General features: G+C 42.7%; 2 protein-coding genes across 3 annotated transcripts; both read left to right on the top strand.

Annotated features, from left to right (window-relative positions):
* Positions 1-12,166: 12,166 nt before the first annotated feature.
* On the top strand, positions 12,167-27,800 carry septin5b (septin 5b). The gene is made up of 12 exons (XM_030723982.1): positions 12,167-12,285; positions 12,451-12,461; positions 15,629-15,719; positions 17,405-17,491; positions 17,601-17,724; positions 19,602-19,736; positions 19,827-19,944; positions 21,946-22,047; positions 22,339-22,435; positions 22,553-22,688; positions 24,764-24,866; positions 25,048-27,800. The coding sequence occupies exons 1-12, from the start codon at positions 12,243-12,245 to the stop codon at positions 25,108-25,110; spliced, it is 1,110 nt and encodes a 369-aa protein (XP_030579842.1). The 5' UTR covers positions 12,167-12,242; the 3' UTR covers positions 25,111-27,800.
* Positions 27,801-29,722: 1,922 nt separating this feature from the next.
* Positions 29,723-68,902, top strand: mctp1b (multiple C2 domains, transmembrane 1b). Of its 2 annotated transcripts, XM_030724044.1 has the most exons (22): positions 29,723-30,408; positions 48,585-48,699; positions 48,772-48,914; positions 49,013-49,092; positions 51,094-51,217; positions 52,899-52,940; positions 55,462-55,500; positions 56,928-57,092; positions 57,226-57,356; positions 58,810-58,996; positions 59,074-59,167; positions 59,255-59,357; positions 61,484-61,586; positions 63,225-63,326; positions 63,543-63,617; positions 64,196-64,315; positions 64,405-64,515; positions 64,598-64,651; positions 65,460-65,569; positions 65,838-65,947; positions 67,278-67,375; positions 67,816-68,902. In XM_030724044.1, the coding sequence occupies exons 1-22, from the start codon at positions 29,878-29,880 to the stop codon at positions 67,885-67,887; spliced, it is 2,709 nt and encodes a 902-aa protein (XP_030579904.1). In that variant the 5' UTR covers positions 29,723-29,877; the 3' UTR covers positions 67,888-68,902. The 2 variants fall into 2 exon arrangements, with proteins under 2 accessions (XP_030579904.1, XP_030579905.1); XM_030724045.1 differs by lacking the exon at positions 52,899-52,940.
* The last annotated feature ends 2,950 nt before the right edge of the window (positions 68,903-71,852 follow it).

Here is a 71,852-nt window from a genome sequence, read left to right as displayed (position 1 = left end):
ATGCTGCATGGCTGGGGTAGCTGTTAGATTTTTCTTTTTCTCTGAGTTGAACCTAGCAATATAAGTGCGAGACAAACACAGAGGCATGAGCGAAAGCGCAAAATCCAAAAGAAGGCCAGGATTTCCTACCCCACAATCGCAGACACTCTGGCAAAGACTGGGGCATCAGGCAGAGCCTTAAGTACAGCATAGATGGCCACCAAACGAGAAAGAGGTGTGACTGCCCTGACCACCAGTCCCGCCCTCGAGGGGCGGAGGGACTCCATGCTGCTTGCCTCCTGGAGGAAAAGAAAAAGAAAAAGAGCACCACAGCAACAACACCACCACATCCTGACAGAATGAAAAGAAACAGTGCATTATAAGACCCCCCAGCAGCCTAGGCGTATAGCAGCATAACTAAGGGATGGTTCAGGGTCACCTGATCCAGCCCTAACTATAAGCTTGATCAAAAAGGAAAGTTTTAAGTCTAATCTTAAAAATAGAGAGGGTGTCTGTCTCCTGAATCCAAGCTGGGAGCTGGTTCCACAGAAGAGGGGCCTGAAAGCTGAAGGCTCTGCCTCCCATTCTACTCTTAAGTATCTGAGGAACCACAAGTAAGCCAGCAGTCTGAGAGACAAGTGCTCTGTTGGGTGATATGGTACTATGAGGTCTTTGAGATAAGATGGGGCCTGATTATTCAAGACCTTGTTTGTGAGGAGAAGGATTTTAAATTCTGTTCTGGATTTAACAGGGAGCCAATGAAGAGAAGCCAATATGGGAGAAATCTGCTCTCTCTTTCTAGTGCCTGTCAGTAAGTGCCCTTTATCTTTTCCCATCAGGCTTTGAGACTTGAGAAACAACACAGTGAGCTCCAAGGTGAGCAACAACTGTGGCCGTTCGGACACTGACATCAACCAGGCACGCGGCGATGTGGTACGCATGGGCTGTGGCTCTGTGCTGAAGGACATCATCATTGTGTCCAACGTGGAGTTTGTGGAGACGGGGGGTGGAGGGTCACTGGCTGTTGGACAGTTTGTCTCTGCAGAAGGTGAGAAAGACGGGACACTTGCTGCTTGTCAACATTACTTTGTTGTGTTTCTATGAGTCATTTGGTCATAAGGTTGAGGTCGGTGCAGCACGTTTATGCGTTGGCTGAAGTCCTGTTTAAATGATGTGCAGCCTTTGTCTGTTTGGTATACTGGAGGTGTATACTGGAATAGTAATGGTGCAGATCCAGTAAGTCAGACTCATAGAATAATGGACTCACCAACTGGACAGTTTGCATGAGAATCATGACATTAGGTTTTCTTCTTTCTATATAGTGTGTGTGTGTGTGTGTGTGTTTCAAGTTATTTCTGTCAGTCAGGAAGCTCCGTGATGGTGCGCCATTTCCTTGTGCCCATGAATACATTGATTCCTTATCTTTTATCCAGTTGTTATTTGCTAGAAGGCATTCAAAGCTCAAAAACAGTTTGTCCACATTTACTATACACTGGTAGCTCACTGATACTGTCACTACCCAATTTATGAGTGTGCACGCGTTTGCATCATCTGCTTCCAGGTAACAAGGAGATGACGACCTTCAGTGAGCTTCCTGACTGGCAGAGCTAAGCTTACAGTCCAGTTTAACGTGAAAGAAAACTGCAAAAATCAGAAACCACAGAGCTCCTCTGTAAATGATTGAAATCAACTGTCAGCTGAAATGAAGATGATTTCATTTGCTGATCAACAAGTGAATTTTATTGGATCAGTGCTGTTACTGTAATGTTGTGTTTTTATGCATATCCTGGATGTGTGGGGGGTGGGGGGCATTTACACTCACATTCACACCTATGGGCAATTTAGAATCACCAATACCTAAATACTGCTTGAATATATTTATTCTTTTTTCTAATAGGAAAAAGCCCTGGAATTGTCCCTTTCAGTCTTGGTGCTACAAGTTTAATACAATACATGAGTATTTTGTAACAATAGTAACAAAAGCAAAAGAAAACAAAATGTGTTTCTTCATCAATCTGCATGCTGAGAGTTCCATAGAATCATAATGTATCAAAGGAAAGAACATTCTAAAGATCACAGGACTTTTCTCATTATAAAGCGGACACTTCCAAAGCAGAAGTCATTTCACTGTCTTTCTATTGTGAGTGCACAGCAAAAGTCAGAGCTCGAAGTTTGAATTTCAAAACGTCTTTTATTGCCATAAACCTCTGAGAAACATCCCTGAAAAGATCAACAAGATGAGTTTCTCAGAGGAAATGGAGGCCCTGGTGATAAAGCTGCAGGCTTTACATCTCAACGAAGATTCCACCCAGGAGTCGGTCTCCACTAACCAAGAATCAACTCGTCTCCAGAGAAGAAAGGTCCGATTCGGGGTTAGTGTTGAGCATAGTGGCAATAGAAAGGCGATAAAAACGAGTGCCGATGACTCAGCAGGGACACGGAGGCCCCCTAAAGCCGGCTCCTCCGCTGCAACGCGGCTGCAAATTTGGAAAAATGCCAGAAGCTCCAAAAGCAGCCAAAGAAAGAAGCAGAGGAAGCCAAAGCAGGGTGTAGCTATCGTTTGGATCATTGGATCCAGCTACATCAAACGAGGAGAGCGGGCAGCACACCAGCAGTTTGGGCACAATTTTGGACTCGGTGCCAAAGTTAAGTGGTGTGGAAAAGGTGGGATGCACTGGGACGGCGTCCTTCCCCGTTTCTATGCCGAGCTCTCCTCACAGAGGCCCCCTGACGTTTTGGTGATCCATGCTGGAGGCAACGATCTGGGACTCACATCCGCCCAGAAACTTGCATCTGTAATGACGACCCAACTGAGGCAGCTGCATGCAGACTTCCCCGCCATGAAAATTGCCTTTTCCTGCATCAATGAGCGCCAAGCATGGCGTTACGGAAGTCCACGGTGGATCGACAGCAACAGGAAGCTCGTCAATTCAAGTGTGAGAAAGGCTGTCGACTCCTTTGGAGGTGTCGTCATTGAACATCCTCAGCTGAAATATTACGACAACCAGATATTTCAGGGGGATGGAGTCCATTTCACCCAGAGAGGCAATGAACTGTTCCTGAAGAGCATTCACTCTGCCATCAAGAAGCTTCTTCAGGACCCACTGCAGAGAACATAAACCAACAACCCCAACCGGTCACGGCAGATGACCGCCCCTCCCTGAGCCTGGATCTGCCGGAGGTTTCTTCCCGTTTAGAGGAAGTTTTTCCTCCCCGCTGTCGCCACGAGCTTGCTCATAGGGGGTCGTTTTAACTGTTGGGTCTACTGTAGGGGCTTCCCTTACAATATAAAGTGCCTTGAGCAAACTGTTTACTGTTATGTTATGTGTGTTATATAAATCAAATTGAACTGGACTCTAAATAAAAATGTACATATCAAAAACAAAAACAAAGTGTCCAAAGACTTTCCCTTTATTTCCAGATTCTACAGCAGGTTTTAAACTCAGTTTGTTGAGCATGCTTCCTGGAATTGGCCCCAGCTCACAAATACATGTGAAGTGAATGTGAAATAAATGTGAAGTGAATCTAAAGTTCATTTGAAGTAAATAGGAATGTGAGGTACACTGTTAATGAATATCAAGTTAGGGCTGCCTGATTATGGAAAAAATCATAATCGTGATTATTTAACGCGATTACTCATCGACTTTGTAAACAACTGCATTTATTGCACTATATTCAAGATTCAAGATTCAAGATTCAAGAAGTTTATTGTCATGTACACCGCAAAACACTGTGGTTATGCTGAGCAATGAAATTCTTACTTGCGACTGCTTTACAAACAATTGAAATAAGCAACTAAGTTAAAATAAAATTTAAGAACTAGTATATTAGGAAAGTAAAAGTAGAAAATAAAAATAAATAAATAATAAAGCAAGTGCAATATATACAGATATATACAGATGAAAGAAAGGCAGGTAATCACAGTTTGGTAATCAGTCAGTGGTTCAGTAGCCTGATGGCCTGTGGATAGAAACTGTTTTTTAGTCTGGTTGTTCTTGCTTTTACACTCCTGTAACGTCTGCCAGACGGCAGGAGTGTGAACAGTGTGTGCTGTGGGTGGGTACGGTCCTTGATGATGTTGTGTGCCCTCTTTATTACCCGGGTATTATAAGTGTCCTGTAGTGATGGGAAGGCAGCTCCACAGATGAATTGTGCTGTTTTGATGACACGCTGGAGAGCCTTCCTGTCCTGACTGGTGCAGTTTCCATACCACACTGTGATGGAGTTTGTCAGGATGCTCTCCACAGTGCATCTGTAAAAGTTGCTGAGGAGCTTGGGGGATAATCCGAATTTCCTCAGTTTCCTTAAGAAGAAGAGTCTCTGCTGAGCTTTCTTGACAGTCTGTGCTGTGTTGTAGGTCCAGGTGAGGTCTTCACTGATGTGGGTGCCAAGGAATTTGAAGGTCTTCACTCTCTCCACCTGAGTCCCGTTGATGAATAATGGAGCATGCTGGTCTCTTCTCTTACTCGGGTCAATAATCATCTCCTTAGTCTTCTCTGTATTTAAGGAGAGATTATTTTCCTGGCACCAGGACACCAGCTGGGCCACCTCTTCCCTGTAAGCTGCTTCCTCTCCCCCAGTAATCAGCCCAATGACGGTGGTGTCGTCAGCAAACTTGACGATGGAGGTGTTGCTTTGGGAGGGGATGCAGTCGTAGGTGAAGAGGGTGTACAGGAGAGGACTGAGCACACAGCCTTGTGGGGTCCCAGTGCTCACTGTCTTTGTTTCTGATGTCCTGGTACCAACTCTGACTGCCTGAGGTCTGTCTGTAAGGAAGTCCAAGACCCAGCGGCAGAGGGAGGGTGGTATTCCGAGGGTGAACAGCTTTTCAACCAGCCTGCTTGGGATGACGGTGTTGAAAGCTGAACTGTAGTCTATAAACAGCATTCGAACATAAGTGTCCTTATTTTCAAGGTGTGAGAGGGCTGTATGGATGGCTGCATTAACAGCATCATCAGTTGAACGGTTCTGACGGTATGCAAATTGCAGGGGATCTAATGTGTCCGGAATGGATCCTTTAATATGGGACATGACCATCCTCTCAAAGCACTTCATTACAAGTGAAGTGAGTGCAATGGGACGATAGTCATTCAAAGAGGTTGTGTTGGTTTTCTTGGGGAGGGGCACTATAGTGGTGGACTTGAAGCATGTGGGCACAGATGATTGGGAGAGGGACAAATTAAAAATATCTGTAAAAACCTCGGCCAGCTCTGAAGAGCAGACCCTCAGAGCACGGCCAGGGATGTTGTCGGGGCCAGGTGCTTTTCGGGGGTTGGTCCTCCTCAGGGCCTTGCACACCTCAGTCGATGTTACAGTGGGTGAAGAGCTCTGTGTTGCCTCCAGTAGTAGAATCTCTCTACGTTGGATGGAGTTGAGGGTGTCAAAGCGAGCATAGAACTGGTTCAACTCATCTGGTAGGGCGTTGTTGCAGGCTGTGATCCTGCTGTTCCTCTGCTGAAAGTCAGTGATGTGTTGCAAGCCCTGCCACATGCGTCGGGAATCAGAGTGTTTGTAATATCCCTCCAGCTTCAGTCTGTACTGCCTCTTGGCTTCCCTGATGGATCTACGTAGGTCATATCTGGTCTTTCTGTAGCCCTCCGTGTCACCAGAGGCAAATGCAGTTGAGCGTGCATGCAGCATGGAGCGTACCTCACAGTTCATCCATGGTTTCTGGTTGGGATATATCTTGCAGCATTTGGTGGGGACAATATCATCAACGCATGTGCTGATATAACTGGTAACCACTGATGCATATTCCTCTAAATCCACAGAACTGTCCTCTCTCAGAGCAGCATTCTTAAACACATCCCAGTTTGTGGCATTAAAGCAGTTCTGAAGCACCAGATCAGTCTCTTCACTCCAAACTTTAATGCTTTTAATTGCTGGGGGGGCTTGTTTGAGTAGCTGCCTGTACTTTGGATAGAGGAACACAGAAATATGGTCGGACTGTCCAAATGTGGGCGGGGCACAGCCTTGTATGCATCCTTCACATTGCTGTACACGTGATCCAGAATGTTGTTATTCCTTGTGAGAAAGCTCACATGTTGATGGAACTTAGGGAGAACAGTCCTGAGGCTGCAATTGTTAAAATCCCCGGCAACAACAAACACAGCATCTGGGTGGGCGGTCTCATGTTTGCTGATGATGTCGTGCAGTACTCCTAGCGCTGTGGTCCGATCGGCTGGATATAAACAGCCAGCATTAACACAGCACTGAACTCCCTCGGTAAATAAAAGGGTCTGCACTTCACCATCAACACTTCGATGTCAGTACAACAGTGTTTCTCCACCACCTGAACGTCCACACACCATCGCTTGTTGACATAAACACATACACCGCCACCTTTGTTTTTACCCGAGGCAGATGTGCGGTCTCCGCGGTGCACTGAGTGGGTCTGTAGTTGAATGGCCGAGTCCGGCGTAGTTGCAGTGATCCAGGTTTCCATGAAGATCAGAGCACAGCACTCCCTGATCTCCCGCTGAGCTATTGTCCTAGCTCTCAGCTCGTCCATCTTGTTTTCGAGAGAGCGGACATTAGCTACCAAAAGGCTAGGCAATGGTGGTCGTGTGGCTCTAGCCTTTAGTTTAGCATGTAGCCCTCCTCTCTTGCCACGCTTCCGTCTTGGATGCGCTCGTTGTCGGCTGCTCTGCCTGCCTGAGCGTGATCGTGGTGTTACGGCCTGCTGGCTGGAGCTGGCGTGATCCAAACACAGAAGAAGGCTATGGTCCAAAAGGTCTAAGCTAAGCCCATGGGAAACTTTTCCAATGTCCAATAGTGTTTCTCTGCTGTACGTGATCCTTGAGTACAAGCACTGAATATTAGCCACACAAACTAGCACTAGAATAAACAACAAATACAATTGGTGTAGGGAGCGCGTTGCAAACACGTCTGCCACGGAGGGCGCCATGTTGATGAACAGTCAACACATGAAATCTCGTGCACTTCTACAATCTCTTGAATATAAATGCTAAATTGAAAATAAAATACAGAATATATCAATAAAAAAATATATAATTTCATTGCAATCTGAACAAATACATTATAAATTAAATACAAATAATAAATAATTAAATAGAAAGGTAATGCCAGATATCATGACTAATAATACTAGGAAGAAACAGGACCAAGTTATTGAGACCAAATAAATTTGTTCACATTTTAGCAGAGGTGGCAAAAGTACAGACATTCTGTACTTAACTAGAAGTACAAATACTTTAAAAAAAAAAAACACTCTGGTAAAAGTACTGGTTCAACTTCTTTACTTGAGTAAAAGTAAAAAAGTACAGGCTCTGAATTGTACTCACAGTAAGAAAGTAAAAGGAAGTATTTGTACCAGCTTTTTTCTGTGTAAAGCTATCTGAACCTGCTATCTTGATATAATAAGATTAAATAATATTACATGAGAATACAAACATTATTCCATCTGTCAGGTAAACAGGTTTTTTTTGTGAAGGAAGACACCTGAAACACTTTAATTAAAAAAGTAAAACATTTAATATATTAATGAATCAGAAAGAATACACACATGGCCATGTGGGGACTCAGAGTAAGAGTGTGCTCTCTCTCTCTCTGAGCCTCTCTCTCCTGTCTAACCAAACATCTTTATACAGCTCGTTGTTATCTAAGCAGAAACAATCTCTGGGCGCTATGAGTTGACCTCCGTCATTCAGTCTTGTTCTGGCTGGTTTTCCATGACCCAGAGTCCTCTCAGTCATAGGCACATCTTCTTCCTGATGTTCTAATTTAATCAATACAGAGAAATCCTGTCCAGATTAATGACAGAACATGGTGATGTTGGTGATGTTGGTGATGTTCTAACTGTACGTTCGGCGGCCGGACCTCGAGATAAGGTGCACTGAAAGAGAGAAGTTAGTCTTCTACTTTCTGATCTGTTGCTCTCTGTCTAATGTATTATTTAATTGTTTATTATTTGGTTGATCCACTGTTAATTATTTAATTTACTGGAGTTTCCCTTAAACATTTGTCCTTCATTCACTGAGTAAAAAAATAATCCCTAATCCTAATGAATGTACTCAGCTGGTTCTGCTGGAGGTTTCTTCTTGTTAAAATGGAGTTTTTCCTTCCCACTGTCACCAAGTGCTGCTCACAGGGGGTCTTTTTGACTGTTGGGATTTCTCTGTATTATTGTAGGGTCTTTACCTACAATATAACGTGCCTTGAGGTCACTGCTGTGATTTGGTGCTCTAAAATAAAACTGAATTGAAATTGAATTGGGTTCTTAGAGATGCTTAAAGGCTTTTAGAGAACTGACGTCATTTCTGTGTTTTTTTTTTTTGTTTGTTTGTTTACATTTGAGTCATTTTTCATCAATTTTTGACTGTTTGGCATTTCTTTAATGTTTGTACCTCTTTCAGGAATGTCTGCTTGGTGAACACAGTGGCCCCCTGACTCATTTGGGCCTCTTGGGAGTGTGCTTACTTAACCCAGTCACTAATCCATTCAAGGTTGAATGTTTGGTTCTCAGGCGTTTGCTGAAGTGACCGATGATGTCTCACAGCGAGAGGTTCGTTGATGATTGGTTTTGATAAGCTACTGCACAAATGACCCATGGGAGCACAACTTCCCTAATAAATGACATTCAGTACAGTGTAATTGGCTTAGTCACAGATCTAACAAGCTGGTGACTCACTCTGGAGGAAATCCCAACTCTAGAAAGTCAACCTGCCCCGATAAGAGACACGTGTTCTGTACCACCGGATTTATCAAGCCTGCTCATTCTCTGTTTCCACTTGTTCCACTTGTTTTAACAAAAGGTGGATATGACACATTCATTTACCTCAGAGCACACTCATCCTGTATGAACCCAGCTCTTTATGGCTGTATTTCCATAATGAGACTACAATCAGGCTGCAGCTACAGATGGTTTTATTAGTAATTTTCTTCAGCTTTTTGATTCTTTAATGGCAGAAAATGTTTTAAAATCTGCTCATAATTTACAAATCCCAGGTGCTGTCTTTGTTTTATTAGCTCAGCAGTGCAAAGTCCAAAGATTCTCTTTACAATATAATAAAATAGAAAATAATCAGGGAAATTATTATGAATTCTTCCATAATGAAAACAATCATTAGTTGTAATACTTGCTGCTCATCTGTTATTCTAACTTTATTTTAAAAGGTAAATCCAACAGAGATTTTAGATCTCATTGTCGAGGCCTGGCAACAACGTTGGCAACACAACAAAGATCAAACACACAAACAACCACACAAACAATACATCAGTGTGTACTTAAGGATGAAATTTGCCTGAACACTTCTTTACCATTCAATCCAAGGTCAAGCAGCAAAAGCAGCAGTTTTGTTGCTACAAAAAGGGAATTAAGCAGGAATTAGTCTGTCAGGGCCTCCACCCTTCACTGCCACCCAACACACACTGCACCTGACCCCCTGTTAATGGTGGGCCTACAGGAGGACGGGCTCATGTCTCCTCTTCAGGTTGCACCTGGGTTAGGGCACACGGGCTAAGGCCCGGCCACCAGGTGCTGTCCCTCTGCCTCCCCAGGCCTGGCTCCAGGGTGGGGCCTCTGTAACCTTTTCTTGGGCAGGGTAAACTGCACGCTTGGTCTTTTTGTCATAGAGTCTGAATTGTCTGGCCCCTCACCCAGGACCAATTTGCCTTGGGAGACCCTAGTAGGGGGCAAAAGTCCCCAGACAACATGTCCGCTGGGATCACTGGACACACAAACCCCTTCACCACAATAACGTGGTGATTCATGGAGGGGATTATTAACTTTACTGGGAATTAATATTATTTAGTTGTTTGAGATGTGTGCTGTCATGTCTGTGTTGATGCTGCTGTGGCAATGTGATTTCTTGCAAAGAATTAATAAAAGATCTTTCTATCTAAACAGATTGCAGGTTTCAGTTACAGTGTTGGTATGCTTGACAATCCCCGTTTTGCAGCAAAAATAAATAAAAACCGAAGTGAAATAACTTTATTTTATTGGACAGAACAGATGGTGACAAAGTTTAACTTTGAGGAAACAATTTGCAGTTGAAAAAGATGGTAAATCTATGTTGCAGTACTCAGCATGTCATCAAATCTTAAAAATCACAATAATATTGCATTATGAGTGAAGTATTGTGATGATATTGTATTGTGGGGTGTCTGGTGATTCCCACCTCTAGCCTCAACATTGCATTCAGAAACTCGAGAGTTCCTTGTGTTTCTTGTCTCTAAATCCTTCCGACATCAAACGTGTGGGATTTGTCCCTCCTGCTGGCCTGCAGCAGGGAGGAAACAGCATTAAGATCCACAGTAAAAGGAGGTGGGCGTGGATGGATGTGTCGCTCTTTTAACCATGACGACAAAAACAATTTTGAAAATTATGATCGTTATTTGTGGGATGGAACAAGTGCTCCACATTATTCTCATCCCTGCATGGGCGTTTAAATATGTGTAACGCAACAACAAACGCTCTGAGTAAACTTACACAAAATCAACAAAAAATGCGCGTTTGTTGGTCAACATGTGGATGGAGACTTGAATGATACTGTGGGAGTGGTCTGAGATGTTCCTGCAGACTAAGTGCTCCTCTCTGTGTCTGCCTGGATTTGTTTTGATTTCCGGAACCATTTTCCAGACTTATCTCTCCCATCAGGTCATTTCCTATGTGTAACAGCACCATTTCCTGTCTCTGTGGAGCACAATCAGAGATAACAGAAAAACCAAACAGAATCTCCCATCTTCCTCCTCGTTTCTTTTTCTATTCCTGGATTCTGCACGTCTCTTCTCTCCTCCTACTGTCCCTCTCTGCATCCTGCTGTCAGGCTTTCATTCATATATATAATCTTCAAAGATTAAACACTGGTGTGACCAATGAAAAACGAGTCTGTCACTGTTCCTTTAAAATAAGCAGAAAGCAAAACAAAGCTTTGCATGATCCCCAAAATCCCAACTGTAAGAATTTTTCCCTGGTATTCCTGCGTCATTGACAAAGAACAAATAAAACTGTTTTCTTCTCATGGCCATCTTTCCCCTACTCTCCTCTGATTCCATTGTTCACCTGCCAGGGAGAGGGGGAAAACGCTTGTTCAGAACAATAAGCACTTCCTCCTGCAAAGCGGCGTGCTCAGCGGTACCCGAGGAATCAGAAGAAAACATGTGCGATCAGCCATTGTGTGAAGCTGTGCTCCAGCCTTCCTGCATTAGCACTGTTTCCTAGTTAAAGTCACAGTGTGACCTTGGACTGTATGTCTGTGTGTAAGGAGGAAAAGCTTATATACACTCATATTCTCACATGGGCACATCGGTGCAGTACAGTTTTCTACAGCACAGGTAACAGTAACAATGTGACAGCTGCAGTGTACTTTTCTAAGTTAGCTGCTAATATGTTAAACAGCATCCTCATATACATGTCACCGTTCAGTTAGTGTGTGGGTCTGTTATTTTGGGTTTTGTGCGTCCGTCAGCCGCAGAGTTACTTTTAGTTTGCACTGATAACAGTCCTGGGCTGCGAGTGGCTAACTGACTTCAGCCACTCGCTTTACATTAGTTAACAACAGTTTTAGCTGTTTTATTAGAGTCATATAACATAATCATACATGACTACAAGTAAAAAGAATGAAAGTCAGTGCCTGCGTCCTGTCAGCACCCTGCCGCCAACAGGAACTGTTCAGGAATTTCTCAAATATAATGAAAAAGATTTCAAGTCTCCAAACTTATCTGAATGCCAGTGGAGGTCATGGTGAAATGAAGGGGAGCCACACAATGCTGTGACAGACTGGTTTGTGCTCATACCTGACACTTTATCTTAAAGATGTTTGAATCTGTCCTGTAGACCATTTGAGCAGTTCGGTACTTCGCTTTTGGAAATTATCTGATTAATATAATAAAGTTAATATAATAATAAAGGGAAAAAATGGTTTGAGGTCCCACAAAAAGTGGGAAACCCTTAATGCTCCATTGATCTCAATAGAGAGTTGTATTTAACAGCGCATGTTCTTTGCGCAAGAACGGGGCTATGCCGCCACCGCCTGGTGTCTCACATGAACTGCACACAGTTTCTCTACACAGTAAATACGCTCCCAGCCTGCGGGGAAATGTGCGCACATGAGAGCACATAGTGTGTGCAGAGTAACACACGACGACCCTGTTTTTTATTTTTTATTATGATTTCCCATCTCTGCACATCTCAGAGCCCCCGCTGAAGCCCCCCCCCACTGTGCTCATTAAAGGGCCGAGCGGCGGCTCAGACCCGCCCCTCTCATTCAGCTCGGACGCGTCTCCCAGCAGCTGTGTCCAAGATGACGGCCAACAGCAGGTACAGGAGCCGGGCGCCCCGGACAGGTGAGCTACCTCAGAAAGGCGCGTAGCGAGTGGCTGCATAATTACGCGTCTGTGAGCGCGTCTGTGCTGTTTTTAATATGCGTCTGCTCCCGTTTTTCTCCTCCGGCTGCATGTGGCGGTCACCCCCCTGCCTGATGTCTCCTGGAATTTGGCTTCATGTCACAGATGATGGAGAGGTAAGAGACAACGGTGTGTGTGTGTGTGTGTGTGTGTGTGTGTGTGTGTGTGTGTGTGTGTGTGTGTGTGTGTGTGTGTGTGTGTGTGTGTGTGTGTGTGTGCTGCGTAGTGGCGCTTTTCTCCGTGTCTTAATGGTCAGTGATATTTTAATACGCGCACTGATGCTGGATATCACAGCTCGGTTCATCCAATAGGAACAAACCTCTTTTCTGAAGTTAAACAGTTCTCCTCATACTCCAATCATTTTCAACATCTGGACACATCTGGAAGCATGACTGCTGCAGCTGACAAACACGAACTCTTTACTGTTTTCTGATCATGTTTATAATAAAGATTCATCTGATTTCTTTTTTTTTTCAATGATCAGTCAGAAAATGCAGCATATCAGAGCCCAGTCACTCCACATTTCCACACTTCAAACTTAAAGATCTTGTAAAAGAGAAAAAAGCATTTCCTCATATTGAAGAGGCTGGAATTACAGGTCTATCATTTCTGCTTCCACAGCAGCCTCATTAACTATTTCAGCTCTGTAGTTGCAGTGAATTGAAAAGCTCAGGGAAGTTGTTGCAGCTCCTTCCTCTTGAAGCCAACTTTCTTCAGTGTGACTGTCCCTCAACAGCCTATGGGTGCAGCGTCTGTCACACCCAGTGAGTGTGTCTGAGGTTAGAGAGCTGATCTCTGCAGCATCACACGAGGTAGGAAAAGTGTCTGAAACTGAGTGTGTGTAAGCAGTCTGAAGCCCGAACGTCCGGCTCACAGGGATTATTTATGTACATACACTGGCCACCCATCTTTGTAACAGTATATTCATAACAGAAAATACTGTTTAAAGAAATAAAGAGGGATTCTTTGAAACTCTGAGTCATGTAAAGTTTTTCGAGTCCAAGCAAAACCTGAAATGAGCAGAACATGCAGTACGTGTCCGAACTGCTGACTGCTCCTGAATCCACAGTCAGAAGTCAGAAAATGTTTTTTGTGTGACCAGCTGTTGAAAACTGAAAAATATTTAAAACAGGAAAGCAGTGAATCCTCATCCTGGAAGAGATAATATTTAGAAAAATATTGTAAAAACAATGCAGAAAGGGGTCAGCATTGATTTAGCTTTGAATGATTTGAATCCAGCTCTAAAAAAAATTGAACACTTTGTTAGTTTTTCAGCCCTTAAAAAAGATCAGAAATATGTTTCTGTGAAATTTGCTGCTCAAATGCAATTTGGCAAATGAGTGTTAAATTATTACTTGTCACCTGTAGAGATTCAGGGACTGAAGATCAGGAACCTTAGAGGAACGGACTGTTTCCACAGACAGATGTTCTAACAGGTCTCACAAACAGCAGCCCCTCTTCACTCTTTATTTTCAGATATTATATATCCCCAAAATCCCAAGAGTGGTTTATAATTAGACCTTTTTTGTGCCTTCATCCTGCTTCACAGTTTTCTGTTGTGGTGCCATGTTGGACAGCAGCACCGAGGCTGAGTCAGAGCAGCCGACACAGACGCAGCAGTCTGCATCTCTGTGTTTTTCTGATCTGTGTGTGGGTGTGACTTGCAAATGCATCCACAGACAAACTGCCAATATGCAAGCAAAGCAGCACACACACACACACACACACACACACACACACACACACACACACACACACACACACACACACACACACACACTTTTAAGGGTCTTTCTCCTTTTTCCTCATGGTCCAGAGACACAGATATGCCTCTGCGCTCTCCCCGCCCCCTCCTGTTGTGGAAACAGCTGCCTGCTTTACTGTATTATGAATACTTGGAGAACCTCGGGGCACACTCCATCACCGTCTTCAATAAAAGATGAAGGGAATTATGGGAATGTCCTACTAACACAGCTACTGTACCACAAAGGATGGGCATCACGATGTACACTCAGTACACCACCACAAAATATTTAAGGATGTGACTGAGCTGCAGACTTCCAGCTGTAATTCAAGGCCTTTAACTGTTTATAAATTACAGTTAAATGGAAAACCTAACATAACTTTAAATCTCACTATAATAACCGTAGTGTATGTATATACAATATATATGTTTGTACCCTATCTCCTTCTTAACAGGTGGGCCAATCTAAACAAAACTTTGCACATTTGTGTTTGTTTCATGAGTCTATGTTGCTCATATGTAACTCAGCAGTCAATAAAATTTGTAACTGCAGCAAAATTTTGTCAGAGTCACCACCAAATATGTTATGAAGAATCTGAAAAAGTGCCACAAAAGTTTTTGCCAGAATGATAAAACTGAGGTTCGTGTGCTCGGCCCTATAAACCTTAGAAACATGGTGTCTAACCAGATCCTGACTCTGGGAGGCATTACCTTGGTCCCCAGTAACACTGTGAGGAGTCCTGGAGTCATCTTTGAGCAGGATTTGTCCTTCAATGCACAGATTAAACAAATATGCAGGACTGCTTTCTTGCATTTGTGCAATATTATTATTGTAGGGTCTTTACCTTACAATATAAAGTGCCTTGAGGTGACTGTTGTTTTAATTGGTGCTATACAAATAAAACTGAACTGAAATGAGTGATTGCTTTGAGAACTTGATGGAACTCATTCACAGTCAGTAGAAGTCTAGATCTCACAGACATGAGCCAATGCTGCATTTACTCCCTCTGCCAGGCATTTACTGCAGCCACCTTCAGCTGCTGCTTGCTTCTGGATCTTTCTTTTATTTATATTCACTGACTGAAAAGCATCCTGTGTTTAATTGAGATCAGGTGACTGACTTGGCCATAGAAACATATCCCATTTCTTTGCCTTCAGAAACTCTTGGGTTGCTTTTGGGTCATCATCTGTTTGCACTGTTCTGCAGCATTTAGCTGAATCTGAGCAGAGAGTAAAGCCCTGACCAGTTCCACTGGGTCACTGTCCATACACAGCCATGCCCTAACACTGCCTTCACCATTCACCATGTGTTTGTACCTTATTGTAAACCCTCTGTATTTCCATTCATGTAGACTGTAACAGTGATCCACATACCTCCTCAAGAATGTTCTTCACTTGAAAGTCTGCACTTCAATCACAACTTGACTTTTTGATTTAAAACCCACTGCGGTGGGGTCCTTATCCAAATACTCGTGAGCCTGACCTTATGGGTTAACCTCTGCTGACTGATCTGTTTTCTGTCTGTGTGGTTGTTCCCAGGAAAAAGAGTATGTTGGTTTTGCGACGCTGCCTAACCAGGTGCACAGAAAGTCAGTGAAAAAAGGCTTCGACTTCACCCTCATGGTGGCAGGTAGGAGGCTTACAACAGGGCTCTTCACATACTGAGCATTCCTCACAGCTCACAACTTTGGCATGCACCAAAAGTGTCAAACCAAGACAGGATGTCCATGTATTGAAAGCTCTCCCATCACACCTCCGCAACATCTCAGTTTTTGTTAATTTCCAGTGTCCTGTGAAAAAAAACATTGAATATCAATGGCTGTTTAAGGAAAATGAGTTAGAGGCAAAATGTTAACAGCAGTTTTCAGCCTTTTATCCAAAACCATTGGCTATTTAAATGATCTGTATATCAGGGGAAAATACACCAAAGGTCTTGTGTCAAAACTGTTGATAGTCCCAGCTGATTTTTTTGTACTGCCTCCCTATTGGCAGCTCTACACTATTTGCAGGACCACCACCAGTTGTCAAGGAATATCTTAAGCTATTCAACTCAGTACTGGAGAGTCTGTCCATTAGTCAGACTTAAGATTCAGGAGGAGTAAGTTGGTTTTTGTCTTGGCTGTGGAGCATTAGAGCATTCTTGAGGATAGTGGAGGGTATGCGTGTTTTATGGACCTGGAGAAGGCATTTGACCTTAATCCTCAGGGGGTCCTATGGGGGCTATTTGGTACAGCTGTAGTGAGAGTTTGATTTGCATTGTGGGCAATAAGTCAGAGTCATTGCCAGTGATGTTGGACTCTGCTTCTTGTCACCAGCTCTGTTCATAGTTTGGACTTGGATGTCTCGTCTCTGCTTTTTGCAGTGGATGTGTTTCTGTTGGCTTCACTGATCCGTGACCTCCAACTTGTAATGGAGGGGTGAACAGCTGGGATGAGAGTTAACACCTCCAAGTCTAAGGCCATGGTTCAGGCCTTAGACTTCAGCAGTTCAGCAGTTTCAGATTTCCTACTACGCCACCTGCTCTGGCCCCTGGAATACAACCGACTATAGTAGCTGGTGTCTCTGGCTTCGCGGTTCTCAAAACAGAGTTGCCAATAACCAGAGTTTGTTCCTCAGCGGGCGTGTCACAGAGAGGGGGAAACAATTTGAAGTCTGCATTTCATCACACCTTGATGGTGTGTTCACCCTGGTGGTGTATAGAGGCAAAAATGCAAAACAAATGTGTCATTGTCCAAAAATGTATGGACCTGACCATATTTGAATGAATACCTTTATTAGTCCTGCAATGGGGAAATTACAGTTAACAGAACACCCATCCAAACAGGGCAGACAGGTGTCAGAGGCCATGCAGCCTTTCAGCTTTGATTTACTGTATCAAAAGCAAACATGGTACATGGGCTCAGGATCTCATTTTAAAGAGGCAGGAAAGGTCGTGGCTTTTCACCTCTAGCTGAGCTACAGTAAGAGCTGCCTTCAAGAAAAAAACCCTGAGTCTGAGAGGTGTCACCTTGCAGATTCAACCATCTCCACTTCAGTCTTCATCCAAGCCTCACAACAGCAATAGGATATATTTTAGATTACAGCTAGATTACAGCTGTATATGCAGTGACACCAAACGTGTATGGATTAAGCACTTCCTTCTGAGGTTCAAGGAAAATGTTTTATCATTTGGCAGCTTAATAAGCAGAAATGTGTCTTTCCTCTTACAGCCTACTGCCATGCTCTTTCCATGAAGAAAGCAAGTTCCTGTGTGCCTGTGAGCCAGTTACACTGATGAACTAATCATATCTATATTTGTCTGCATGTGTCCTACAGGTGAGTCGGGACTGGGTAAATCCACTCTGGTCAACAGCCTTTTCCTCACTGATCTTCATAAAGACAGAAAGCTGCTCAATGCTGAGGGTGAGTGTCTAATCTGACGTCTTTGCACCATCTCCTTATTTCTTTCATCAATCTTATAAAGACCTGCTGTGGAGATTTAATATCCATATCTGTCGTTTTTGCCCTAAAGAACGCATCAGGCAGACCGTGGAGATCACAAAGCACACAGTGGACATTGAGGAGAAGGGGGTGAAGTTGAAACTCACAATTGTGGACACCCCAGGATTTGGAGATGCTGTCAACAACACAGAGTGGTAACAGTTCAGTTTGTATCTCACCAAAATTGTATGGCAAATAACATCCAATGGAAGAAGGTCTCTTTTACTTTAAGTAAAGAGAATGGTGCCAATCACCTGAGCCTGCCTCACCTGCATATATTACCTGCACTGCAGTTCTTGTGCTGCTTTGCTGTTTGACACTGGCCTACCATCTTCATACTCTGTTTCCAGCAATTAAGTTTTCTTTGACTAAATTGGGATTATTAATCGTTTCAGTTTGTCTTCCACTGAGATTATCCAAAAACTACCTGGATGAATTACATGAAACTTGTTGGTGGAGCAAAGATGTAGGTCATGTCCTGCAGATCTGGATCACTTCTTTTCCTAAAGATTGGAAGCTTTGGGCTCTGGAGTTGGCAGAGGATGCTGTCCTTATTCTATATGTTTCATAGACTGTATATAAAAGATATCAGTAGTTTGTCCACGTCAGTGATTATGTATGGCTGCAGGATGGTGTTTGGTGTTTGTGGGATTAAGTCAGAATAAACTGCAGTTTGTGCTTTTGGCAATGGTAATTAATAAGGTCACATGTTTAAATGCCTGCAGTGTGCTTTGGGGACACACTGTTGGATCCTATGAAGCTGCAGGTATGTAATAAACTCAAATATCTGGAAGCAGCAAACACAGTTTAGGGGGTTGTTAATGTTTTGTCAAACCAGGGTTAGGCTACATTCATCGGTGAGTCTAATTGTTGACCTCTTACAGACAGGTTTGTGTACAATTCAAACAACTGAACTGTATCTTATGTTCTTAAACTTTTATGGACCATTACTGGTGCTGCAACAAGGAGCAAGCCTTAATTTGTTATTCCAGCATTAGTCATCAGATCGGATCCAGGTGCACCCTGGGCCACAGACTGTATGCTAATAATGCAGATAAGTAGTTAGCTACTAGTATTTCATTCCCCTACATGAGTAAATGTGTCACAGCCACCCAGTGTTGACCCAGTGTTTTAAACCTCTGGAGCTTCAGCTCAACTTTTCTGTGAAACTCTCCTGTGATGGATGTGATGGGTGTTACATTTCTTTGGCTGCTCCGTTCTCTTTGTGTTTGCTTTTAGCTAGAGATAAAATACAGGTTTTTGGAAGGACTTTATAAGTTAATATTTGCACTTTCCCATCTCCCCTTGTGTGGAATCACTCTGTCTTTGCTTGACTCTATTTCCACGACTCTTCCCCGTCGTGGGATCATTAAAGTTTTATCTTATCTTATCTTATTTGTCCTGTTGTGATGATATCTGTCTTTCTTAATAACCGTTTTCCTTCTTGTTTCTATCTTGTAACGTTCTGGATTAAGTGAGGAAAGAGTTTTTGTCACAGTAGATTTAAATGAAAAAGCAGGATTGCAGGAGAATTTCAGGTCATTAGCTGCTGTCAGAGAGGATTTCATGCAGAGTAAACTTGCATAAACTGCCCCCCCCCCCCCCCCCCCCCCCCTCCCCAGTATTATTCTCCATCCTTTATGATGAAATCATAAAGTGAGCTGAAATGGAGTGAAAATATGGTTTTGTCATCATTGGCACTAACATCAGTAAATGGCTTATACAGAACCATTGTGTATCACCTCCTGAAAAGTTCACCAGAGTAACTCCATTAAGATTTCATAAGATCATGGTCAGATTGTGTGCTGTGGACCACATTTGAATGACTGCTTTCACACCACCTCCACATGAGCCCAATCAAACGGGCTGAGTGTGAAAGCATCTTTCAAAGTGAGTTGTATCAAATTTATCATCTAACTTTGGGCAGAGAAGCGATAACGATAAAGGTTACTGGCTAAACGTCAAACAGCTCCTTAGAAAGGAAAATCACATGAACATGCACTCATGCTTTAAACATGCTTTTGTTTTCCAGCTGGAGGCCCATCACGCAGTATATCGACCAGCAGTTTGAACAGTACTTCAGAGATGAGAGCGGCCTCAACAGGAAGAACATCCAGGACAACAGAGTGCACTGCTGTCTCTACTTCATCCCCCCATTTGGACATGGGTAATATTCATATATATTACCCATACACACATCTGTACACACACATATGTCATACACAGATTCCTCAGTGATGTTCATGTCCTCCCGTAGGCTTCGACCTGTTGATATAGAGTTCATGAAGGCCCTGCAGGATAAAGTTAACGTGGTTCCTCTCATCGCTAAGGCTGACTGCCTCACTCCCCTTGAGATAAAGAAACTCAAAGAGAGGGTAAGATCATAAATAAACATGATTACATGATGCAGTGTCTCCTCTGGCAGCTGGGTCTTTGGTGTTTTCATGTACTGTGTACTCCTGCACAGACATGCCGTACCACATTTATGCAGAATTTAATATTAAGGTGGAAATGCTCACATATGCTCTCTGAATTTATGCTTCATGCACATCTTCAACACAGATCTATACAATCACCTCAGTTTCAAGGTAAACACCATGACTTTGACTGAATGTGAAACACGGTCATAATCTGTTAAGACGCTTAATAAAAAAACATTATAATGTCACAGTAAAGTTAGTCTTTGACCTTTTCAGTATGAAATGTCAGCATAATTTACCTTACTAAACATTTGCATTGGGAGTGAGCAGGATGGACAGGATGAGTCCATCAGAGGGACAGCTCCGTTTGAGCAGTCCGGAGACAAAGTCAGGGAGGAAAGGCTCAGATGGTTTGGACACGTGCAGAGGAGGGAGAGTGGATATATCAGACAAAGGTTTGTGAATATGGCAAAATCAGGTCGAAAAGAGGAAGTCAGCAGGGGAGGATCATGGATGCATGACCCCCCTCTGAAGGAGGCCATGCAGAGGGAGGAGTCTCCAGGTGTACAGCAGGAGCAGCGACACACCTGTGCTGGGCTGATCCTTCAGAAACCTCTGAGGCCTTTCCTGCATTTTAGTGTAGATAGTTCTATAGAACTTTGTTGTTCGCTCAATTTGTACATAAGTTCTTGAAAATTACAACTTATATTTGTATTTTAAATGATAAAAATAGTTCATTAAACATATTTGTGGTTTTCACAGTAAAAAATTTACTTTTCTCTACTTGGATTTTATGTTTTTTGTGCAATTTTAGGTTCAGTGTATTAATACAGTCAAAATGAAAAAAAAATAACTGTACAGTGACACATGAGAGATCGCACTAGAAAAAAAATCAAACCCAAATAAGGCAAGGTAAACGGATTTTAAGGTGAAATATAAATGTAAAAAACAGCCAATTATACTCCATACAGGACAAAATGTAAAAAGTCACATCTTCCTGAAAACCTTCAGGCTCAGCTGATATTCGGTTCACAGCTCTGTCAAACTGAACACCATCTGGATCCAGTCCAGATTCGGGATTTGCAGCTACTTGAATTTAAAAACTCCATTTAATACATGTTTTTGGCTGTATGTCAGCTGAACATCATCCTCATGTGTTACAGTGAGAAACATCTCACTGTTGTCCATGGACATGCAATATTTGATCAGGATGTGATGCAGATACGTGAATACGTGGCACAACTTTTGACTCTTTCGATCAATCTGATTGCTCAGTTTGTCACCCACCTGATAAACCGCATGTTTATGTTCCTGTAGTGTAGATGTTCCCTTCCTCTGTGTGTCTGCCGTCCCTGTGTTGTGTCAATTCTGCGTTTCTGTGTCCGTGTCTACTTCCTGGTTTACTTTGGCAGTCCTCTGTGTCGCCTGCTTTGTGTTGTGTTTTGCTTCCCTTGTCTCTCTCTCTCTCCCCGATTACCTCCTGTGTGTACAGATTGTCTGTGTCGTCCTCCTGTTCTTTGTCGTGTTGTCGTTGATGGCTTTCCCCCTCGCTGTGTTCCCAAAATCCACGTTTTGATATTCCAGAGTATTGATAAGAGGGTCGTGCCAAGCATAGCACACAACAGCTAAAATATCTCATACGTGTGCCTTCGATGCCTGAGCTGGATGCTTTATTTTTAATGCATAACAGAAAATTATAAAATAAAGTTTTTGCTTGTTTTTTACAGATTTTGGAGCCTAAATTGTCCTCCAATTCCAGCATGATGCTTGGATTCTGTTTAGCACCTTTTAGTGGAGGATGATTCATCCATCCCTCAGCAGAGATTTAAAGAGAGTTTTAAAGCGTTCATATACAGAAGGGCACTGACTTCCTGCTAAATTTGATCATTCTGTGGGAGTGCGTATATGTGTGCTTCTACCGCTATCATCGCATCACTTGTGTGTTTTTTCTTCCAGCTGAGGGAAGAGATCGATAAGTATGGGATAAAAATCTATCAGTTCCCAGACTGTGACTCGGATGAGGATGAAGAGTTCAAGCAGCAAGATAAAGATCTGAAGGTGAGCAGGATTCAGACTGAAGAAGTCCCAAACATGGGCTATTATTTTCCATCTTTATGGATTCTGAAGACTTCAAATTTATTGATACTTTATTGAACTGGGTAAAATTAATCCATCTGTAAAGATAGATTTAAAGATTTCATAGTTCCTCTGATAAAAATGTTGCTTTTAGCTGAACATAAAATGCAGGACATTTATTTGTAATGAAGTGCTACAAAATCAAATGCAGCAGTAGCATCTCTGGCAGTGGGAGTCTGAATCTTTCCTCTGTGGCCGGGTCTTGTGACACAGGAGAGCACTCCGTTTGCTGTGATCGGCAGCAACACTGTGGTGGAGGCTCGAGGTCAGAGGGTGAGAGGGAGGCTCTACCCCTGGGGCATTGTGGAGGGTAAGAAACTCTAAACTGGAGTTAGCAGCTGTGTGGCTGTCTTTGCCATATCTGTACAGTCATTTATCAGCTTTTCAGTATGGATCAGCACTCTCGTTCATCTTTTCCTGTGTGCAGTGGAGAACCCGTCTCACTGCGACTTTGTGAAGCTGAGAACCATGCTGATAAGAACCCACATGCACGACCTGAAGGACATCACCAGCGACTGTCACTACGAGAACTACAGGGCTCAGTGCATCCAGAACATGACTAGGTGTGTGGAAATGACGTGTTTTAGCTTCTTATGATCAACTTTGTCTCTTACTTATTGCACAGAGAACAACTAATAAAGTATTTTCAATTCAATTCAATTCAATTCAATTCAATTCAATTCAATTCAATTCAATTCAATTCAATTCAATTCAATTCAATTCAATTCAATTTTATTTGTATAGTGTCAAATCACCAAAAAAAGTCACCTCAAGGCGCTTTGTATTGTGGGTAAAGACCCTACAATAATACAGAGAAAACCCAACAGTCAAAACGACCCCCTATGAGCAGCACTTGGTGACAGTGGGAAGGAAAAACTCCCTTTTAACAGGAAGAAACCTCCAGCAGAACCAGGCTCAGGGAGGGGGGGTCATCTGCTGAGACTGGTTGGGGCTGAGGGGAGAGAAAAGACATGCTGTGGAAGAGATTAATAATGATTAATGATGATTAAATGAATAATGATTAAATACAGAGTGGGGTATAAACAGAGTGAAAAGAGGTGAATGAAGAGAAAAATAGAGAGGGTGTCTGTCTCCTGAATCCAAGCTGGGAGCTGGTTCCACAGAAGAGGGGCCTGAAAGCTGAAGGCTCTGCCTCCCATTCTACTCTTAAGTATCCTAGGAACCACAAGTAAGCCAGCAGTCTGAGAGTGAAGTGCTCTGTTGGGGTGATATGGGACTATGAGGTCTTTGAGATAAGATGGGCCCTGATTACAGTAGTCCAGCCTAGAAGTAATAAATGCATGAATTAGCTTTTCAGCATCACTCTGAGAAAGGATGTTTCTAATTTTAGAAACATAAATGTAAAAAAGCGGTCCTACATATTTGTTTAATATGTGCAGTGAAGGACAAATCCTGGTCAAAAATGACTCCAAGATTTCTCACAGTGTGACTGGAGGCCAAAGTAATGCCATCCAGAGTAAGTATCTGGTTAGACACCATGTTTCTAAGATTTGTGGGGCCGAGTACAAGAATGCAGTGACTGCACACTGAGCAAATATTATATATTCTCTGTCATTATCACACAAAAGAGAATTATTAGACACTTCGAGAGTGTAGTTGTTGTTAAAATGTCATGAGGAGTGGAATGTGTGGACCCAGGACGCAGGACATGGAAAAGTAAATGAAATGAAACAAAAAGATTTAAGTTTGACAAACGTAAAGAGAAACCCAGAAATAACCAGGAGACTCGAGGAGCCCACGGGGTGAACGCCCACAGGCCAACACACTGGCACAAGTTGCCCTCCATAAAAATGACCTTCCTCTGTATTCATACACATCAGACGGGAAGTAAAAGTACATGAAAGACACAAAAGATGTAATCTAACAAAGTAAAACAGGAAGTCGTTAAATAAACACAAAGGCAACATACTAACGCGCTCAGAAACGTAGCACAGAGGAACTCTGGGGAGACTCGGAAAATAGGCTAAATTACCAGGAATGCTGTAGTACCAACCTCCATGGAACTAAGTAGAACTCGAATATTACACCTGATATTAATCAACACAGAGAATAATACGGAAAGCAGTGCGATTAAAAGTAACACTTTGACTTATGTGATAAAAAGTTAAAATTAACAGTACTGTGCAAAAGTCTTGACCCACCATTGTGTCTTTTTATTAATTTTTTTAAAGTCAGTAGTTTTCCAGGTTTTGTCAGTTACATGCAGACACAACACTGGCTCATCCCCTGAGTCATAGTTTTGTGATTTGAAAAAAGACAATATTTAATGTTTTTTTTATCTCATAATTTTTGTCATTAGTTACAATGTCAGAATAAACTGGTTTTGACATTATGTAACATTATTGCTACATTAAAAATTTGACTCATTAGCTCCAAATTTTTTTGATTTCTGTTTGTGGCAGAGTTTAAATGAAGCTGATATCAGCTAATACTCATTTAAATAATGGCTTTAAAATTTTGCACATGGGTTTAAGGGCCAGAAGAAGGAGCTGGCTCATGTTCCAGCCTTAAGTGACGGTACCTCAGACAAAATGTTCACCGTGATGGAAAACTGTGAAACAAATGAAAAAGCAGAAGCCTGTTAATCTCACCGCCATGCTTGTGTCTCCTGTTGCAGTAAGATGAATGCAGATAAGCGTGTGGAGAGCCCCGTCCCCATCCTGCCGCTGACTGCACCAGACGTGCAGGCAGAGAAACTCATCAAAATGAAAGATGAGGAAGTGAGTGTCAAAAACACGACTCTGTAATATACCTCAGATGCTGAATAATGCATTACAGAAGGTGTTATGTAACCAAGACGCTGATGTGAATTGATGACCCATATGTGTTATTATGTAAGCTGTCTTTCATTCTCCTCTTGCTCCTCTTTCTCCGCCCTGTGTTTATCCTGCGCCTCTGCAGCTGAGGAGGATGCAGCAGATGCTTCAGAAGATGCAGCAGCAGATGCATGAGCAGGAACTGTGACGGCTCACCTCTCCTGTAGCATCTCTGACCCCCCCCCATAGCTTTTACTGAGGGGGTGGTAATCCCTCACTGATGCCATGTTTTTAGGGGATGAGATGAATAAATCTTTAGTGTCAATATTTCACCCAATTCTTAAAACACTGGTCACATAGAGTACAGTAGATGAATGACAGCATGTTTTTGGCATTTCATGAGTGCAGTCATTAGCCAAGTGAGTCTTGGTAGGCGATAGGGAATAGCTTACACTTTGTTACCTTTAGATCACAGTAGTTTTACTTGAAATACTCCATGTGACTGATGCACCCTGCCCTCAGTTAATTAAGTAGTTATTGCACTGATTGTGGTGTAAGTGTGGACTGACAGCTGCTGATAGTATGTGTTATTATGCTGATTCGGGATGTGGCGTTTCCCTGTAACTGTCAGACGTTGGGGATGACTGTGTGTGGAAATGAAAGCTGGCTGGAGAAACATGCCTCTGTTTGAGGCTCAATAAGCTGCTTAATCAGATCTAATATAATCAGTGTGCTGATCAGGAGTCAATTTAGCTAATGACCTGGTAGTCTAATGACTAGTTTCCCATAAGTACTGTAAACGTACCATAAAGTACTGACTTAGTATTTAAGTGGACAAGCTGATGCTTTTGAATGGGTTTCTCCTGAAGGCAGAGACCTTTGGAGTGAGCGCGGAGCTCTGGGAGGGGACACTGCAGCATTGGTTTAACCCTTTCTTCATATACTCTATGCTTTATGATCAGCAGTCGAGGTGCACTGTAATAATCTAGGCACCGAGTTTTAAGAAGGAAGAAGAATGTGCAGACCCAAAAAGATCCATCAGCAGTCCAACACTGTCAAAGGGGACCTGCTATTATTTCTGTTGCAGTGCTGGTATATGGTTGATGCTCACATTAAACATGAGCTCTGAATGAAGTCACTGAGAGTGGATTTTCCTAATATGGTCATCTCTTTCACACACAGCTCTGTGAACCCCACCTACCTGGCCCACCTGTCAATCATGCACAGCCGCAGTAGCTCTGTTAGAGCCTATAATAAAAACAAAGCTGCAAATAGGGTCTCTTTTAAGGATTGCATGGCAGAATTAGCTGGTGATATGCAAACAAGATTATGCTTTTTAAAATGCATGCATCTATTTAAAGGGGACATAATATGAAAAATTCACTTTTTACATTTTTGAATTGAATAAAGTGTATCCAGTGTTTCTACAGACCCCACATAATGAGAGAAGACCGTCTCCCCTTGGTTTCTTTCTGCAGATGATGAACTTTGATTTGCAGCATCAAAACAAGTTGAGCTCTTCAGCTGAGTGAGCACAGAGTGGCCTGCAGCAAGTCTAAAAGGTCTCAGGCACATGCAGAGCATGCTGTGTTCTCATGAGTGTTCGTGCAGTCCTGGCCGTGACAGCGCGCTGCACGTGATGAAGGTTACCATTAATTAAGCCACTGCGATGTAGAACCTGCTGAGGGATGCTCACAAACTGACTCTGAGAACAATTTGAAAGTAATAAGTGTTTGCGGGTTATCAGGTAAATTCCTTTTGCATTTCAGTGCAAGCTTGTTTCTATTTTGTATTTAATAGGACTGTTGCAGTATCAGATTTCATTTCATGGTTATTGTGATCCCAGTGTTGCAGTGTCTATAGAAGGTCTCAGAACAATGATAATAATAACAGCAATAATGCTATCAGTCAGATTCATCTGGAACTTTGTTTTATGTGTGTTTTTTTATGGGCAAATGCATTGAACTCTGAATATGAGTGCATGGAGCTGGTGAGAGCTTAACCACAACTGTACAGAAATATTTAAAAAGCATCACATCAGAGCCTCTGACGTCCTGTCCTTCAGAGCTTTCACATTATGGGCTAAATGTCTGGAACAGCAAACTGGAAAACCCTGCAGAAGATTAGAAATCAGCTCATTCTACCTCACTGTAAACGGTAACATGTAACTAATTCTTATAACAAAAGTACAGCAAACATGAGCGAGGCCAGAGGACAGCGTTTCAGTGTGTTGGGCTGTGCAGAAACATTACGGGAAGAGGTCAAAGAAATTCCAATAAAACCAAAGGTTCCTATCCAAAAGAATATAATCAGAATAAGAACATATATTTGGCTAAACCTCAGTCTTTTAAAACTATAACACTAATGGTGTTATTAACAAACAAAATCTCATAGACCAGCTGGATAAAACAAGTGATGGCAGAAGGGATAGCGTGAATATTAAAGGGGAAGTCGGGAGCTTGGCTCAGGGTTAGGGTGGCATTATTTTATTGGTTATGTCTCCTGAACTGAGGATTTTTATGCAAACGTGTTTTTGATTTTGAGGAATGCTGTGTTGTTTGGTTGGTTGTTTTTCTGTTTGTTTGTGTCATTTGCGCAGCTGTTTATAATACTGTCATATGTGCATTTTATTTTTAACATGATTATCATCCATACAGGGTTATGGTGACACCCTCAGTGTGTACCAGTCATTAATGCTTGTTACAGTCACCATGTCAGGGGTTTGAAAATGCAAGACTGTAGAAACTAGTTCCTGATTCAACATTATTCTAGATCCTGTTTTTATAAAGAAACTCATAACCCAACAACGTGTTAGCTTTATTATTATTATTATTAGTACATTTTTGTTTATACACGCAGCCCTTTTCAGAAATAGTGTGACGTAGTGATTTGCAGTAAAACAAGGCCACAATAAAGTTATAGCACAAATAAAATGATTCTTTTTGTGTAAAATCTTGTGTAAAGTCTTCTTATGTCAACATGGAAACATCGTGCCGTTATCACAGACACACACGCCGACCTTGCTCATGGATTTATTGGTACTAGATATGAATAGCCAGAGCAACACTCTGCTGTGACTGGTATATTTTTTAAGGCAGTATGGGGTCACTCAGCTGATAGCACTGTCTCCTCACAGTCACATGAAAAAGAACCTCTAAGCTTTTACATATCAGGACATGATAATCATCTGGTCCTTAGAAGGTCTTAAAATCACGTAAATACAACCTCAGATGAGCAACAAAACACGACACATCACACTCATTATTTATTTAGAGAAACTAAGCTGAAATACAGAAGCAAACACTAAGTACACCCTCACTGCCTTTATAGGAGTTAAGAGTTTAAGTAGCAGCCAGGAGCTGCTGATCAAATGCACTTGATTAACTGATCATCAGCAGTGTGAGCACCTCTATAAAAGCATGTCTGGAGCATTCAGGTGTGTGTTTGCAGAAGGCCAAGAAGGAAAAGCATCAACAATTATCTCAGAGAAGCTGCTCATCAGTCTGGGAAGGGTCAGAAGGTCGTTTCCAAACAGCCTGGGTTCATCCTTCTTCAGTGAAAGATTATTCACACGTGGGAAACATTCAAGACAGATGCCATTATTCCCAGGAGAGGACGTCCCAGCAAATTCACCCCAAGCTCAGACCGTGCAATGCTGCAAAACACCACAGAGCTCCATCTCAGTCTCTACAGGTCTCTGTTAGCATGTTAAAGGTTAAAGTTCATGACAGCACAATTAGAAAGAGTCTGAACAAGTATGGCAGGTTTGGAAAGGCTGCAGGAGAAAGAACATGGCAGCACAGCTTAGCTTTGCAGAGCTGCATGTGAACAAACCAACAAGACTTCCAGAACAATGTCCTTTGGACAGATGAGACGAGAGTGGAAATGTCGTCCAAAACCAAACTCAGCAGAACAGCACAAACACCTCAGACCAGCTGTCAGCACGGTGATGGAGGGAGGAGGATTTGGGCTCCTTGCAGTCACTGAGTGGACCATGAACTCCTCTGTATGCCAAAGTATTCTAGTCAGCTGTGAGGACGTGTCTGACAGCTAAAGCTTGGCTGTATCTGAGTCATGCAGCAGGACAATGATCCCAAGCACAGCAGCAAATCTACCACAGAAGGAGGAGCTGCCACGGCTCAGAGTCCAGACCTCAACCTGACTGAGATGCTGTGGTGGGACCTTCAGAGAGCTCTGCCTGAATGAGTGCTGCAAACCTCAGTGAGCTGAAGCAATGCTGTAAAGAGGAGTGGGCTCATATTCCTCTGCAACAATGTGAGAGACTGATTTTTTTAAAACTAATTAATGTCGTTAGAGCTGTAAATGAGAAAATCAGTATTAGTGTTCACATGTTCTATAAATGTTGGATTCATTAAACAACTTTAAGTCCTGAAGATTCTTGCAAGGACACGGAGCAGAGGGAGTCAGGACGAGTGGATGCTGTCTGTAATCTGTTGCTTCATTCCCTGTTCAGCCCTGACACTTTTCCTTTGGCTCTTTTATCCAGCTGCTTTGACACTAAAGATGCTTTGATACTTCTAGCTCCAAAAAACAAACAGAAAACACTGACACCTCCAAAATGCCACAAAACTGAAGTCTACAACCCAATAAGTAACATCTGTTTTCCATATTCAGTCAGACTTATGTACAGAGAAACCTTTTGCCTTGATGAAGGCCCTATGAAGGGGTATCCAAAGTTTAAATCGGTGGGGTGTGTGGTGGTGTGTGTAGGGTTGGGGGCCTTGGGTCATGCGTTTCAGGGCTCCAGATCAGCTAAGTACAGCCCTGCTGGCTGCTGGAAACATTTACCCGACCAGCTGCCAGCCGCGCAGCCAAACATGTGCAGCGTTTCGGCGCGTCTGTCGCCGTGTGAGGCGGCTGAATAACGCAAACGGGGATCGCTAAAGTGTGTCGGGAGATCAGTAGTCCTGTGCACCGGTGTGACTGCCTGTCGGAGCTCCGAGCAGAGGCGGGAATGGAGCGCAGCGAGGCGGACGAGAATGAGAGCAGCTCGCCCCAACAAAACACGATGTGGAAACAGATTCAAGCCAAAGCGAAGCCGCTGCTCAGCCCCAAGCTGGGCGCCAGAGACCCGGAGGACAAGAAGGAGCGGGGCATGTGGATGTTTAGAAAGATGAAGCGGAAGGAAAATGTCGCCCTGGACCGGGTGATCTCCTCCTCGCAGCCCGACCTGCTCTTCTCATCTCCCGTTGATGTGGAGACGAAGGAGGCACAGCTCTGCGGCAAAGCGGCCGGGAGCGGCTCCGGTCTCGGTCGGGAGAAGCTGCAGTTTTCGATCAAGCACAAATCCAGCAGCCCTAGCAAACCCACGGTGTCTCAGCTGGTGCAGTCCCACCACAAGAGCTCCTCTCTGGGGTCTGCGTGCCTGGAGAGGCTGGAGAGGCTGGCCGAGCCTCCGGGCAGCTGCAGCGGGGGCGACGCAGCAACAGCGGCGGCGGCGGCGGCGGCGGAGGAGACACCGCCGGAGAGCAAGGATGATCAGCAGGTGAGCTCCTGTCAGTTACACGTTGATTATTCAACATATGTCTGGAGGGACCCACGTTAATGCCCTGTAGATTAATACTTCATTAATATTCACAGGTTAATGATGGACACGTGCTTTAGGCAAGTTTGGATGTAATAGCTGAAACAAATGTGTCAGCAGAAAGCGGAAGCAAACAATAAACACATACAAAGATCTGTAACACAGTAAATGACAAGTGGCATATGCACTAAAATCTGATAATGCCACAGTGCAGTGGTCAGTGATAGTTCCCACTTGGTCTACTTTTTTGCATCAGATTACTTTATAAACTTAACTTTATAAGCACAGAAAATAAGGAAATGTGTGTTTGGTGGATTATTCCTTTGCTGTAACAATACTTCTTGGCAATAAATCTTACACCAAGCCTGTTTATCTGAGGATGTGGGTTGCAAAAAGTTGCCAAATCTTCTCTGCCAAACAGCTGATTTTGCTGCTGACTGGGTTTGGTGACATTTATTGGATTGGATAAATGAAGTCTGAAGAACCAAGACATACTGGCAATTTAAGTTTATTCACGTAACAAAGGGGCCTCAGCAGCATGTGGAAGAACCACACAGCCACAGCACCTCCTCCTCATGCTGGTCACCAGCTTGGTCACACTGGGACAGCATCCCATCCTTCAACAGCATTTGTCACAAGTCACCCAGTGTGGTTGTGTTGGTCACTCTGGCACAAACAGCATGACCATGCTGATCCCACAGTGTTCAGTGGGGTCAGGACTGTAGGCAGGTCATTCCATCCTCTCCACTCCCAGATTCTGGAGGTAGTCTCTCATGAACCCTCTCTGCCATCATGGAGGATCGGTCCCAGACTGCAGAGATATGGGATTGTCACTGGTTGCAGAATCTCTTCTCGATGTCTCTCTGCAGTGAGATTGCCTCCAGCGATGATGAGCCTGATTGTCATCACCTGGAGTACCAGAAGCTCAGAACCAGAATCAATAGCATGTTTGGTATTGGCAGAGAAGATCTAGCAAGTTTTTCATGGGCGCAGGGTGGTGGTGAGGTCTTTAAGATAAGACGGGGCCCGAGGCCCCACAGTTGTTTGTGAGGAGAAGAATTTTAAATTCTATTCTAGATTTAACAGGGAGCCAATGAAGAGAAGCCAATATGGGAGAAATCTGCTCTCTCTTTCTAGTCCCTGTCAGTACTCTAGCTGCAACTACAAATGCAAATTACACTTACATAAAACATTATACCAGTTCTGAACTTTAAATGGCATCATTACTGGAACTTGGTCTTAGAGTATCACTTTGAAAACACCTCTCCGAGCTGACATAGGGATTGTCATTAACCCAGTAACACACTGCAGTCCTGGTGTCACAGCTTCACTGATCCACACTGAAGGTAAATAAAACCCAGCATGAGCAGCAGACCTGTAAATAAAGAAGAACTAATATAGAATAACTTCTTATGATGCACCATTTAATGTGGAACTCACAGGGGAGTGCAGACCATGGCAGACACGCTGCATTGTGTATTTATTGAGGGTCTGTTGACACTGTGCTTAGTGATGTTGTGCTTGTTGTTAAAAGGATTAATCCAAGTGTGGAAGAACAATGGGGGAAGTATTCTGGAGCCTGCCACTCCTCTCACTTCACAAATTTAGGCTGAACCAGAGTAAAGTCATTGTTTGTTGTGTGGGTGTACGAGAGAAAAAAAGGAGGGATTATTCAAGTCTGTTATACTACAAGGACAAACCAGCAAAAAAATGAACTGTAGAGGTGTTCTACTGGATTTAGGTCAGGTGAGCGTGGGGGCCAGTCAGTGGTATCAGTTCCTCCATCCTCCAGGAACCGCCTGCATACTCTCACCACATGAGGCCTTGTTGTGCACCAGGAGGAACCCAGGACCCACTGCACCAGTGTAGGGTCTGACCATGGGTCCAAGGATTTCATCCTGGTACCTGATGCCAGTCAGGGTGTTGTTTGTTGTTTGGCCTGTAGAGGTCTGTGTGCCCCTCCCCAAACATCACTGACCCACCACCAAACTGGTCAAGGATGTTACAGGCAGCATAATGTTCTCCACGGCTTCTCCAGACCCTTTCACATCTGTCACATGTGCTCAGGTCTCCATGATGCCAGGCAGTGAGCACAGGGCCCACTAGAGAACATTTGGTCCTCAGACCACCCTCATGAAGTCTTTTTTGTAGCTCTGCAGTGCTCATCCTCTTCCTCTTGCACAAAGGAGCAGATACCAGTCCTGCTGATGAGTTAAGGACCTTCTACGGCCCTGTCCAGCAAATCTGGCAATGGCACGTATTGATGTGCCATCCTGGAGGGGTTGGACTACCTGTGCAGCCTCTGTAGGGTTCAGGTATGGCCTCATGCTGCCATTTGACCCTATCCAAACGCAAAACTAGTGAAAAAACTGTCAGAAAAGATGAGGAGGGAAAATGTGAGTGTCCTCCACCTGTGAAACCATTCCTGTTTTGCAGGTTGTCTCATTGTTGCCCCTCTGGTGCACCTGTTGTTAATTATATGAACACCAAAGCAGCTGAAACTGATTAACACCCCCCTCTGATACTTAACTTGATGCTGTACTCTGGTTAAAAAGTGTTCCTTTAATCTTTTTGAGCAGTGTATCATATGGAGTAACAGGCGACACCTTTGTGCAGCTGTACTTTAAATATATTTGGTCATACATTCTCCTTTTTTGCTGTACTTGTGTGGACAGACCGTGCTAATTTTAGGTAGGTGTACCTAAAAGGAAATGATTGCACATGGATGACTAGGTAGAGCAGCCTCTGGGGGAAACCCTGCAGCAGACACTTTGACACATGAATCCTACACTAACTGTCGATTTCACTAAAGTAAACCAGCAGATTTTTTTTTCAGTATAAGAGAAGCAGGTGTGTTCTCTGCAGCGGAGAGATTCCTGTGAAGAAAGAAGACACAGGAGGAATTTAAGCCTGAAATAGGTACACAGTCAGGGCAGAAAGGACAGATGATAAATAAGGAAGATAGAAAGCCCAGATTACAATCTTTGTACTGGCAAAGAGAGCCATGTTTGACTTTTGACTGTTCAGATTGGCACCGTTGTCTCATACACAGCTGGAAGTGATTATAACAAATTATGAAAGATGAGTCATATTAAGCGCAAAGCTGGAACTAATCATTTGAACAATGACTGCATTCTGTAGCAGGTTGGAGGCCTGTTGCATGCAGAATGAGCTTGCTTGCAACTTCTATACTAGTAATTGTTTTCACATTTCGGGTGAGCGAGTTACTTGGCCTGGACTTGATTAAGCTGCACAAAGTGGATGGATAGAGTTACTCAGGCAGAAGGACTGTCCAGGGAATGAAATGAGCACAAGGAAAAGTTGAGCTCCAACTGGTATCTGAGAACTCTGAGCTGAGGTTGAGACAGAGAACCTGAGTTGAAGATGGGGTCAACAGGCCAGGGTGAGGGGGAGCTTGCAGTGCGGTATCTATGGAGCTAGGGGCTGAGTCAATGATGAGTCATCCAATGACGCTGCAGGGAAACAGGAGTTAACGGGAGCGTGATACAAGCAGAACAGTACAAGTTAGTCAAAGGGCTGCACGAGCAGAGTAAATGATCAATGGACTGCTTCTTATATAGCACTTTTCTACTCTGCACTCAAAGCACTTTATGCAACACGCCTCATTCACACATTCACACCCTTTCATACGAGCACTTTTTTCCTATGCCTAAGTGTTTTGTGTCTAACAACAACAACAGTCTGTTTGGGTGCATTTAAGGCAGGATGAATTGTGTGTGGCTGGTGGCTCCAGGGCACCTGTCTCCAGTCCTACAAATTAAGCACACACGAGGCTGCAGATGACACAGTGCTGAAGGAAGAACAACAACATCTGTAAGCTAGTGTCAGGTCTGCAGGAAAGACAGAAGATTCCTCTAAGAACTGCAGTGACTACAAGCCTGCAAAACTTTCTCATTCAGTGCCAAACACGTGGTCAGGAGCCTGACAGTATAAGTGTGTATGGGAGTGTGTATGGGAGTGTGTATGGGAGTGTGTACGGGAGCGTGTATGGAAGTGTGTATGGGAGTGTGTATGGGAGTGTGTATGGAAGTGTGTATGGGAGCGGGTATGGGAGTGTGTATGGGAGTGTGTATGCAGGAAGACGCGTGTTTGACTGTGTATTTGCATGTTTGAATATGCGCACTTATCTATAATGTGTGATTTTATCCAAATTCTGAAACACTTTGTATGTTTTGAAAGTGATATACAAATAAAGTTATTGTTATCATTTATTACTAAGGGACTGTGCCCATTGAAAAACTGTCAGGAAAGGGGTACCCACTGCATTACAAAATGACACATGGGATCAAAGGTCAGTATGTGATGACTTGGGAGTGAGGATGGGTTGGCTAGACTGAGACAGGTGGGGGCCAGCCAAGTGCTACAAGACTGTGTTGAACAGCCAGAACAAAAGTTGTAAACATGTTGAAGTGGGTTAAATAAATGGTCGCAGCAGCCTTTGTTGAAGGGGACCTGGAAATTGTCCAAGTGTGATTAGAAGGTGAGGCTCAACTGATGGAAAGCCTGGAAGTGTTGTGGAGAGACCGTGTAACTGCTGAGTGATGTAGTATCAGGAGGCTCTGCAGGCACTGAGGAAATGCTCAGCATGTCGGGGAAAGTTAGAATTTAAATACAGACGGTAACTCTGTTGTAATGAAGGTCCATCCTGCAAAGCCTTTTGTATAGATTATGAAGCTCATAAACTTTGCAGTTAAGTACATATTTTGTGCTTAACAAGTCTTTACTGCATCACTGGGAAATGGTGTACTTTGTATTGCAGTAAAGGTTTTAATCTACTAGAGTCACAAGAATAGAAACTTGATTTGAACGCTAACTTCTAATTTCTGATGCTATATATTTTTTAAAGGTTATTTTTGGCCTTTATTAGATAGTTAATGTGAACCCAGGCCGCACCCCTGGACCACAGCCATGTGGTGTACATGGTCGCCTGCTCACCCACTGAGCCACCCTGGCACCCCAGTGAAGCTGTACGTTTTTTTAGTGTGTGGCTAAAAAAACAACCTAAACTACTAATACTACTCCTAAGTGGTGACCTGGGGGGATGATAAGAAGTTAAATCAGTGGTTTCTAATCATACTGATATAAAACAAGTTGTAACAAAGCAGCGTCCACAAGGGTTGTGCTGATGGATGATGATGTCAGGGATTGATGATGGTCAAAGTAAATGGAAATATCTCACCTAATCAAGGTGATTTTCATTCATTCATTTTTTAAAAATATGGTTTCTCCATTGATGAATTGAATTAATATCGTCATTGTGCTGAGATTCATAATGAATTAAATCTTCAAAGCTACGCACTTGCAACGCAAATCGTTAGCCTAATAGCATAATTGCCTAAGTCATATTTTGGCATATTTTGAGATACCTAACTACTTCTACTCTGCTAACAGTGTAGATTTAGATAGATATCTCAATGTTGGCCAAAATATGACTTAGGCAATTATGCTATTCAGCTAACGAAATGTCTCTGAACGTCCACATGGTTTCAGTTCAGTTCAATTCAGTTTTATTTATATAGCACCAAATCACAACAGTTGCCTCAAGGTGCTTTATATTGTAAGTAGGGGTGGGACTCGATTAAAAAAATTAATCGAATTAATTACAAGCTTTGTAATTAATTAATCGAAATTAATCGCATTTTAATCGCATTTCAATATTTGACATGATAAATATTAATTTAAGTTTGGTTGATGAATAAATCAATATACATAAGCTTAAACTTCAAAATTTTGTTTATTTTCCCACCAGTCTACTACACAGACCAATGAAGGGCAGAAGTGCTCCTGTGATAAACTCCTGAAATTAAAGTTAAGCATCATAACTGGATAGTTTTATTCAACATTAATGTCTCACTTGTTATAGTTGGAAATTAATCATTCTCCCAGCTGTATTCCTTGATGTTGAAATGTGTTATGCTTGTTTTAACAGCTTATTTTGAATTAAAGACTTAAAATTAAACCACAAAAAGGAGAAAAAGTTCATTCTCCGTTTAACAGCTGCTTTTACACAGCTGTGCTTCTCACTCACGGTTGCTAGGCGACATGAGCTACGCAGAGGTGACGGCAGCTGATATGAAGGCTAGCCGCTCACTTCCGGCCTTTGTGGGCTGCGAAAGACGTGGGCCGGGTCCTTCGCAGGATGCGGCCCCTAATTTGGACATTGTGCGTCGATATAATCTGTATGCCGGGAACTCGCGCACTGAGAAACGTTCCACGGTTCAAAGTGCGATTAAAATGCGTTAAAAATTTTAACGCGTTAATTTCCCTGTAATTAATTAATCGAAATTAACGCGTTAAAGTCCCACCCCTAATTGTAAGGTAAGCCCCAACAATAATACAGAGAAACCCCAACAGTCAAAATGACCCTATGAGCAGCACTTGGTGACAGTGGGAAGGAAAAACTCCCTTTAAACAGGAAGAAACCTCCAGCAGAACCAGGCTCAGGGAGGGGGGGTCATCTGCTGTGAGGGGGGGAGACAGGACAACAGGCATGCTGTGGAAGAGAGAGACAGAGATTAATAATAACTAATGATTACATGCAGAGTGGAGTATAAACAGAGTGAAAAGAGGTGAATGAAGAAGAAACACTCAGTGGATCACAGGAACCCCTCGGCAGCCTAGGCCTATAGCAGCATAACTAAGGAATGCAAACTGGGAGCTGGTCCTGCAAAAGAGGGGCCTGAAGGCTGAAGGCTCTGCCTCCCATTCTACTTTTAAATAACCGAGGAACCACAAGTGAGCGTCACAAGAACAGTGAGTGAAGTGCTTGAACTTCCACAAGGTTAGAAGTTAATGTGTGTATCTGTGGAGTGGCTACACAGATGCATCAGAATCAGACAAAGATTTGGCCACAGTGACAAGATGTATGTGTGGAGGAGGTCAAGGTGAGGCTTTCAAACCTGAGAACGTTGTACCAACTGCCATGCATGGTGGTGGTAGTATCATCCTATCGGGCTGTTGCACAAAGTGGATGGAATAATGAAGGAGGAGGACTACCTCCAACCTTCCTTCAACAGCTAAACAGTTGAAACTCGGACACCACCGATTGTTCTAACAGGACAATGATCCCAAACACACATCAGATCTGGTTTTGGGATGGATAAAGGAGGCTAACATTAAGCTTCTGAATGACCTTTCCAAAGCCCTGACCTCAACCCTTTGTACCAGCACCTTCTTGCTGTGAGGTCTGGAGGGAGTTAGATGCTGATAATAATATTTCTGGGGATAGAAACTAAACCCAAACTTGCTCCAGTGGCAGGCCTGTGCCTTAAGCAGATGTTGGATGGCTTTTCTAGTTTCTGGCTCATGCTAACGCGTGCTATCATGAACTGCTGAACTGAGGCTTATAGTTCAGTTCCTGCAAAAATGGCAAAGAAAGCACAGAAGACATGACATGATGTTCTCATCCAGTGTAAAGAAATGCAGTCAGACTATTTGTCCTTTATTTGTGGGTGGTGGCAGGAGATAGAGCGGGTCGTCTGCCAGTCGGTGGTTTGATCCCCTCCTGCAGTCTGCATGTATACAGATGCTGAACCTGGAGTTGCTCCTGATGCATCCATCGGGGTGTGCAAATGTTAGATGAGGTGCTTAGGTATAGAAAAAAGTGCTTTAATGAATGTGTGCATGCGTGTGTGTGAGACATGCTACATAAAGTGCTTTGATGCTCTGTTAGAGTAGAAAAGCGTTATGTAAGAACGTCATTGCAGGATCTGTAAACACGTGTGACGTATAGGAGTACCGTATTATCTTTAAAGGTAAGTTTAATAAAGAGAAGTGCTTTCCAAAGCATCGTTTATATGTTCAAGTCTGCTTATATATTGTATAAGCAGACATGAACATACATGAGCCAACAGCTCAGCTTTCAGCATGATGACAGTAGATATCCCTGTCATGGTCATCTCAGCCACACTGCTCTGTGGGGGATCCTGTGAGATCAGAAGCTCCACCCACCTGCTGCTCAAACCTTCTGTTTGCAAGGGGCAGAAATTTGGCTTATAAGGACCATGGTCTTAAAGCAGCTAAAACAGAAGGCTATACTGCCATCCAGTTCCCTCAGAAGTCAGGCGTCAGAGCTGGGAGTGACATCACTCCTGAGTTGAGCACATTCCAGTAGTAAAGTCGGAAAAGCAAAGAAGAGCAGGATCCTGCAGGTAGAGCCGTTCCTGCATCAGTAGTGCTTGTTTTTTTGTGCAGCAGGTTGTCAGACAGAGCCTGCTCAGTGCTCTGCATATGGCTTGTTTAGCAAGTCACAAATACACAACAGTGGCTGTTCAGAACACAGATTTTTGAGTTTTACTGTTTATGTGCACTGCCACCATCTTGGATCGCTAGGTCGGAGTTGGTGGGGCTGCTCCGACTTTCTGAGTTGGAAGTCCAACTTGAGGGAGCATTCCAGTTGAAAGCTTTGACACCATTAGTACAAAATTAATGAATACTTATTTTAAATTTTGATTCTCTGAGTTACATAAATGAAATACGTGTGTGAGTCTGTGTGAGTGAATGGGTTCATACATATAAAATATTAAGTGCTAAGGTTTCATGAATACACAGTAAGTGCAGACTGTGTCCCTTTTGCCTGGAGCCACTCTGCACTGAGCTGCAGGGTTTTGGATCACAGTGTGTGGAGTTCTGCAGACGAGGAAATACAGGATCCTGTTGAATGTTATTAGAAACAAAAATGCTAGTTATTGTTTCACACAGTCTGCCATGAATATTGAACAGCTGCAAACCTGCTGGACTTGTGTGATTGGCTTAATGAGTGAGACAGCTATCTGTCAGACTGGATGATATTAGGAGGAGCTGTTTGCCTTTCAACTGAACCGTGAGAAACCTGACGGTCTCTCTCTGTCCGCTCATGTTGGAGTCATCCTTGTCACACTGTTAGCACTGTTACTTTAGGGTATTTGTTTAGTTACTGCATTTGCACAAGTTTGCAGTAGCATACACTAAATGTATCATTAATATCTGTGCCGGCCGGATCAAAGTTGACCCGTATAAGAAATTCTTGTGATTGACGGTGAATACTGCAGCATCATCGGCTCTCTCTCACCAAGGAATTGTTTCCAGATGGAAACATTTTTGGATTAAATAAGAAATAAAAACATATCTGTTGGCAGTGTTCATGAAAGGAGGACATATTTAACCTCTGCTGTATAATGCAGGGTACAGACTGGTACACACAGATAAAATGCTTCATTTTACAGCAGAAATAAACCTATATACAGCTTGGTAAAAAGCACTGGTGTGGTCTCTGTACATAACTAACCTGTTGTACACAGCTGTCTCTATGTAACTAACCTAGTTAAACTGTTGTGATTAATTCCTGTGTGGAAAGATAGTTTAAAGGCAAACAAAATTAGAAAAAGCTATCACCTGAATTTTAAGGAACTGTGTTCACAGATACCAGCTGAACTTGAATGAGGGCCAGGCTGTACTGATTTTGTAAGATGGTGCAGGGAGTCAATGAGGCACGCCAAATTAAAGCTTTTTGGTTTATTATTTATATTCAATCATATTTATCCCCTTTGGCTCCTTTGGGGTCCCCACTCAATTGAGCAGTAGGGGTAACACTAACCTCATCCTGTTATTCAAACATGGTTACTTCCAGTTTAATCTAAGATGGAATTGGCCAGCAGGCCAAACCATCACTCACTGCTGTGGGACTGCCAGTGAGTGAGTCACAGTGGCTGTATCCATCTTTTATAAACAGTCTCTGGTCACAATAAGGAAAGTCAGTAATGGAGGTTGCTTCTATTTTTTCTTTTCTTTTCTGTCGATCTGACCAGCTCTACTTCTGATTCAACCAGCACAGAGACTCAGAGGTGCTCAGGTCTTTATTTCCTCTGTTTCAGGGCCCTCATTTTAACTAAGAACAGGGAAGATCTGTTATCAGCTCATCGTGTTTTTCTTTCATTGACCCTTTTATTTACGTGCATGTTTCATATATAAGAATGTCCCCAACATTTAAGCCAACACGGTTTCACAGTAAAACTGGAGCTTTCATTAAAGTTATGTGCAGTTATAATGCTTACCCTTCTGGGTTTGTCTCTCTGCATCGAGCACTATTAGAGCTCACATTCAGTGTTGTTATTAATGTTGTTCTATGAATACTTTTTGGCTGCTTAATGTTTTACCCCTCAGCCTGCAAAGGCCAAGGGGTATTAAAAAAATGGGGTATTATTACTATTAATATGTACTGAGACCTGTAATTATGTGTTATAGGACTTGTACTTCCAGGGGATTCGTGCCACCTAAGCATTCTGCTGCAGGAGCTTTAGGGGGAGCACTGGCAGCCGACAGTATTTTTAGTCCTGCAGGTTTTAGTTGGACATCAGTGAGCGCGCTTTGTGGCCTTAATTTGCTCTGTGACCTTAAAAGACACCTCTTGTGGTGTTTTCCTTTAGTGTACCTTGTAGTACAGCCTGTCAGTCAGGCTTAACCACTGGGGTAGGATTATAGGCAAGTCAGCCAGGATAGTTCTTCACCTTCCTCCCTCCCACTCACCCGATGCTGATTCTTTCATCCAGCCTCCTCACCTCCTGTACAGCACCTGCTCCTTCTCAGCTGCCATGCTTCTCATGGGTTATAGATTATTGATTTTTTGAAGTTTGTGCTTCTGCCAGAGTTGAATTGCTTTGGAAGTATCCTCAGAGTCTCTGCCTTTGCAGTTTGTCCCTCAGAGCGGCTCTCCCCACACTCCACCTTTTACATCCTTGTCCACATATTCTTCCTGCGCCCCGCTCGACCCTGGATCGCTTTCTAAGTGAGGCTTCAGTGCCAGAGTCCCGTCTAGCAATCCGAGGGTTACTCCGCTGGGCCTCTAGCGATGACTCCTTTTCCCTTGTTTCCTCGTGTGGACGGCTGCTGTCGGTGAGCTCATTCGGTCTGTTGTCACCTATGTTTGATACTTGTGTATGTGCAGCACTGAGGATTCCTACATTGTTAACAGCAGCCTTGTTAGTTATTCACCTTTCTTCCAGCTTTGTGTTTGTTACTCTGTGAACACTTGACCAGTCTAGGACCCTAAGATGAGACCTATGTCATAATTAATGGGTTTTCTGAGCGATGTCTTAGCAGGCCAAGCCTGGCTTCATCAATACTCAAAATCCTCTTTGTGTAAGCAGTGACCCAGACAGTTAGCTTCAAGTATTTGATAGAAAAGCTAGATAGGATGGAAGAACTGGGTGATATTAAAATAAATTGCCATAAAGTTTTAATATTCTGCTGATTATTAATCCAAGGCTTCTACTCGCTGCCCTTCTTGGATGGGACTCATCGCAGGAAGGCTCTGGCTTTGATTGTCCTGGTTGGATGTTGCTGTGTTGAGTCTGTGTGGTGTCTCCAGCTTCCTCACACAGTCTGAATTCGATTGTGAGGTAGATAAAGTTCCTAGAGGAATCTGTGGGTTTCTGAGGTTGGTAATCTTAAGCACTTTGGTCAGTAAGCCTAGGAAAACGCTGTGTAAGTGCCAGTCCCTTCCATTTTTGCACCATACCCCCCCATCTCCCCTCCCCTCCCGTGTGCATGTGCGAGTGCCCCCTGTTTTCAGAAAGTATCGTTTTCATGCCGTTCTCGTATAAGCGGGTCCCTGGACTTTATGTTCTTGTTCTCATACCGTGACCAGCCACAGCACTAAAACCACTGACCGCGAATCATCTCATTACAATAAAATGTTCTGCTTGGAGACCCTGAGCCCAGGCATTTACATGTATGTTACTTTCACATGTATCACCCACCTAACCAGTGTTGCAGACTGTGTACCCTCCCTGACAGCTGCAGTCTCTTTGAGCAGGCATAAACATGGCGCCACATCATCCAAAGGGACCAGATATAGACCCAAGCCTTTGTCCTGCCCCCCAAACTCCCCAGATCCCAGTCAGAGCAAAGCAGTTGCTGCTAGACAGCACGGGAAAGTCCCAGCTGTGTCTGTGGTGTGAGAGATGTTTGGCACCATGAGAGAGAACTGCAGGATATGAAGAAGGTGGTTTTAATGTTGTGGTTGACTAGTTTATGCTGCAGGAAATGTTTTAACCTCAAATAGTCCTTCTGACTAGCATTCTTGATCTTGAGATTTGCTGCAAATAATAAAAAATAAAGCCTCTTGTTTTCTCTAACATTTGCATGATGCATGCCTGGGCTTTCAGCTTTTTGCAGCATGTGTACTGCTGCCAATAGCACAACATTTGGTGCTCTATTAAACAGGAAGTAGTGAGAAGAGTTTGCAGCCTCATGCTTTTACTTTCTGCTGTCTGTGTTGCGGCTTTCTGACTTAAGCCGACGTGAGAAACTGACGGATGCAGCCACTTCCTGGGTCATGTCAACCTTGCTGAACCTTGCTGCTTTGAGCACCATGTTATAACCATGTTATTAGAGCTCAGAACGTATTGAACACAGCTACAAGTGAACTGAATATAAAACGGTACGACTCACCACAATCACACGTTTTTCAGTACAGCTACTTTGTAGGCGCTGTGAAAAAAAGTGTTGAAGTTTCTCACATTCTCTTTGTTGGCTCGGCTGCATCGCGAGTGTTCTCTGCTTTTTACAGTATTGATCACTACAGTCTGTAATCGCAGTCATATTTATGCTAATGGGAACATTAGGTTGAGGCATCATATTATGGAGGGCTCAGCTGTTGACATGAATATTGCTCAAGATATTTCTCACCATCAGCTCTCTGTGGCTTTTATTGGCTTCATTTTCAGCATCCTGAGAGAGTGTCTCTAATCTCCACTTACATTCTCATCAGTGCCATTTAACAGACACACAATAAGTAACACACAAAGATCAGGTGTCAGGGCATTACAGTAATTAGTAATTAGTGTAATTCCATTATATTTTTCTGTAACACATTATTCTTAGTAACTTATTAAACAGTTATGCCACTTGTGTTTCATAAGGTAGAAGCAGTAATTGGCAGAGAGGGAAAAAAAGATCAAACTGTTGTGGGAGAGACAAAAATTGCTTTGCGAGATGGAGGCACACACATCACTTTGAAGAATGTGATGACAGTGTAGAGATTTACATGTAACACAGCACCTGCACCTTTGTGTCCCAACAATGAGGTCACCCCAGGGTAGACCCCAAATATTGCAAAAGGTCCCCGCCTCAGGTAAGTTTGAAGAAAATTATCAGCTGCATGGACCACATATGTACTGCAGCCTCAGCAGTTTATTAGTGAGCTGATATTATGGTCTTTATCAGCATTCATAACAGTTGATAAATGAAAAAAAAAGTAAAGGAGGGATGGAAAAAACACCCTTCAACCCTGTAATGGGGGTTGATGTTGCATAGTTTGTCCACTAGAGGGCTTTCTGCAACTTCTGTGTTGGCAACTTGTGTTCGTAATGCCACAAACGCCACAACCAACTGATCTGAGCATAAACACGGAGATAACTACACATATTTAATATTAGGGAACTGTTTATGTTTCATGTGCCTGAAAAAATCAGCAAATATTGGTATTGATCTTAAAGTATTGCCTATATTGGTTGGGCTCTAATGTGGACCCCAGTTATTTGGGTCCATGTAATTATATGAGAGTTATCATAACAATTCAGACATTTGTCAAACAAAAATGTTAGACACTCTTCTGGGTTGAACAACACAACACTGCGGCAAACTGTGGCCTGACATCAGTAAACAAAAGCATTTGTTGATGAGTGAAAATGACTCAGTACCAAGGAGCAGCATTAAACTAGAACAGTAACAGAACCAAATTCTTGTTAAGCACCAAGACAAACCATGCTGCTATTGTTGTCATTTATGCAATATTAGATAAAGCTGTTACATGAGTTTCCACCGAAGGTATTAGTTTAAACCTAAACCACAAAGTTATGATTTTTATTGCTCCAATGATTCCAGTAATAAGGAGTATGCCACGGCTGGGATGCATTACCAAACACCTTCACACCTGACCATGAAGTCGACATGAAAAATTAGTCAGTGAACTCATAAATAGTAATACAGTAATAAAGCAGTAATAGTTATAATCACAGCTATTTTACACCAACTTAATGGAGAGTAGTATCAGCAACATCCACATTAGCACTGACCAAATACTGCGTTAATGAAACCTCATGATCTCTGTGTCTGTAGATGCTCTCAAAGTGTGATGTACAGATGTTGTCCTAAAATAGGCACGTATCAGTGCAGCTGATGGGATTGTGTGCAGTCGGATGCTATTCCCAGCTTTGTGCTTTGCTTCCTGATTTAGTACTTAATCCTTTTCTAAGCCGCTTGTTAATTCTGGCAGAATGTGTTACTCCGATAATGTAAACCTCCTGATTCAGCCTTGGGCTGGGTTTGTGTCGTCTGCCCTCGTCAGCGTGATAGGATGTAGTGTGAGCTAACACACCTTGGAGCCGTGCCACAGGGAAGCAGTGAAATCTGCGAGCTATAGAAATGGAAGGCAACGGGAGGCCTCAGGAGCTGCTATAGATAGTTCCTGTTGACTAGCAAAGGAAGAGGAAACTTTATTAAAACTGCCTGGCCTCAAGATGACAGGTGACAAATGAAAACGCACACAGCAGGTGTGACAGGTGTGAATCCTCACAACTTAAAGCATCAGACTTTGGGAATATGCAGATAGCTTAGCTTAGCGTAAATAACCCTGATGTTGCCCAGGATTTTAAAAGAAAGAAGAGCATGTAAAAGGCCGACACGCTGTGCTTTGATCTGTATCATAGACAGTAAAAAGCTGAGTCTGCATTTCACTGAAGAGGAAGGTCCTTCACGCCGTCATGAAGTTTGTAATAACTTTGTTACAGAATTCCACATTCTGGTCGGGTCATCTGCTCCATAGTCCAAATCTTGCTGTTGACCGATGCCAACACACAAAGAAAAGCTGTGGATGGATATCATGCTCTAAAGTCATAACATTTGCTGGTTACTTTCACACACACACACACACACACACACACACACACACACACACACACACACACACACACACACACACACACACACACACACACACACACACAGCTGTTTTTATTTGGCATTTTCCATAGATTCAACTAAAGTAATGGGAACAAATGTCATGGTTTTGCAACAGGCTGCTAGTAACAAAATTCCTAACGATACATTTTACTAAGTTGTGTGTTATGTGTAGTCCCAACACTGGTTGATCCCTTGAGTTAGGAGCTTTTATCATATGTGAATGAGTCATAGGTCAGAGTTAAAGGGCTTAACGGACAAACAAAACACTCCTGTGAAAACGCTCAGCACTGCTTGGTACCCTCAGACCAGGGCCTGCTGGTTGGACTTCATCTCTTTATTTAACATCATCATCAGGTCTGAGCTGGACTCACCCTCCATGATTCCATTCTCCAGCTATGGATGGAGACGAGGCAACATAACACTTCAGCAGCCGTCCTCCCACAGCACAGCCTCCACACAGACACACTCAGCCTCCTCATGTTACACAGGACAGTCTCACTCAATTTATTATCGTGTTTTCAGTTTGTGCCAGTGGAATTTCCGCAGCTCGCCAGAGCTTGGCACACTTCAGAGGCTTCACCCTGTTTCATAATGTGTGTTGAGTAGGCCGGCTGTGAGAGTGGCTGCTATGAAGCTTTAGAAGTGCTTTATACCGTATGTCTTTAACCATCGGCATCCATACGAAGTCAAACATTGAGGATGGCTCACAGGGTAAAGGTGCTGTGTGTGGTTCCTGTAAATGTATGTTTCTACACTGTCTTTGTGATTTAAACCTCTTTGGTTGCTTTTGGAGAGGTTGTGCTGGGGCATCGTGATGGGCCATTCAGTTACAGTATGTGTTTTCACACTCACTGAGACACATTATTAGAAACCTTCAGCCACAAAACTAACCACAGAATCCTGGTTTTCAGACTATATTCACGTTTGTTCAGAAACTCACTCAGTGTCCCAGCAGCATCACCCCTGTGTAACAGCAGCTGGCTGCTTTGACCCTTTGCATAGTGAGCTTCAGTTTCTGGTCCCAAAGTGCGAACAGCCAGGTTTAACAGCATGATGTCAATACTATTATTGGTTTCTGTTTTTCAGCATTGTGTACTGTGCTTATCTGTTGTCTGTCGTGTCTGTACTGTACATGCTTAATTTTTATCTTTTATGTTTTTATTCCTTTGGCCTGTTTACACCTACCAGCTGCAGCATTAAATCCATTAACTGGTGAACTGAAGAGCACTGATCATGCTGCTACAACACCAGGAAGTGTTACTTCATCACCAACCACCCAGATAAATGTTCCTGACAGCAGCAGGTTCCTCCGCCAGGAACCCATCACACTGCAGAACCCACTCAGGGACTGCTTAGAGAACCAAACACAGACCCCAAGGCCATCGACAGATATCCTTACCCTTACATTTACATTGTAATTATTTATATTTTACTTTGTTCAGCCTGTCTGCTCTATAATAACTTTGAACAAACCAAATATCATCAAGAGCTGAAAGTTTCCCACAGGGAGCGTGCAGCGAAGTGCTCACATATCATCATATTACAGAAGTATTGATCAGAGCATCGCTGTGAGTGGACGTGTGTGTGCTGATAGGGCGCTGCTCTCCCAGCAGAGTACTTCTGTTACATTTAAAGTGATGGATGGTGATTGATGTTTATTATCAGTGTTGCTGACATTCAAATTGAAGCATGTTTTCAATGACAGATGGAAATAATTAATGATACGATCTGTAAGACTTACAGTAAGTGCACAACATGCACTGAGCTCAGTAAATGAAGCTGCACCAACTGAAGAAGAAGGATCTGCACGTATGAAGTTGCACAACCTTTGTGGTATTTTATTCAGCATTATTGAGACACCGTCAGATCCTCAGATACAGCATTTGCACATCTGTGTAGTGTTTTTGTGTCTTTGTACGTGTTGGCAGTGGGTTGTAGGTGGATGAGGACACTACAATTCAGTTTCAACTAAATAAGGAAATGAGTTAGAGCTGCCTTCTTCATAACTGAACCACATATTACATTACATTGTCTAATATGTACGGTTTATGGTTTTTAAGTGGGCAGCAGCCCTCTTGACTTTGGAAACACTGCTGTAGACAGTTACATCTCTGAATATTTGATCTGAACACCACACTTTGAATAGTTGACCCGAGGTGTGTCTTTGTAGTCATTTTGTGCTACTCTTGTGCTGTCTTGTGGTTGTGGTTTATTGACTGAAGTCAGTAAGTGTCTCTTTGTAGGCAAAGTAAGTGTATGTCAGTGTTTGCTATGGTTTCAGTCATGCATCAGTGCAGGAGCTTTAGCAGCTTGGAAAGATGGGACTTTCCCGGGAAAACCTCGGATTGCTTTGCTTCCTGTTTTGCCGTCATCTGCTCCTATGCCAGCGCTGAGGAGGAGGAAGAGGTTTCTTTCTGAGTGCTGACACCTGATGTTCACACCAAGACTGCAGCCAGTCCTCAAGCACCAGTGTTAAAGGTGACAGGGCTGTGGTGACATCACAGTGTCTGTCATTTAGTGTCTCTTTATATACATTAAGCTTTTGTAGTCATTTACTGTCTCTTTGTAGTTGTTTGGCTGTCACGTTAGCCTTCCTGATCACTGCAGAGGCTCAGGTCCCACTGACCCGGGGACTGCACTTGGTAGCGCTCCATCTGTGCTCTTTGTAAATGATCCGTGTAGAGTTGATTTTGGTGTGGCAGAGTGCGGATGCCTGCTGCAGCCCCACTTTCAGAATGTTTAGAAGCATTCATCCTGTCTCTGATCAGCTACACGTCAGGTAATAAAGCAGCGTTGGGCCGCTCATGCCCACACTTGCATATATTCTGTTTCTGCATGGCCGCATCTGCAGTAGCAATGAGGGTTGTACAAGAATGGTGAAAAAAAATATTAGCACAGCAGCTCTATGATCTGATGGGAGGAAGCTTCTCTCGTGTAATTTCCTGTCAGTGATCACCGCTGGGACGAGGTACCGAGCTGAATTAGACACTTTAGTCAGCGTAAGTGTGCGAGCGTGGCTGCAGATACAGCCGAGGTATTAAAGGCTACAGTTCTGTGACTGGCTAGAAGAGACTTGATTTTGCTTGAAAAATGTTGGTGAGTTCACTGATTTTGAGAGGGTTATCACTGAGAAGCTGTTTCTTTCATGTAATTAATGCATCTATCTGTGCTGACAGGGAGTCGGCGCTTCATGCGCTTCAGGGGTCTCTCCTGAGCGAGCCCGGTCAGGGATGTACAAGCTGGAGATTGAGCTGAAACGAGGACACAACCTGGCTGTCCGGGACAGAGCAGGTACACTGATATCTGTGCATGATTTCACTTTGCTCTTTCATGGATGTCTGATAAGTTTATTTGTCTTTGTAGGAACTAGTGATCCATATGTCAAGTTCAAGCTTGCTGGCAAAGAGGTGTTCAGGAGCAAAATCATTCACAAAAACCTCAACCCGGTGTGGGACGAGAAGACGACCTTAATCATGGACAGCCTGAGCGAACCTCTGTATGTCAAGGTAAAGGCAAACGCACACAAACATTCACACACACACAAGCTTTTCCATATAAATTCTTAATGAGCAGTGGTCAGTGGAGGTCGTTTGCTCTTCTGCAGGTGTTTGACTATGACTTTGGCCTTCAAGATGACTTCATGGGTTCTGCTTTTCTGTACCTGGAGTCTCTGGAGCAGCAGAGGTCAGTCAGTATTGTATTGTGTCCCTCCACAGGTGGTTTTCTTTTCACAAGCCAGAAAGAAATATGTTAACATAAAGAGATTCTTTGCACGTTTCTTCACATGAGAAAAGACACAATAAACAGGAAAAAAATGCCATTATATGTATAATTATAATTTGTAAACAATATATTTGTAAAGCTTTTAAGGCAGCCTGATAATAATGAATTACAGTAATCCAGCCTACAAGGAATAAATGCACAAACTATTTTCTCAGTGTCGCTCTTAGACAGGATGTTTCTAATTTTGGAAATATTGCAAAAATGCAAAAAAGCAGTTCTACATATTTAATATGTGCATTGAAGGACATATCCTGGTCAAAAATGACTTCTCACAGTGTTACTGGAGGCCAAAGTAATGCCATGGCCTCCAGAGGTCATCCAGACCTTTATGTCTTTAAGACATTCCTGCAGTTTAACTAACTGATGTGCGTCATCTGGCTTCATGGATAGATAAAGCTGAGAATCATCTGCATAACAGTGAAAATGTATGCAATGTTTTCTAATAATACTGCCTAAGGCAATTCATTTCATTTTTATTTATATAGCACCAAATCACCACAAATAATTGCCTCAAGGCACTTTCTATTGTAAGGTAAAGACCCTCCAATAAAGCATGTATAGTGTAAATAGAATTGGTCCCAGCACAGAACCCTGTGGAACACCAGAGTTTTACGTCTCTGGTACACACAGCTTTCTCTGGATTCTCAGACGGTCTTTGACAGAGTGGTGAACCCCTCTGGTTTTAGATCTGAAAGATTCAGCCTCTCTGAGATGCACTTTTTAGATTTTATCACCTCATTATTAATTAAAATATTTAGTGGCTGATGCTCCACTCTGTGTTTTCATGTGTTTGCTGAGTCACAGTCAGAATTAATATGTACTATCCTTTCCCAGTTTAGGGTTAACATTTATTATACTGTTAGTGTTGTATTTTCTATTAAATATGAGGTTTAAAATCATTTTACAAATCTTTTTCAAAAAACATGGTTGTGAGCTGCTTTCTCAGATTTCTGTTGGCATTTTGTTGCATAACTTTGTGCTAAATTGATTTCAGCCGCATCTCTTTAATTTTTCAAATGTTGCCAGGAGCCTCTCAGGGACCAGTCGACGATGATTACAGTAAAATCAAATACTAGTTATCATCTGATCTAGAACAATAGCTTGTTCTATTGTATTATAGCCTGTTAAGGAGCTTCTGTAATAAGAGGGCCCATCTTAATTTTACAGGAGGTCAGTGAAGAGCAGCTAACGCTGGACTGCCTGCACCTCGTAGCTTTGTGTGTTTATGGGCATTCTGTGCCTTTCTTTATATGAATGCCAGTCCATTTTTGTAGTTGACATCTTTGACCATCAAAAGATTGTTCAACTCTTTGAATTCTGACCAAAAAGCTGCAAAGTCAGTGACATTGCCACCAGCCTCAGCTGTACTTAGGATGTATAGGATTAGCAGTGAGGCTGCAGACTGCAATCACCTGAGTTGCTCTCCATTATCACTCTCTATCCAGGCGTGTGGGAGAGCCTGAGGTGGCTGTGACTTCAGTATAAAAGCAGGAAAGGCTCTTTGGTTTGTCCTTTCAGAGCTACTGTACTAGAAAAGGAGCACACTGTGGAAATGAAGTTTTTCAGCTGATGTAAATACAACAATTTGAAGTTACACTAATAAAAATACTTATGATATATGATATTAAATTGCTGCAAACAGACCTGAACTCTACACATTGGTCCTGTAAAACAGTGACTCAGCACACAATATAATTATTTAGAATTAACCAAACCATGTGCTCTGTATCCCCACCACCCGTATCCTGACTGCAGTGCAGGTCTGAAATATGCGGCCACAGTTCACTAATTTAGGTGCAACCTAATAATAAAATAATAATAATAAAGAGAGAGAACTGTTCAGCATGTCGGGGGGGCAGAGCAGACCTCACAGCTGCACACATTCATGACTGTGTGTTCCAGGACGATACCTGTGACTTTAGTGCTGAAAGACCCTCAATATCCTGATCACGACCTGGGTACTCTGGAGCTGGCGGTCAACCTGACACCTAAAGACAGTCCCATCGAGGAACGGCGAGACTCGACGGTATGTATGCTGCTGATTGTATCACCCTCTCTTGCTCTTTCTTCAGTCTTAGTTTCATTTGACCTCTGTTAGTTGGCACAATGTCAGTAACAGCACAGCTGGAACACTGAAGCAGGCAGGATGTGAGGGTGACTGAAAGGTCATCACTGTCATCACTGACACTGTCAAATGGTTTTTACATTTCTGTTGTGAAATTTGCTCGACATGGTAAAGAGCATAGACACACACACACACACACACACACACACATGCATTAGCAGAAATTCTCTACTCGAGTAGTGACAAAAATACTTGAAACAGGAGTCATGCATAGACAATGTCGTGTAAGAGGAAGTATATTAATAGTCTAAAAAGGGAAACTGAACATGTTTTCTGTACAAAAATATACCACTACTATTTTTTTACATATAACTGATGGATTAAATGAGTGATTGGTTGCAGTAGAGAAATTTTATATATAAAGTTGCATCTAATTATTATGTTTTATGGAGATTAATCTGACTAATATTCTTATTTATTCAGTAAATCGGTTTATGAATAGGCCAAAGTGACACCCTTACATTGCTTGTTTTTTAATTATTTAATTTTCTATTATTGTATAATATTATATCAACTGTCTGCACTACCCTCTGCTTTTTTTAAAAGTTATTTTAATTTTCTTGTGTTGTCCAATTTGCACTTTGCGTTTTATTCATTTCTGCAAAATTATACTAATTACTTTTTTCAAAAGCATCAAATACAAATTCAGCTCCATACAAAGTGGTGAGTAACTCTCTGTAAATGACAAAGCTGGAAGCAGATACTGTATAAAGATGGTTATACTCTCAACACCTGGCCCATCGGAGGGGAAGCATAATTGCCCACAACGTGCAGCTTAAGCCGCAAACAAAATGCCTGAAGCTGGCTGAAAAGGTCAGAGGTCACTATGTGAAAAGGTTAGTTTGATGTCCCCTAACATCCAGGCAGCTGTTACATGTGCAGCAATCAGTTACTTATTGAGTAAACCACATTTCACTGTTAGTGTATCAGCTCTTTCACACAGTTCACGTGTTCACCCGCGGCCTGTCATTCTGCGTTTCTGTTGGTCGTGTGAATGTACGTCATACCTGTGACATGCGCAGGTGCTGCCCAGCTGGTGCTCTTGCGCTGCGCTTTGCTGAACACAGCAGGAAACTGTTATTGCACAGGCCATAGAAAAGCATGGGTTTCAGAGAGCAGCGCAGGACGCTGCTTCCTGTGTGAACGGGCCTCATCCCAGCAGCACGAGCTGTAATTAGGTTTTAGAAGTCAGACTTCACGAGGAAGCACCGTTATGCAGTATAGTTTCAAGGGGGGCTGTGACGTGTGGGTGGCACCTAAACGTGTGTTGTTTCTCTTGAGTCACCGCTTCCTCCCACTGTAAAAAATATGGTGGAGGTCAGTATTTTAAGCTTAGAGTATAGTGTGTGATTTCTGGGCTCTCCAGCTCTGAATCCAGTGTAATCATTTGGGAAGAAATATTAGACCTGTCCAGGAGATGTTTTGGAATAAACTTTTTCTCCAAACATTGGTGGCATAAACTAGCAAACTAATAATTATGATGACTTTCCAATTCTGCACACACATATAGGAACTCAGTTTGTGGACGATGCCCGTTCTGTTTTTCTCCGGTAAAACTGCATCTCTGTGTTTCCTGCAGCAGATGGAGCTTAAGAAGTATCGACTGAAGCCTTATGTGCATAAAGTGAGTGTAGTGGTGATTAGGCTCCTAGAGCTTTTCCATAGCTTCACCCTGATTGTCCGTCTCCTGCTTCACCTCTGGTCGAGTAGCTGTTTGCTTTGAGTCACCGTAGTTGCTGTAGAGCCGTCTGTCAGGCCTGCGTAGGCTGATGTCAGCTTGGCTTCGTAGAGTTTTCTGTTTAGTTTCTGGACTCTGAAAGCATTTCCTCCACTTTTTACCTTCATTTCTGTGGCTTTATGTTTTCTCTCTCAGCACATAAAATAAAGATCAGCATGAATTATAGACGCTGTCGCTACATTTCCACTCACCACCGATCTCACCGTGCCACTGATCAAAAGGCTAAAATGAAATTCATGCTGGTTCTTCAAATGTTATTTTGACTGTTATGTATGGAAGCAAAGAGACTTTTAGTTTCAAAACGTGCAGCTGAGAAGCATCTTTTCTGATCTGGCTGCCAACATTTTTATCACTGACTGCACACTTCTGGTTGTTTCACTACAATCCCAAGTCTCTGAATCAGGCTGTAGTTTTTCTCAGGCTGGTCGGCTCTGACAATGATCAGAAAACTGATCATACTGAGTAAAATTAACTTCTTTTTCATCTGTTTGTAGAGCCAGCCAACACCTTTATTCTCCATCACAGCCTCCACTCTCATTTCTTTAAGCAGTCTTCAGGAAGAGTTCTCCAGGCTTCTTGAAGGACATCAGAGCTCTTCTTTGGGTGTTTCTGTCTTTTCTCTTCCTCTTCAGTAATGTTGAGGTCCGTTCCCTGGGGAGGCCGATCCATAACTGATGGTGTTCTGTTGTGTGTTCTTCTATCCGGGGATGCTTTTACTGCATTGACAGTGTGTTTGGGATCATTGTGATGCTGAAAAATGAAGCTGCTGCCAATCAGAAGCTTTGACAGGTGGATCAAAATCTGCTGATACTTTTCTGCATTCATAGTTCCATCAATTTTGACAAGCTCTCCAACACCACTGGCTGCAGTGCAGCCACAAACATGACATTTTGCATTACATCCATGGATTAACGAAATGTTGTCTGTTATATGCAGACACAACACCGGTACACTGAGTTAGCTGCCTGTTCTATGCTTGAATGAGGTCATAGGTCAGTGTTACGTCAGGTGTAAAATGGACTGGACTGGAAGTGAGTGAAGAAGCAGCCAATGTCTGAAGGCAAACTCTGAAAGAGCTTCAGAAAGCTGGAGAACTGTTGCTCAAGAGCACTTTAAACATGACGAGAAAGTCTGGATCCATGGAAACAAAATAAGGGATGGTCCCTGACTTTTGCACAGTACTGTAGCTAGTGAGCTACATATCAACACCGCCTGAGATTGACTGTGCTCTTGGTATTGACAGAGACCTTCAAGGCCAGTCTTTCCACTCAGAAGCCATCTTAGTAATGAATGTGGATAGAGCTTTCAATTTTTCATAATTACCTGCAAATAAAAACTTAAATGCTTCAAAAATGCAGTGACATTGTCCCACAATAAGCTGCAGGCACAAAGGTTCACAATGCCGTGGCTTCCCTAGTACGCACAAAGTGAAAGTTTGACCTCCTTTGTTGACTCTTGCTGCAGTGAGGTCAGCCGTGCCCGTTTCTGTAGTATTTTACCACACCTGAGGGGAGCTGTCATGTCATCCATCTTAATATATTGCTTTTGTTTTAGAAACAGCACACAGTGCAATCATAACACCTTTGCTTATAACACCTACTGTCCAACTCCAGATAAAACACAAGCTGTCTTTTCACCTATCAGGTTACAGTGTCTCAGTCACATGATCGAGTAAAGAAGAAGGGCAGGGTGATGGATTTGGAGAGCATTTTCTCTTTAAGCAGCTGCATGCTGCAGACAAAGACTGCACTGTACTGAATAAACACAATGTTTCTATTTATTTTGTGTGCTTAGCTCTAATTATAGTTTCTGTTCACTTAAATACATCTGCATGAAGAGATGGTTTCCAAATGCATCCTCAGCCTGTCTTGTTCATGTTTAATTCAGCATATAAATTAATAATAGGCCAAGTTTCAGTCTGTGCTGCAGCTCCAGGGAGGACTAACAGAAACAGATACAGAGATGAGCAATAATAAAAAAAAGAGAGATGGAGGGAGTCGGGGGAAGGATGAAAACAATAACAGACAGAAAAACATCGCACTGAAATCAAAGCTTTGGGAGATCAAAGTCTGATTGGCTCTAACGAGTTGACCCCTGAGGCTGAGATAATGAATGTGCAGCTCTGGTGGGGAGCATTTCTCTTTGGTAAAATCTATTTTTAGGGGCTTTATTCATGAAGCTTAATTGAAGCGCCTTCATTTTAACGACCCGTTAGGAAAAAAAACCCATCCTACAGCTTCCCCTAGTGGCTTAAGCACTTTGGTACGTCATTTCAAGGAAAGAAGTTTTTTTTATGATTTTATTGAAATGCAGACACGCATGTGCAGCCCTGTAGTTACAGCCACCCATTCATCTTTTCCCACCCTGCATAGGTCTGTTGAAATAATGCATTTTAATGTACATTCAGACCATGCTGCTGAGGAGGTCCTGGAAACGATCCACTAAGGTAAATGATCACCGAGCACATCATCGTCACCTGTGTGTGCAGCCACAGCTTTCCTTTAACTTCATGCTTGTCGCCCTGCTCTGCACTCTGTGTCTTTATTTTGACAGCTGTGTTACCATCTTGTGTCAAAGATTTTTTCCACAGCATGGAGTTCATATTTTTAATCAAGCTTTGTATTGAGATATTTTAATGTTAATTGTTGTCATGTGTTGTTACTGCTGTCATTTCCTCCCAACCAGGGCTCTGTTCTTCACTCTGTATCCATCCAGGCTAGCATGATGCTATCAGGTCAAGTTAGAGGGTTTCCTCATCTGTTATCTTTTATTGTCAAAAGAAAAAAAGATCCAGGAGTGTAACAAAAAAAACAAAACAATAAAAGCTCCCCAGTATTGAAGTGATTGAAGAGCAGAAAGGTGGTCGGTCCAGATGACATACCTGTGGAGGTATGGAGATGTCAAGGTGAGAGGATGCCTGACGGGTGGAGGAGAAGTGTCCTGGTACTGATTTTTAAGAGTGAGTGATGTGCAGAGCAGTAGGAACTACAGAGGGATAAAGCTGATGGGTCATACCATGAAGATGTGGGAAACGATTGTTGAAGCTAAGCTAAGAAGAGAGGTGATGATCAGTGAGCAGCAGTATGGCTTCATCTGAGAGCATGCTGAGCACTACAGATGAGATGTTTGCTTTGAAAGTGTTGATGGAGATGTTATAGAAGGTCAGAAGGAGCTTCACTATGTCTTTGTGGATCCAGAGAGGAACTGTGGTACTACATGAGGAAGTCAGGAGTGGCAGAGAAGAACGTGAGGGTGGTGCAGGACATGGATGAGGACAGTGAGACAGTGGTGAGGTGTGGTAGGAGTGACAGATGGGTTCAAGGTGGGGGTGGGATTACATCAGGGATCGTCTCTGGGACCCTTCTTGTTTGCAGTGGTGGCTGAGAGATGAGGTCAGGCAGGAAGGTAGGGTAGAAGAGGTGGGGGTACAGGTGGAGAGGAGAGGAATGGAGGTCAGATTACATGTGTGTGGATGAGAAAACATTTTGTGCACCTGTAAGTGTGTAAATAAATGAAAACATGTTCAGAGCTCATGTAATAGGCTGAACATACTGCAGGTCAAAAATATTCTAATTGTACAATCAAATGTTCATAAAGTGCATTAAAAACAAAAAAACAGAGCCAGGAAACTCCTGTAGCACCTGTAAGCAGCACATGAGGGCAGCACAACACATTCTGATGGAGCTGTATGCAGCTACATGGATAAATGTTTATTCATTACTACTATGCTGTTTCCAAGGTCCAAATATAACTTAGTACTAATTACTATCTATTTTTGGCCTGATATCATACAGAAGGCTGAACAGAGCCCTGCATTTTGTCCTTGTTGCTGCTCTGCGATGAATAAAATTCAGTGTGTCTGTGTGTGTGCAGCAGCAGTCTGTACGTCTGTCAGAGCTGCATCGGAAAGCCCAGCTGTGGCGAGGGATTGTCAGCATCGCGCTAATTGAAGGTCGAAACCTCAGCCCCATGGATCCCAACGGTCTGAGTGACCCGTATGTCAAGTTCAGACTCGGGCCCCAGAAATACAAGAGCAAGGTACAGCATGTGCACCTGAGGTCATACTGCCATGTTTGGAGATCATCTCCTTCAAATAAGGAGGTGTGTGTGTGTGTGTGTGTGTGTGTGTGTGTGTGTGTGTGTGTGTGTGTGTGTGTGTGTGTGCGCGCAGACAGTGCCAAAGACCCTGAGCCCACAGTGGAGGGAGCAGTTTGACCTGCACCTGTATGAAGAGACAGGAGGCGTGCTGGAGATCACGGTGTGGGACAGAGACACCGGAAGAAGGGACGATTTCATTGGGCGGTGAGTCTGCTTGTGTTTGGACGATTTCTATGTGAATTCAACTTTATTTATATAGCACCAAAATACACCAATATTCAGGGTCCTGCTCAGTGTCTTAGCTGTTCCCAGGACTGCACTCTTTTGGACAAAGATCTGTTCCTGGAATCTTGCTGGAGCTACTCTCCCAGTTTGGGGGTCGCTTCCCTGAGTGTTCCGATTACCGCGGGGACCTCTGTTACCTTCATCTTCCACATCCTCTCTAGCTCTTCTCTGAGCCCTTGGTATTTATCCAGCTTCTTGTGTTCCTTCTTCCTGATGTTCCCGTCACTTGGTATTCCTACATTTATCACTACAGCTTTCTTCCTTTGTTTGTCCAGCACTGCAATGTCCGGTTGTTTAGCCATCACCAGATTGTCTGTATCTGGAAGTCCCACAGGATCTTAATTATAAGTTATTCTCAACCACCCGTGGGGGCGTGTTCCATTTTGACCTCAGGACTTCCAGGTCATACTCAGCACAGATATTCCTGGATACTATGTCAGCCACTTGGTTATGGGGTTCCATGTATGCTCTGCCTGCTAGCATCTTGCACCCTGCTGTTATATGTGGGATTGTCTCAGGGGCATCTCTGCACAGCCTGGACCTGGGGTCTTGCCTGAGGTATTTACTCAGCATGTGAGCCTTTGTGTCCATCTTCCTGATGTACTCATGGATCTTCACTGTTTCATCTAGGATAGTGGTTCTGAGTCCTCGGCCTCCTTCCTTCTGCTTAGTGTACAGTCTCAGGGTGCTGGTTTGGGGGTGAAACCCTCCATGCAGGGTAAGGAGCTTTCTTGTCTTGGTGTCAGTGGCTTCTATCTCCTCTTTTGGCCAGCTTATTATCCCAGCAGGGTATCTGATGACCAGCGTTCAGCTCACTCCTCAGGACTTGCCTGTGGGATTCCAAGGTACTTGTAGCTGTCCTCACTGTCTGCAGTGTTGCCTTCTGGTAGTGCAGTTGGGACTACCTTCCTTCTCATTGTTACGATCCAACTACACCTCTCCAGTCTGAATGACATTCACACTCCAGTGAACACGTCGGAGAGCAACTTGGGGTTCAGTATCTTGCCCAAGGACAATTGGTCTCACTGCCACTATAGGAGTCTCGGGCATGCAGACTGGAGCAGTTGGGGATCAAACCACCAACCTTCTGATTAGTAGATGACCTGCTCTGCCTCCTGAGCCACAGCCACCCCTGAGATGAGAAACCCCTAAAATGAGCAGCTGAAAGAAGACGAGTCTGAGAGTACAGAAATTAGCTTGATGTTTTTTTTGCTTGTGTTTTCTCTCTTCATCAATAACTACATTCTGTATTGCCTCCCTGTTGTTACATGTTAATTAAAGCAGTTTAAGTCATACACAGACCACAGACTTTGGTTTAAACTCCATTTTTACTTAAAGTTTCAGTCGATATCTTGTCTTGATTGTGGTTCAGCTGCCAGTTGGACCTTTCCACTCTCGCTAAGGAGCAGACTCATCACCTGGAGCTGCCACTGGAGGAGTCGCGGGGCTTCGTGGTGCTGCTGGTCACGCTAACCGCTTCGGCCGCGGTCTCTATCGCCGACCTGTCTGTCACACCGCTGGATGACCCACAGGAGCGTAGAGAGATACTCAAACGATATGTAAGCAGCACTCGGAGGAGATCAAATACCTGCAACGTTTTTAAAAAGATATGACACTGTTCACTTTTCTTCTGCAGGGTGTGATGAAGTCCTTCTCTAACTTAAAAGATGTGGGCATCGTGCAGGTGAAGGTGATGAGAGCAGAAGGTCTCATGGCTGCAGATGTAACCGGTAAAGGAAAAGAACTTCTTGCCTTCTCTTGCTCATCATACATTTGTGTTATTATTCCTGGACACGTTAACTCGATTGGTCTCTTAGGTAAAAGCGACCCTTTCTGTGTGTTGGAGCTGAACAATGACAGGCTGCAGACACACACTGTTTACAAGAACCTCAATCCAGAGTGGAACAAAGTCTTCACCTTGTGAGTCTGCATTTATCTGTTCCTGTGTTTTATTGTTTTTCTGGATATTTCACAGAGTTCCTCTGCTTTAGCTTCCGGCTGGGCTGTTTAGACTTCGATGGATGAAAACAGGGAAAGTTTTATGTGAGAAGTTGTGGAGTCAGTGTGGTCAGTGGGGCGGTCCATATTCTGACGTTCCTGTGTGGGTTTTGTGCACTGCTAGAAAAACTGAGAATTCAGATTCCAGAACACTAAAGTACTATCAAATATTCCAATCAGTGCTTTAAGAGTTGCAGTACAGAAATGGTGAACTGCATTGAGGTGGCTGCTCAAACCCACTGCTTTTGACACGTATTAGTAATCAAAGACACAGATGATCACAGTATCAGTTTTTGAAACCGATGAACGCGCAGCAATAACGAAACTCTGTGGCCAAATCTAGAACAGCTCAACCCGTTTCAAAACTTGTAATGTTATATATTAATAACATGTGACAGCATTGACCCTGTCCTTCCAAACCAGGCTAGTTCATTCCTTACTGTAGCTGAATGAGTCATTAATACCCATAGTGATGGCTGTGTCGTTGTTCAGCTATTTGTCATAAGTCATAAACCTGCCATTGACTACAAATGACATTTATGACTAAATCTGGCATGTTTGCATGATGGACCTGATGCCCACTGCCTCTTCTTAAATAAAATAATATAGAAATGATGTTTGTGATACTTCACTGTGACACTGAGCCACAGCCGGTGTAGGGGAGCCGTTCCTATTAAAGTCATGGTACGGATAATCCTTAAAGAGTCTGTAAGAATCAAGCTAAATGCCTAAAATAGCTCTTTACACCTTTTTCTAGACCAAAAAAAAAAAAAAAGAAAAGCCAGCACCACTTTAGCAGTAGACATTAGGAGCATCGTTGATCCACAGCAGAAGTTTCCCAGAGCGTACAGGAAACAGCTGACTGTGGGGCTGCTGTTGGCTTCATGCCAGAAAACAAACTGTGTTGAGTGGCTTTTGGTGCTGTGACGCCCTAATGCCCACTGAAGACAATCAGAACCAGTAAAAAAATTTTAAAAAAATCATATCCGTTGTCTCAACCCTTTTTATGGTACACAAACTGCTCTAACTCTTCTATTGACCAGATCTGAAAGTATTAGCTGCTATGGTTTTTTCATGGTTGTCTGTTGCTACTAGAACCTGGGTCTTTACATAATGGAGCCTTAGTCTGACCATTTTTAATTTATTTATTTATTATTTCTGTCAATTCGTGCCTTGTGCTTCTGTTCAGTGATTGCAGATTGGGTGCGTCTCGTGGAGAGATGTCTGTCAGTCAGAGCGTGCTGTTAGTCTGACTTTGACTGCAGGTAGTCTGGCAGCAGTCACCATAACAAGCCTTAACTCTGTCACTGCAGCTGCATTTTCAGGGTAACTGAGAGACTGCACATGCTTGTGAAACTAGGAATAGATTATAAGACTGAGGTGTTGCAGCTGTGTGATGTTTCCTGCAGCTTGACCAGCTTGCAGTACAGATGAGCTGTTACTTTTAGGGATGTGTAACCAATCAAGGCCATTAAAAGGCAGGGGATAATTACTGATTAATGTAATTATCCAGTAGGATGCCTTTTGTGATGTAGATAGAGCTTCTTGTTTGGACCCTTTCTGAAAAAAGGTTTATGGAATGAGTAGAGTGAGCATCTGTGTGTGTGCTCACGCTCCTCGAGCGATGTTTAAACTACAGCCCAACATGTGAGTTTTGAGGCCAATGCAAACAATACCTGGAACTGGTGCCATGTCTGAAAAATCTGCAGCCTGTCAGAAATGGGGCAGCATCTCTCCATCGCTGCCATCAACAAACCAAAATGAGATTTTCAGCCAGACGCACCAAACAGCAACGTGGCAGCAATTTCAGCTTCCTCTGTTCTCCCAAAGCTCTGGTTACATAAGTTGTTGTTCTGGCATGCTCGGAGCGGACATCAGGGTCACCGCGGTGGTGCACAGCAGGAAATGAAATGAAGAGTGGCTTTATAAGAAAAACTCGAGCCATCAAATCCAGTCTTTCTTTAGCTGTAGTGGATTAAATATAGATTCAAATATTGAATACATTTCCACATATGAACAATTCTGAACTGTTAATTTGTCCCCTACAGTAATGTGAAAGACATCCACTCCGTGCTGGAGGTGACAGTATTTGATGAAGACAGAGACAGGAGCGCAGACTTCCTGGGAAAAGTGGCTATTCCGTTATTGAATGTGAGTGCAATAAAAGTGCATGAAAGACACACGCTGTGTGTGTGTGTGTGTGTGTGTGTGTGTGTGTGTGTGTGTGTGTGTGTGTGTGTGTGTGTGTGTGTGTGTGTGTGTGTGCTAACATGTTTGGTTAGTGAGTTGCATCCAGCTGTCCACATCCACAGACCCTCGTTAAAAGTAACACTAAGAAACTTTCATTCATCAAATCTGAAGCACAAACTTCTTAGATTGTATTATTGTGTAACGAGCCGTATTATATGTTAGATCATTTCATTAAAAATGTTTAAGAAACCACCAACAGCATAAACCTGGAGGCTTAGAGGACAGCAGTAGTCCACAGCTACAGTTACAGCTCCTCTATATTTAAAAATTAATAAAATTCAAACAGGATTAGGGGAAAAAAAAACCATCAACATAAAGCTGTTAAGAAGGGGAACTGATCTAAATTCAGGGTCACAGGGCAGCTTGAGCCTGTCACAGGGTGAGAGGGAGGTTACGCCCTGGACAGGTCACCAATCTGTTTCAGGGCTATCACAAAGAGACAGACCACCATTCACACACATTCACACCCACAGCCAGTTCAGAACCACCACCTAACCCCATGCATGTCTTTGGACTGTGGAGGAGAGAACCCACGCAGAAAGACTGGATTCAAACCCAGAGCTAACCACCGCACCACCGTGCTGCCATTTTTTTTCCTACCAGGCTAAAAACATGTTGTTGTCACTGTAGCACGCATTGTTATCAACTGTAACATGGTGGATGGCATTACACACGTGTAAAAAAGGCCTTGTAATAGTAAACAATATGCAAATAGTGTGCTCGGGCATTTTCTTGTATACTAAACTGATTGAGAGCATCTGCAAATGATCAGACTGTCCCCTTCAGTATTTTAGAAGAATAATTACATGTCAATCTGCACAATGAAGAATGAACACATTTAAAGGAGCATGTTTCACGTCTTTATCTCACGGCCAGCTAGAACATAGTTTTTATCAATAGCTGCAGTCTGTTATGACTTCTGTCATGTCTGCAGCAGTAGAAAAACTCAAGGACCAAGACCCGTCCTCACCCATATTAGCTGTTGTTCCACATCATTTTGACAACACATGGTTACATATGTGTGCACAGACTACTGATGCACTACCATGCTGGGACCTTTACCCAGGTTGTATAACTTCCTTTCTAGGCTCATACAGCACCTTCAGTGGCAGCATAAAAACAGAAAGCATGAAAGGTGCTAAACAAAAAAAAAAATGACCCATTAGATTAGTCTTTCATTCATTCATAGTAAGCAGGCGGGCAGACTTTGTTTATGTCCAAGGGTAAATTCATTTGTCACGGATATGTGCAATAAATACAAATCAAGATAAGTACGCAGCATAAAAAGAAGGCTAAAAAGAAACTAAGTTGAATTAAAGCAACAGTGCAAAGCAGTAATATGCAATAAAAAGACTAATGCAGTCTGGATAAGAATAGATTCAAATATTGTTCACATTTCTCTGAAGACAGAAAGTGTGCATGTGTTACCACGTGCAAAGCCAATTTGTTAAAGTGAGTTATTATAAAGGTCTTTTTTGAATCCAGCAGATACATTTAAAGTAAGTAAAGCCAAACCTGAAGCATGTTTTTGTGTGCTAGGTCCGTAATGGTGAGCAGAAGGCGTACCTGTTGAAAAATAAGGAGCTGACAGCACCGACCAAAGGATACATCTACATAGAGATTGATGTCATCTACAACGCTGTGAGTGCCACACTGTGCTGGAGCTAAGTAAAGCAGACTTTAGGCTGCCTCTTGTTGTGGTTCTAAATGGTTCTTTAGGATATTTGTAAGGCTAAAGAAAGCTTTTGGCCTCCAAAAGTAATAGATAAAACTATAAACCTCTACAATGCATAAAACCTGGACAAAATAGTCTAAAAATGTTAAGCTTGACCTTAAGATGTGCTTCTCTTTTTTAAGGTTAAAGCTGCTTTGAGGACTGTGGTTCCTGCTGAACAGAAATACATTGAAGAAGAACCAAAAGTGTCCAAGCAGGTATGTAGTAGGATTTACTGCTGTTTTCCAAACTGAACACAACAGCTGAAGTAAGGCGGGTGCAAAACTTTTGACTTTTATATCAATGGAAAGGATTCCATTACAGTAACTGAGGATGGTGACAAACGCAGTAATGTGAAAGGAAAGGGAAGGTCAATGATGGGAGATGTTGCAGGGATGGAAGTATGCAGATTTAGTGAAAATTTTGTAATGGTGGTCACAATATAAGGTGCACTCCAGGACGTGAGCCATTGTTGGTATTCCTACTAACTACAAGAGATAAATCCGACCCTCTGTATACAATATAAAGCGCCTTGAGGCAACTCTTTGTTGTGATTTTGCGCTATATAATCAAAATTGAATTGAACCTTCAGAAGCTCTATATTGTTGCTGTTTACTTAGTAAATTGGAGAGAGCTTGGAGGCTGCTGAGCACAAGGTTCGCTGCTGATATAGAGCTGTTAATCATCTGCATAGAAGTTAGGTCTGTGAAAGCATGTTAAATGTTAAACAGGAGCGGTCCAAGCACACATCCCTGGGGAGCACCGCAGATGATAGAAATGTCTTCGTGTCTTTCAGCTGCTCCAGCAGAACTTTAACCGAGTGAAGCGTTGCATTATGGTGCTGCTTAGCTGGGGAACTTTCATCAACAGCTGCTTTGAATGGGAATCTGCACAGAGAAGCCTCACCTCCTTCGTGGTATGAAAAGCACTAATGCACACACATATCCCTATACACATGACTGATGAATGATCTCCTGAGTGTCATCTCGTTTTGCTTTCTGTCAGCTGTTTGTGGTGGTGGTGTGGAATTTTGAGCTCTACATGCTGCCGCTGGCCTTGCTGCTCCTGCTCGTGTGGAACTACTTCTTCTGCTCCAGCAGGGATACAGCTGATATGGTGGGAAAACAAGCAAAATGCAACATTTCTATAAACGTACTTCTTTCAGTCAAAGTTATTATTGCTTCGTTTTCTGTTGCAGTCCATGGATGCCATGTTTGAATGGGAAGATGATGAAGAGGATAAAGAGGAAAAGGTAATACTGTTTTAAACCAGTTGCATATTAACGTATAATATTAACCAACAGACTTCTTAATGTAGGAACAATTTCAATTCAGTTTTATTTGTATAGCTCCAAATCACAACAAACAGTCGACTCAAGGTGCTTTGTATTGTGGGTAAAGACCCTACAATAATACAGAGAAAACCCAACAGTCAAAACGACCCCTATGAGCAGCACTTGGTGACAGTGGGAAGGAAAAACTCCCTTTTAACAGGAAGAAACCTCCAGCAGAACCAGACTCAGGGAGGGGGGGTCATCTGCTGAGAGGGCTGAGGGGAGAGAGACAGAGATTAATGATAAAACAGTGGTGTGTGTGCCTTATTTCAGTTTGACTTTTAGGCATGGAACAGAGATGGAAATGTGTTTCTCCTTATCTGAATGCTGACTATTAATATCCTGAAAATTGCAGGTAAACGTGCAAAACAGAAAATTTTAAGTGACGTCTGAAAATTCCTGCTATCAGGAACCTGAAAATAATAACAGCTATTACAAGAAGCTTACAGCTCACTGATAAATGTGGTTCAACCCCTTAAAGATGGTTTTAACAATTATTTTAATTTGAAGATTTAGTTGCTGCTGAGTAGACAGAATCCATGTGCAACAGCACGGCAAAAAGAAAACCACACCGGCATTTTAGGACAAACCAGGAAAGGACTTCTCCAGACATCTGAAGTTAACGTGTTTCCCTGCACAAACACACGGACAGGATACTTCACAGTCATGACCTGGATAATCACGTCTATGTACACACACTCACTGATGTTTCTCCTGTCCCTGTCAGGACTCAGAGCCCAAGGGCTTCATGGATAAACTGTACGCCATCCAGGACGTGTTTATCAGTGTTCAGAACGCTCTGGATGAGGTGGCGTCATTTGGAGAGAGAGTGAAGAAGTAAGTGTTACAGCTTGGAGCCGTTTTCTCCTCCCTTTTTTCCTTTGTGAAGTTGTTTCTAAGGTTAGCTGAAATGAGCTGCATGTCCCCAAACCATGAGTAAGTCACAAGAGGCAAAGATGGTTGATGATGAACAAGTTTCCTCTCAGATTTCTTTCTGCAGCTGCTTGTTGTGAAGCTGATGGTGTGATTTTTCAGATGCATCCAATTAAAGAGAATCAAAGACTTTTTTTTAATGAAGCTTTTTGCTGTTTTTTTCTGTCTGCAGCACTTTTAACTGGACAGTGCCTTTTCTAAGCTGGTTGGCGATCACCGCCTTATGTTTGGCCACATTTCTTCTCTACCTCATACCTCTACGATACCTCGTGCTTGCATGGGGTGAGTCCTGATTTCACAATGACTACACAGATGGATAGAATATACAAGTACAGTTTCAGAGAAGTTTGTGGAGAGCTGGTGCACAGGAAAGGAAGGGTCTGATACATTGTGGTGGAAGTGATGAAATATGGCACAGGCTTTTAGGGGGATAAGGTCTCTCTAGCCATTCTAGTTTAATCAGATGCTTAGTTTTTATATTTTCTTTTTACTTTAAGGTTGTGGACAAACTAGTATCTGCACAATGGAAGCTAATAGGAATCCAATGAGATACACATCTGATGTATGTTACTACAGACTGTACATAAATGATGCCGACAGCCTCCATGACGTCACCCACTCTGTTTGGAAACGTTTGATGCTCCACTGTGTTGGTTTACTGGGCCCAGAAGTGACGATATTTGGATGACAGAATGGAGTTCTCATGTGACACTAGCAAACATTTCTAGCAAGCAGTTTCCTGAAACAAATACCTGCTAATTATTGCCAAGTAAAAAAAAAAATACTAACTAGAAGCACTCAGAGAGCGCAAACCTCCGCCAAGGCCATAGGGTCACTGACGCTGTAATACGTGTATCTAAATGCTGTGAAATAATCTTGCATCTTTCCCAGAGGCTAAGATCATCTGAGCAGTAAACGATAAAAAAATGATCGTCGCCTCACTATGTTGTTTGATAGAACTTGTGACTATGTTACACTCTAATTTTTTCCAGGCTTTTGTACCTTCTGTTTTGGAGTTAGAAGCTAAATTATTAAAATCCCCCTATCCCGCAACAGTGAAGAATCCTTAAAAAAATTCCTGGATCCAATTTAATCACTTCTTCCTCTTGTCATTTCCAACCACTCCACAAAATTTTATCGAAATCCGTTCATAACTTTTGGAGTAATCCTGCTGACAAACAAACAAACAGACAAACAAACCAACGCGACCAAAAACATAACCTCCTTGGTGGAGGTAATACTAATAAAATTGTCCATGGAGAGTGAAACTTGTTTTAATGCCAGGCTGCAAACATATTAGGTTTAAACTCTGCATTTTAACACAGGAGTTTATGAGGACTGACTCTGTTTTGGAGCCAGCCTCAGGTGGATGGTACAGAAACGGCAGTTTTGGACACATTGCGTTGGTTTAATTTTTCAGCCCAGGATTTTGCATTTGTTCGATCACTGAAGAATTACCAAGATTACTATAAATCCTGTGAGAAGCCTGCAAAGATGTGTGGTGTGTTGTGTTTATACCCCATCATGAATATTCATAATATAGTTGTAGTTCTCAGTTTGGACAGAGGGGTCTCCCTTCTAGTTCTTAAACGGTACTCTTGTGTTTCTGCAGGTGTGAATAAGTTCACTAAGAAACTTCGCGATCCGTACATGATTGACAACAACGAACTTCTTGACTTCCTCTCCAGAGTGCCCTCTGATGTTCAAGTGGTGGGTAATTTTATAATCCATAAAGGATACACATAAACAGAAACACACGGTGGTACTCTTCTGTTAAAGAAAGAAAAACACACAATGGTCACTGAAATAACTACACGTGTGACACAGTAGAAGAAAACGAGACTCGCTCTTTCACACATGTAACAGTGACACATTACTACATGACACATTAGGCTCATTAGGAACAGATCAATAAATGTTATCCTGACAGGTGAGCGGTCAGATTCAGTTTTTTAATGAAGTAGACTTTTCTGGATTTTCTTGTGCTCCATCCAGAGAACTAATTAGTAGATTAGTTGCATCCTCATCAGATCTGCTCATTTGTGCTCTGCTCTTGATTGCATCAGTCTTTGCTGAAAGGAACTGGAGTTGGAGTCTGTCATAATCATCATCATCTTATTATTATTGTCTCTGTGTGTGCTGATGGACAGATGCAGTATCGGGAGCTGAAGGCTGATCCCGGACAAAGCCCCAGCAAACGCCGGAGGACAAACCTGAGCTAGCTGTAAACACTTTAGCTGTACACAATGTAAACTATCTTATTTATATATTTCTTGTATATTTTAATTATTATAAAAAATTGTAACGGTTGAGTTTTTTTTGTTACTCGGGAAGGGCACAGACTTATTTTCTAAATCTTGTAAAGGACAAAAGAAATCATGTTTTTAATCTTTCCTTTCTCATAGCAACACTGCACACGAGCTAAATCAGCTGTGGTCGTAATGATGATCGTCATGAATGTACACGTGTAGCGTGTTCCAAAGAGTCTGCATGTAATGGCATCATTACATCTCCAGCTTTTTTATTTCTCTGAACATTTTTGTGCGATTTCAAACCCCTGCAAAAGAAAGAGCTGCATGCTGTTATTCTTTTTACATGCCCGCACACAGTAAAGAATATCTCCTTGAACATTGTAATACTAACATCTCACCTCAGTGTTTACTTTGAACCTTTGCTTTTTGTTCCAGCTTGGTTTCACTTTCTCCGTTTCTTTCTGTTTTCTGCCTTTTTTGGACCAAATGTTGTGTAATCAGAGTTTTTATGAATGTCATCGTCTGTTCTTTTTAATCGTGTTTTTGGGATGTGATCCTATGCATGTCTGTGTAAGCTGATGTTTGTGTGTGTTTTGCATGACTGAACAGAAACTATATGCAAGTAAATTCATGGGTGCTGAATGTGAAGTTCATCTAGTGCGTCTGCAGGCTGCTGATATACTGTTTACTCTCACCGCCAGATCATCATGTCTGTCGCTTTGCACATTATCTCTCTCTGTTTCCTGTTGCACTATCTGTATCTGCTGCTGTGGAGTAATTACTGTGGTTGGAATGAAGCCAAAAGCAGGACAGACTGTAACGACTGTGTAGCATTTATCTGACAAAATATATTTCTACACAGACCCACATGGCTTTCTGTGTCTGATATAAAGTTTAAAAAGTGAGCATGAGCAGTTAGAAAGATTCCCTATATTTCCAAATGTGGTGAGGAGTGTTTGTATGGACGAATTTATGAATAGTCTTACTGGGAACAGGCCTGGGGGAACTGGATTCTCTCTGATCCGTGAAGAAGCCAGATTTACACTCTTCCTGTTCACTTCTTGTGAAACAATCTTCTGGGCCTTATAGTGACCTATGCAGTCTGTCAGTGACGATTTCATAACATCAAGACGATGTCTGCCAGTTCTTTTTTCAGTTGGATATGTATTTGCCAGTATATGATGTAAAATGTCCAATTTTGTACTATCTCACAGTGGGAAGGAATCTAAGTTGGAGCGAGCCCGACCTCTGGTTACATCTTCATAACGTTCAGTATAATCCTTCTGACAAACCAGCACAGGTGATCACATAACCTCCGCGGTGGAAGCAATAATAATGATGGCTGTGGATTTATTCACCAGCAGGGGGACCTCTCTAGACATGTATGATGGAAGAAGTGTTGGAGTGCGTTTCTCAATAAAGTTATTCTAGTTGATTAAAACTGAACTAAAAAGTAAAACTGGATGTGTTAAAAAAAATAAGAGCTAACTGAACTGCAGTAACTCTGGTACTGAAAGTATTCAAGGCCTACTGCAGCATGCATTAAAACACGCCCTGTGATCGGTGTCTAATTTTTATCTGGCAGTATTAGGTTGTTAATAAAGATGCTTCAGTGTGTGAGCTTCAGTGGTTCCAGCAGAGCGGGCAGCAGATAAATCACAGGGACCATGAGATGAGTGTAAAACGGGTTAAAGTGTCATGGTTAGGGTTTCAGACTAAGTTCAGCGCGTTTATTTACAGGTGCAGCAGACGGGTAACTGTGGATCCAGCAGTGGCAGAGACTCCCAGGCTGTTCTGTCCCCACTTTGCAAAGTCGGGTCCTTAAACTACACTTAAACTAAAGCACTCCCAGGGTTCAGACGCCCTGTGCAAAAAAAGCAGTTGGAGGTTAGTCACTGATTTGTAGCCAGAGACACAAAGTTGCAGATACAGGAGAGCCAATCCCACTAACCGGTTTAGTCAACAATCTGGCGACGAGCGGATGTCTTCCTCCATCTTAAATAGGGCACGGCTGATAACACAAATCACTCACAGCTGAAGAGATCAGCCCAGGAGCACAGAGACCAGGAGCTGGAGGAAGACCTGCCTCTGAAACACAGGGTGTGGTCAAGGAAAAAAAGAGAGAGGCAGAGAGAGCTCCAGAGACAAAGAAGGGCGAGCAGACCAGGAGGAGCAGAGGACCATGACAGAAAGGAGACCAAGAAAGTTCTGAGTGCAAATACATATATTATTATACAATTATTACTTAGGCTTTGATGGTTGTGTTGTAGAAAATTAGTGGAACAGGTTAGAATTCACATTTACAAAACTTTCAAAGGTGAAAACAGTTGTGAGTCACTGATTTAATCTTAGCACAGCAAGAAGGTCTTGGGATCAAAATCCTGTTTTGTCTGAGATCATTAATCAGAATCCACCTGCTGTACTTTCACCTGACTGGACAAGGCACACACTTCCCTTTATTCTAAACTGGCCATGGATGCGAGGAAGATAAAGTAGTAAAGCACTGTGTGAACATATGACAAAAACATGAAGTCTAAAGCACTTAAATGCCACTTCATTACAGCAAACAAACAAAAACACTCCAGTGGTTTCCAACAGCACACTGGACTCAGTAACTTTTAAATGGAAAAGCCAGGACTCTCATAGATGAAGGTGGTGGGGAGACTTTGGCAGTGGTCTAATAAGATCAAGAGCCAGATGATGGCTCAGATAGCAGATTGTGGGTGTGGATAGGACAGGAGAACCTTGCAGAACCATCACCGATGCCCTGCCAATGGACTTGGTACCAAAGTAGCCAGATGGGAACCTCTCCTTACTGAGAGTTAAAGGCTCAGACTGAAAAAGGCAGACTCCCATATTTGATGAAACCAGGAATTGAATTATTTTTATCTTCACCTTATGTGTCATGAGGAATCCACCTGAGTACATTGTTGTTTGGGTGTTTTTCAACAGTATTGTCGGGGAGAGTGTTCAGCGTTCAGAGCCTGCCCTATATTACTAAAGATGTCAGGACAAAGATTCACCTTACAAGAGAACAATAACCACACATGCATGTCCTTACCCTGAAGAAACCCACTGCTGCAAGACCTGAAACTGGCTGTCCACAAACGGTCCAATCCGACCTAATAAAGTCAGAATAAGGTGACAGAAATCCCAGCTCTGCAAAGCCTGTTGCATCAAATTGAATTGAAGATATAATCACTGCCACAGTAACTGCTTTAACTGTTGCGTTAAAGTGCTGACTACAGTATTACACAATATTATATTGAACCATATGTTCTTTGGTTAAAGGCAAAGCACTGACTATAGTTCTAATGCAGGGGATTTAAGACTTATTTGTCTCATCCTTATCTCAGTCGTTGCTTTTAGCCTTGATTTTCTGCAGTACAAACTTTGAGTTCTGTCCTTGTTTTCTTTTTCTTTTTTTTTCTTTTTTTTTTGTTCTGTGCCTTCAATGTCAAAACCTTTTATTTTACATGGAGTCTATCAGGGGATTTGGAATCAATCAGTAGCCATGTGACTTCATTTTGCAGCTTCTTCTATAGATAGATAGCTACTTTGATTTGACAGATTCTTTACTGACACAACCCCAAGGGGATTTGTGTACCCCCTTCCCTCTCACCACTGCTGCAGATTCTTCTATACACATATAATTTCTGTCTGGCCAGCCTGGAAGACGGGTACCTCTCCAGCTCCTCCTCCAGTGATGTCTTGTTTTTTTTTCTCCCTTTCAAAGATCTTTTAGATTTTTTTTTTTTGTAATAACAAATACATATACTGCTCAGAAAAATTAAAGGAACACTTTTAAATCAGTATAGCATCAAGTCAATTACACTTCTGGGATATTGATCTCAAGAGCATGGAGGAGATTCCAGGAGACAGGCAGTTACTCTAGGAGAGCTGGACAGGGCCAAAGAAGGTCCTTAACCCATCAG

The sequence above is a fragment of the Archocentrus centrarchus genome, unplaced genomic scaffold (genome assembly GCF_007364275.1).
Source record: "Archocentrus centrarchus isolate MPI-CPG fArcCen1 unplaced genomic scaffold, fArcCen1 scaffold_30_ctg1, whole genome shotgun sequence".
Lineage (NCBI taxonomy): Eukaryota > Metazoa > Chordata > Actinopteri > Cichliformes > Cichlidae > Archocentrus > Archocentrus centrarchus.
Note: the sequence above shows the minus strand (reverse complement) of the source record. Positions and strands in the feature narration are given on the sequence as shown.

Bases quoted from the DNA above. Each gene is read 5' to 3' on its own strand.
- mctp1b (XM_030724044.1), top strand. From the start codon at position 29,878: ATGGAGCGCAGCGAGGCGGACGAGAATGAGAGCAGCTCGCCCCAACAA. The intron at 49,093-51,093 runs GTCAGTCAGTAT...TGTGTGTTCCAG, and splicing joins GAGTCTCTGGAGCAGCAGAG to GACGATACCTGTGACTTTAG. The intron at 63,327-63,542 runs GTGAGTGCCACA...CTCTTTTTTAAG, and splicing joins TTGATGTCATCTACAACGCT to GTTAAAGCTGCTTTGAGGAC.
- septin5b (XM_030723982.1), top strand. From the start codon at position 12,243: ATGACGGCCAACAGCAGGTACAGGAGCCGGGCGCCCCGGACAG. The intron at 15,720-17,404 runs GTAGGAGGCTTA...TGTGTCCTACAG, and splicing joins CTTCACCCTCATGGTGGCAG to GTGAGTCGGGACTGGGTAAA. The intron at 19,737-19,826 runs GTAATATTCATA...GTCCTCCCGTAG, and splicing joins ATCCCCCCATTTGGACATGG to GCTTCGACCTGTTGATATAG.